The sequence below is a fragment of the Pipistrellus kuhlii genome, unplaced genomic scaffold (genome assembly GCF_014108245.1).
Source record: "Pipistrellus kuhlii isolate mPipKuh1 unplaced genomic scaffold, mPipKuh1.p scaffold_m20_p_49, whole genome shotgun sequence".
NCBI classification, from domain to species: Eukaryota; Metazoa; Chordata; class Mammalia; order Chiroptera; family Vespertilionidae; genus Pipistrellus; species Pipistrellus kuhlii.
In genome coordinates this window covers 1,188,322-1,260,114 of record NW_023425550.1, presented here as the reverse complement: position 1 = coordinate 1,260,114, position 71,793 = coordinate 1,188,322, and the positions used below count along the sequence as shown (strand labels likewise).

Here is a 71,793-nt window from a genome sequence, read left to right as displayed (position 1 = left end):
TGCCTTCATGACCTAGCTAGCCCTTGATCTTTGTCAACTTGCCAACCATTGCTGCCCTATATGTTAGCCTTCCCTTCGCTCCTCCCCAAACAAACACAAGCAGGCAAATTCTTGACAACATGCAGAAGTAGATTTAGCAGTGTCTTTAAGTATACATTCTTCCACCTCTTTAGTATTGGGGAACTGTTCTGTTTGAGTAGACCAGCCCTTTACAAACCTGACAATGACTAATTTGCCAAGTGGCTGCTTCATTGTTGAAAGATTCATAGCTTTGCTCAGAAAAAGGTCAGATTAATTGGTTCTAGTCAATTAGAAAATAATTTATTGTCTCTCTTCCTTCTGTGATCTCCAAGACCATATGTGGGTCATCAGCAAGAGGCCAATCTCCAAGGCAAATCCAGGCATACCCATAGTCCCCCAAAAGACAGAAAAAGAGGCAAATGAACTATCCCCGGTTCTCTGGATTAGAAGTCTCAGCTGGGTCTTGTTCCCCACAGATCTCCATCCCAAGGAAATTAAAATAGGCTACATGTCCATCAAAAAATACTCAGAATCACCAATACTTTAGAAATGTGAGATTATGTGGGTAGACTTTAAGAAAAAGGTTATTTCTAGAACTATCCTACAATTAGAATAAACAGTCACTGGATAGTAGATATTAGAGTCTTGATTATGTAATTCTGGTAAAAAAAAAAAAAAAGCTAGACTCATTTTTGGAATGGCTAACTGAATAAAATTAATAAACTTTGCTACTCAATTGTAACCTAGCAAGGAGACTGCTTCATTAATACAGCTGGGCATTAAGATAAACTGGAATGACTTAATGTGGTGCACAATTATAGCAAGGTTTAGAAAAATACAAATTCCTAGGAACTTTAAAGAAACTTACTTGTTAAGCCTAAAATAATCAACCCAGCACATTCTTTCTCTTGCTTTAATCTGCATGTTTATACTGGGCTTCCTTCAAATTTTTGACTGACTGCCATCTCAAACAAGGGAGCTGAGGAAGAAGAACAACTTGTCCACTTCTGCTTTGATACCACCCTCCCCCATCACAAGCTGTACTATTGAAGGAATCATTCTTGTGACTGTCCCTAATAGCCCTCTACTAAACTCATTAATAAGAAATGCAATTTTCTTCTAATCATAGTGTTTCTGCCTTTATTTCCAAGGAACTTAAGAGAATCCAAAAGGGGAGAAAAATGGCCATGTATGGACTGCTTCCCAGCATGAAACTCTGTGATTGACTTTTTCCCAATCAGGAGGGATTAAATGTTCCTTTTCCAAAAGTAAGTCCCTTGCTCTCTAAAGCATGTGGTATTCATAATATATGTTGGATGGCCCCTTACCAATCACCACTTCTCAAACTGTTTTCTGTTAGAATTTGGACTTGGGAAACTGAATTATGCCATAATGGAATGATTAAGAGAATATTCCAAGAGCATAAGCAGATTTTTAAACAAGCATATGTAAATGTTTTTCCATATGTGCTATGAAATGAGACCCAGCATCAGAGTTCTCCACTGTAGCTCTGGTCTAGGGTCCTTGTAGAAAATGCCCAATTGTGATTTTTTTTCCTATGGGTTGAGGATAGGAACTTAAGGACTTGGGAGTTGCTTGATAGGCAGCTCCTGAGATGGAAATGATTCACTTGAGTCTGATTAGGAGATAGGCATCCAGTTTTGTTTATTTATTTGTTTAGATAAAGAGCTACAAAGAAAGCTTAGAAGCAAGAACTTGCAGATGCGGAGAATGGAGAAATGCTGACAAGTAGGAAAAGCATGATGAGCTTTTCCCTTCAGGATAACAGAGGAATTCTGAGGCATGGGATTCTGGGCAGAGACAACATTGTAGAAGAGGAAGGAGATGAAGACCTTCAGTAAAGTAGAACAGGAGACATTTGAAAGATTCCAGAACATTTCCTAGAACACCCTAGTACAAAAAGCCTGTGACGTTTTTAAAATATATTTTATTGATTTTTTTTTTTTTTTTTTTTTTTTTTTTTTTTTTTTTTTTTTTTACAGAGAGGAAGGGAGCGGGATAGAGATAGAGAGAGCTAGAAACATAGATGAGAGAGAAACATTGATCAGCTGCCTCCTGCACACCCCCTATTGGGGATGTGCCTGCAACCAAGATACATGTCCTTGATGGGAATCGAATCTGGGACCTTTCAGTCCTCAGGCCGAAGCTCTATCCACTGAGTCAAACCGGTTTCTTCTTTAAAGAAGTCAAAACTGTGACTTCTTTAGAGCAGGATAAATGAAAGTGGGATCCAGGAATATTTTTTCAGGTGATTTCCCGAATGAAGGAGAGGAACCCAAAGGAGTAGGAAGCAGACAGTGGCCTTAGAACAGAAGGAATGAAGTGAGGGGAGTGCTAGAAATGATCTCAGGTTCTAGAATACATTTTTAGGGGTTCATAGAACCCAAGGATTCTTATTAATCTTTTGTCACTCTGCAACTGTTAGTAGACTGTTCAGAGACTCCATGAATCCTTGCAATCTCACCTGGCATTATTACCATTAAACTCTTGACTTCAGCCAGGCCTTCTGCCCACTTTGGATTGGCATGGATTCTTCAACAGGGCCTATCTTTATGCCACTCTTTCCCCTAATTAGCCTGTTTGGCCAGAGGTTCTTACCAATAAACTTGGATCTCCAGTTCAGACTCAGATAAGCCTCTCTCCCACATCAGTGGTCTGTCTCCTCCTAACTTTGCTGTTTATACTTCCCCTTCAGCCTCAGTCACTCATCTTGCTTCTGGGCTTAGCTGACCTGCTGTGAGGAGCCTTGCAAGTGAGCCCTTCTCTGGAAAAAAAAATAGCCAACCTTCTTTGGAGTGACTCTGGATGCCCATAAGATTAGTATCTGCTGGCATCCCTTTTTTCTTACTGCTATATGTTTCTAAGCTTTCCTGCTACTCTTCCTAGCCAAGTCTATGCAGGGACTGCCTGATCCCAGAGACTCAATGTCTCATCCCTAGCCTGTGGCTTGGCTTGACTTTGTTTGCTCTGTGATTCATGGCACGGACTGCTGGCTGGACCTCTTCACTGATTACTTGCAGCAGTTGGGCTGGGCCTCAAGTTCCTGGACAGCTTCCCCAATCCAGGCCTCAGCCCAGATGCTGGTGCACAGGCCTCTACCTCAATGCTAATTTTCTTCCCATTTTCTAGTCAGCCTATGTGGTAGTGACAGTGAAAATGTCTAGAGAGACCTATGCTCTGTCTTCCACGTGGGGGTAATAACAAAGCAAATTATCCAAGTCCTTGGCTCACAGCACCAAGGTCTGATAAGAGAAAATTGGTGAAACAAAGAAGGCCAGAGAAGTCTATCTAATTAGTTAGAGAGTTTCCTGACTGAGCTGGGATTGCCCCAGGGTCACTCAGTCAGAGGTTTACAGCCAACAAGAGAGGTCAAGTAAACCTGTCCATAAATGAAATTAGTACATATAGACATTGGAGCTAAATATAACTAAGAACCTGTTGGTGCTGTATTTTTGGTGACCAAAGTGTCCATATGAATAATCAGAATCTCCACACCACCTCCCAAATTCTAGGCTTACCTAGAAACCAGTCCCAGATTAGCACTGTCCAATAGTGGCTACCATATTAAACAGTGCACATGTAAAGCATTACCCTTTTTCTCAAATGGAATTTCTGGAATAAGTATGGAGAACAAATGTACAAATGACTCCTGAACATCCTGCAAAATATCTGACCAGTCCTTCTCAAAACAGTCAAAATAATAAACAACAAGGAAAGGCTAAAAAAAATATCAGGAGACATATATTTAGACATATAATGTGGCATCCTGAAACACAAACAGGACATTAGATAAAAAAACTAAGTAAATCTGAGCATACTACAGAATTTAGTTAATTTTTTTAAAATATATTTTATTGATTTTGTACAGAGAGGAAGGGAGAGAGATAGAAGGCTAGAAACATCGATGAGAGAGAGTTATCGATCAGCTGCCTCTTGCACACCCCCTACTGGGGATATTCCCGCAACCAAGGTACATGCCCTTGACCGGAATCGAACCCAGGTCCCTTCAGTCCCCAAGCCGACGCTCTATCCACTGAGCCAAACCGGTCTCGGCAGAATTTAGTTAATATTTTATAAATATTTTTATTATTATAAGAAAGATTCCATTCTAATGAATGACATTAACAATAGGGAAAACTGAACGCAGGGTAGAAGGGTATATGAAAACTCTCTGTACTATCTGCTCAATTTTTCTGTATCTCTAAAGCTGTCCTAAAAAATAAAGTCTATTAATGTTTTAAAAAATACCTAAAGAAGCCCAGCCAGCAAGGCTCAGTTGTTGCCAGGAGGTCCTGATTCCATGGTTCAATTCTTGGTCAGGGCACATGCCTGGGTTGCAGACTCAGTCCTCAGTAGGGGGCATGCAGGAGGCATCCTATCAGTGCTTCTCTCTCATCATTGATGCTTCTATCCCTCTCTCCCTGTTTCTTCCTCTCTGAAATAAATAAAAATTATACATACTTAAAAATATCTAAAGGAGAAGTGCATGAGCTAAAGGGTGCTTAAGGTCAGAGAAGGGGCTCCTGAGAAAATTACACTTTATCTGTGATCTAAAGGATGAGGAGAGATTAAGTAAATAAAGATCTGGGAGAAGCAATAGTAAGTGTAAAAGTCCTTAAATAGAAGAAAGAATGGTGTGTTCAAGGAACAGAAATAAACTCATTGTGATGTCATCAGCATGATCGAGGGTGAACATGGCGCAAAATATTGAGCAACAGATAGGGGCCAGAAAGTGCCAGGCTTTGTAGAGCATTTTAAGTATTTTTGTCTTTATCTCAAGAGCAATAATATTAAGTAGCTGGGGATGAAAGATGGCATGAGGCAAAGAGAGATAAAGGATTACACCCATATTTTAGTTTGGCCAGCTGTGTGCCTGATGCAAGATTCACTGAGATTGAGACAATGAAGAGGCCAGGAGATTTGTTTCAGACTGGGATTTTAGGTGCCTGTGGTATATCTAAGTGAGGTTGTCTAGTAGACACTCAGATATACAGGTCTGAGTTTAGAAGAAAGTTTTGTGTGTCTTCTGCACATGGATGATAAGTGAAGCCACAGCCATGAATGAAACAACCTACGGTCTCACAGTTAAGTGCCTAAAGATAAAGTGGGAAATCATTAATATGTAGATGGTGATGCACTTGCCAAGAGAGACTGTGTGGAATGAGAAAAGGGCCTAAGAAAGAACTCTAGGGAAATCCACATCTAAGAGTAGGACAAACCAGTGAAGGAAGGAGAGAGCAAAAACAATTTACCGTATTTTTCGGACCATAAGATGCACTTTTTTCCCCCCAGAAGTGGGGGGAAAAAATCCCTGCGTCTTATGGTCCAAATATAGCCTACACATATACTTTAAAAAAAAAGTTTTTTTACTTGCCCGGCTCTGTGTGGTCTCTGTGTGCTTGCCAGGCTCTGTGTGCTTGCTGCAGCCACTGTCCATTCCTCCGTGCCCAGAGTGTCTGTCCCGCTCTGTAAACCCCGAGTGGTAGAGGAGTTCCCATGTATGGTAGTCAGCCTCCATGCCCTCGCTGCAGCCATATCTCCATGTCAGCCCAGGTGCGGTGTACGGTAACTGCGTAATCCAAACCGTAATCATCGCCTGTACCCCTTGCTGGCCCGTACTCCGTGCCCAGAAGAATGCCATGTCTAGTATTACTGAAGTCTCTCGTTATTGTGTTTTACAGTACATTTTGTCTTTTGCTGACTGTATTTGTTAATAATGGTTCTAAATGCTGCTGTTTACTTTACAGGGTTGATTACATGTGTTTATGACTGTGATGTTGGGTTTTAATGCACATAAAATATTTTAGGACACTGTTTGTTTCAGAATCTTTTTTTCTTCATTTCCCTTCTCTAAAAACTGGTGCGTCTTATGGTCCGGTGCATCTTATGGTCCGAAAAATACGGTAGATGCATGGTGAGAGGTCATTGACACAAAGAAAAGAGAATGCCCCAAGAAGTGACCGGATGACCAAAATTCAAGATCAATAAGAAATCTCTGAACTTGATTGCTTTAATATTTATGAAGCAACTATTATGTACGGTGGTGGTAGTGGTGGTGGTGGTGGTGGTGGTAGCAGCAGCTATATTGTCGTGGCATCATGAAAGAATGAGAGCAGACTACTTTTTTTCAAAAGTTTGGTGGTGAAAGGAAGAAGTTGGGGTAGTCATTGGGCAGAAATAAAAATTCAAGGGAGATTTATGACATGAGGCAAAAGAGATAAACAATGGAATAATTTCTTGCCAGGAAACAAATTTAAATTAAATGTATTCACTAGGCATTAGTATTATTTTGTTCTTGTTGTTAATCTTCACCTGAGGATATTTTTCCATTGATTTTTAGTGAGAGTGTAAGAGAAAGACAGAGAGAAACTCAATGTGAGAGAAACACATCGATTGGTTGCCTCCTGCATGAGCTTTGACCAGGGCTGGTCCCTGGGAGGAACTTGCAACTAAGGTACGTGCCCTTGACTAAAATCAAACCCAGGACCTTTGGTCTATAAGCCAACTCTCTATCCACTGAGCCAAACAGGCTAGCATTTTTATAACTATCCTCTCCCAACAGAATGGGTGCACTTCATCACAGGCATGGCTGTGGACTGACTGGGGCTTATGATAGATGGGAAAACTATATAAATCTGGGTGGCAGTTTTGAATTTAACTTAGATCAATATTTACTATGTACAATACAGCTGCTCAGAGTAATGCTTCCAATGAAATAAGTATATTCTCCAAAGTCAATCCTGCTTCCACTTCAGGCAATACAGAGCTGCTTTTGAATCTATTGTAGTCTTACTTTTTGAGTGATTTTGAGTTGGTTGGGTTGTAATTTGTAGCTCAGGCTTCAGCTAAGGAGCAGTCTGCTTCTGGATCCCTCCTAGATAAAATCTTTAATCCAGCAGTGGCTTAGACCATCCCTTATCTCAACCTGCTCTACCTCAGCCATGTATCTTCGCTTGCCTGTGTTTCAGACCAACAAGCCAAGATTCCCTTCCAGCAGCTAAGAACATAGGAGTTATGGCTTCATGGCCCAGCATCACTCCCGTTACATTGGTGGGTAGTGGGCAAGGTCTTCAGAATTGACTTAGGTAGGGTGAGCACTAAGTAACTTCAAGTACCCACCTATAAATCTATTCTGGGAAGCACTTTGGGTTCCACATTGTGGTTGCCTTCATGTACTGTAACTACCTTAGGGCAAACTACATTATCACCAATTATTTTGCCTATGCAGGACCTTTTCCTGCCTGTCCCCTATAGTGGGGCATGATACCTACTACTTCAATCACAGATTCATAAAGACCAAGTGTGCTGGTCTTGGAAACAGCTCTTTCTAGCCTCTTTGAGTGTTAGATTCCAGACATATTAGAAAACTGCTCTGGCATGCATTCTGTGCCTAGTCCTATATTGGCACAAATGAGCTGACCAGGAAAAAGATAACAGTTCTATCCTCAAAGAACATCAGCAATCACTTGAATACAAACTTGTCAGACATCTAAAGATCCAAGAAGAGCATGAACACAGAGCTGCACAACTTACCAAGTACTCATATCATGTCACCTAATTCTCACAAAGCCCTTTGCAATGAATCTTGTTCTTATTATCCCCAAATTACAGATTAGGCCACTAAGGTTCAGAGAGATGAATCACTCGACTGTGGCCAAGTTTTATAAATAGAAAAATACAAGGTTCTAATCTAAATCTATTTTTAACTCTAAAGCTTATCTTAAGATGTTCTTAATAAATTCTCAAGGATCCTTAGAAAGCATTAACCTTGCCAGTGACCTCCACCATCAGAAACTGGTGGCAACACATTTTGTAGGATGGGGGCATCTGGCTGGGTTTTCTGGGATGGTGAGACATTGGCAGAGGTAAACTGAATTCTTTTAGTGTGAGAAGGTGCATACAAGGGCTCAACATAGCTGATCTATTCCTGTATCTTGCCTAGGCTAATCCTGTCCTGAATAAAATGGCATTTTCATCAAGTATGCCCTTTGCCTTTGTAATGAGAATCCCTTCATCTCCAAGAAAAAGTGATGGATTAGCCTTTTGTTTGCTTAGTTTTTCATCATTGCAAAGCCATCTCAGTTAAGCCAACATTTGAATCATTTACAGGAAAATAGTCCTGCTGCTAAGACCTGCATTTTTGGCCTGACTTGGGTGTGATAGTGAACAAGTATCCCTGAGACTCAATTTTCTCATTTGTAAAATATAGATTTGTTAGGTTTAATTCCTTCTATGTTCCATCAATCTAGAAGGAAATATTCATTCAGTCAACCAACAAAAGGTTATTGAGGACCTCAAAATGTGTGCTGGGCATACCAAATATAGAGCATACAATGGTAAATAAGATAGAAATTATCCTGGCCTTCATGGGGTTTAACATTTTTGGGGAGAGGTGGCCATATAACAAATCCATTATCACACATTATGATGGCAGCATAAAAGCTAAGAAACCAGGTGTCTAACTTCTACACATCATTCGTTTATTCATTCATTTGTCAAGCATTCCCTGAGTGCCTACTGGGTGTTGGGCACTAAAAATACAATGAAAGCCAAAAGAGACAACATTCCTGCCTTGTGGAGCTTATATTCAAGTGGAAGAAATGCACAGAAAGCAAGTAAGCAAATAAACATATAGGGATAATTTATAGTGCTACGTACCATAAGGAAGAATTATCAGGGTAGTGTGCTCAAAGCCCTGTAGCTACTTTAGTTTAGAGAAGACCACTCTGAAAATGACATTTGAGTAGTGAGTGATTAATAAAAAGAAGCAAGTCACATAATGATCTGAGAGGTAGAGCCTTTCAAACAAGATTTTTAAGTCCCCAAAAAGGGACTAAGGCTGTCTCTTTAATAAAAAGGAGGAAAGAAAGCTCATAGGTTTGCATATGTGGAATGAGGGGAGAGTGGTACCAGTTGAGGTAGGAATGGTAGATGAGATCATGTAACATGGAGACTTGGAAGTCAGGATAAGATGGGTGGATTTTATTCTCTCTGCAATAGAAAGCCATGGGAGGTTTTGAAAAGGATAGTGAAGTGATTTGCATTTTTAAATCATTCTATATCAGATAGCTGGTTTACAAATATTTTTCCTATTTTATATGTAGCTTTTTTATTTTGTTGATTATTTGCTCTGTGGTGCAGTATTTTGTTGCTGCTTGTTTGGAGTTTTTTTGTGTGTTTTTTATTGTTTAAGGTATTACAAATAGTAGTACATACAGTATGTTTCCATTTTTTACCCAATTGACCTTTCTCCCAGCCTCTTCTATCCTCTCCATCCCCCCAGCACATGCCCTCACCCTCTCCCAGTGTCTTTCATCCATTGGTTATGCTTATATGCATGCATACAAATCCTTCCGTTGATCTCTTACCTCCTTCCCCTCAACACTCCCCAGGCTTCCTGCTGTCGTTTGACAGTCTGTTCAGTGCTTCTCTGACTCTGTATCTATTTTTGTCCATCGGGTTATAATGTTGTTTATTATCCATAAATTAGTGAGATCGTGTGGTACTTTTTTTCACTGACTGGCTTATTTCACTTAGCATAATGCTCTCCACTTCCATTCGTGCTGTTGTAAATATTGTACAGTAGTAAGAATTCATTCTTTTTTATAGCAGCATAGTATTCCATTGAATAGATGTACCACTATTTTCTAATCCACTCATCTGCTAATGGGCACCTAGGCTGTTTCCAAATCCTAGCTATTGTAACTTGTGCTGCTATGAACATAAGGGTGCATATATCCTTTATGATTGGTGTTTCTGTATTCTTGGGATATATTCCCAGAAGTGGTATTACTGGGTCAAATGGGAGTTCCATTAATAATTTTTTGAGGAAACGCCATACTGTTTTCCACAGTGGCTGCACCAGTCTGCATTCCCACCAGCAGTGCACAAGGGTCCCCTTTTCTCAGCATCCTCTCCAGCACTTGTTGTTTATTGATTTGTTGATGATAGCCATTCTGACAGGTGTAAGGTAGTACCTCATTGTTGTTTTGATTTGCATCTTTTGGATGATTAGTGACTTTGAGCATGTTTTCATGAGTCTCTTGGCTTTCTGAATGTCCTCTTTCGAAAAGTGTCTATTAGGTCATTTGTCCAGTGTTTTAATTGGGTTATTTATCTTCCTTTTGCTGAGTTGTTTGAGTTCCCTGTAAATGTTGGAGATTAAACCCTTATCGGAGATAACATTGGCAAATATGTTGACCCATGAAGTGGGCTTTCTTGTTGTTTTGTTAATGGTTTCTTTTGCTGTGCAGAAGCTTTTTATTTTGAAGTAGTCCCATTTGTTTATTTTTTCCTCAACCAGGAGGAATAAAAAAAATCTGAATAGGCCAATAAATATGGAGGAATTGAAGCAATAATAAAAAATCTTCCAATAAACAAAATCCCTGGACCAGAGGGCTTCACAGGGGAGTTTTATAAAACATTAAAAGAAAAAATAAAACCTATCTTCCTCAGACTATTCTGAAAAATTCAAGGGAAAGAAACACTTTCAAGTTCTTTCTACAAAGCTACCATTACCTTAATCACAAAACCATAAAAGACAATACAAAAAAAGAGAGAATTATAGGCCAATATCCCTCATTAACATAGAAGTCAAAATTCTCAACAAAATTCTAGAAAATCATATTCAGCAATACAATAGAAATATCATACATCATGACCAAGTGGGATTTATTCCAGGGATTTCAGGATAGTACAATATCCACAAATCAATAAATGTGAGAGATAAAAACAGTATAATCATATTCATTGATAAAGTAAAAGCATTTGACAAAATCCAACACCCTTTCTTGATTAAAAAATACTCAGCAAGGTGGGAATAGAAGAATAATACATCAACATAATAAAAGCCATATATGACAAACCCACAGCCAACATCAGATTCAATGGGCAAAAACTAAAATCATTTCCACTAAGAACAGGAACATGCCCACATTCACCACTCCTGTTAGACATAGTACTGGAAGTACTAGCCATTTCGATCAGACAATACTAAGAAATAAAAGGCATCTAAATTGGAAAAAAAAGAAGTAAAACTGTCCTTATTCACAGATGACATGCTATTGTACATAGAAAACCCCAAAAACTCAATAAAAAAACTACTAGACTTAATAAATGAATTCAGCAATGTAGCAGGATACAAAATTAACACCCAGAAGTCTATGGCTTTTCTATACACCAATAATGAACTCACAGAAAGAGAAATTTAAAAAGCAATTCCACTTAACATTGCAACAAAAAAATTAAGATACCTAGAAATAAACTTAACCAAGGAGATAAAGGACCTGTACTCAGAAAATTTTAGAACAAAAAAAAAAAAAAAAAGAGAGATAGAGAAAGACATGAACCAATTTTTTCCAGGCCGAAAGGCCTAAAGCCCCTCTTATCTTGTCTCCTAACCAAAGTCTGAAAGAGCCTGGCCTGGCAGATTGGCAGCCTGTGCCCACACATGCAGGATCTTTGTGTGTAAGACACAGAGCTGGAAGCTGTACCTCCCACCTTGTATTGCTCGCCACTCCCAGACTGTGCAGGGGGAGCTCTGTCTGACTCTCCCCACAAGGAATACAGGAAAGAGGCTCAGGGAGGGACTAGGCCATACCCACCCAAAGCCACATTAAGGTGGAAACCAAGCCAGAACTTGAAACCAGATTTCCAGACTTCTAACCCCATACTATTTTTCCACCCTATAGTGCTTCCAGATCTTTCCAAGAGAAAACTGAGTAGGAGAATGGCTTTGGAGCAGGAAACTACAACTCCCTTGCCAAGTCCACGTTCACAGCAGAACAAACCCTTTTCGTTCTTCAGCCACATCAGCAGTGGAAACCACCACCACCTCCCTTCCCCCCGCCATTCCCATCTTTTACTGCTTTTAGACCCATATTTCACTTTGCCTCACAGCATTTGTTGGAAAGAGCAGGGCTGAATTAGGGGATATGTATATAGATGGTGCGCAAAGAGGGGAGATGGAATTTGAGGCCAAAATGAATGCTGGTTATGAAAATCATTGGAAATCTGGTGGATTAAGAGGGTTCCGATCTGATTACATATTATAAGATTTAACTCTGCTTCCAGATATTGCTCTGGACATACCAGTTCCTAGCCCCACAGATTACAATCTAAGTGTGCAAGGAGATTACCTGCCCCTGCCCAACATCTTTGGAGGTATGAGCTGAATGTGAGAGAGCTCAGATTATATTGGTTACCACCTCTATAGTGATTTTCTGTTTACCTTATTGTGGGACTTTGAGTTTCTTCCTATTCCTGGGCCAAATTTTCCCATCTGTAAAATGACAAGTTGGCTTAAATCACCCTTGACTAAAAACCTTCCAACAATTCTGTGGCGTGAACTTTGTGACACGGAAGAGTGCTGAACTGGATGAATGGTCAAGACAGCAAAAGTTGGATCTGGGGAGAAGCTGGCTTGAGAAGGGAGCTGGCATGCTAGATTTAGAGGCATGGAAACAGTCTCCTCTATGTAAAAGACCACACTGAAGGGCTCTACACTCATATACCACAGCTAGAGCCAGTTAGGCCTGTGAGTAGGAGGTAGGAAGTACAGCCCAGGTAGCAGGAGTGGCAGAGAGGGACCCTATATTCACCAAAGCATGCAGTAATAGTGTCTGAATTAGAAATTTCTCTGTGCCCAGCCTTGAGATGTACTCTAGAAAGGCTGAGGAGAACAGAATTGGGAGACAAAGAGGAAGAATGAGGCAGCTACAATAGATTTTCATGAAAGAAAATCTATTTAAAGCTATTTAAAGAAGCTATTTAATAAACATTGCTTTGTGGTATATAATATCATCTCTGCCTCTCCCTGAAGCCTTCAGTGAAATGCGACATTAGCCAAAACCGGTTTGGCTTAGTGGATAGAGCATCGGTCTGCGGACTAAAGGGTCCCAGGTTTGATTCCGGTCAAGGGCATGTACATTGGTTGCAGGCACATATGGAGCCTGTTTACAGAACCCCTGCCCGATCCAGACATGGGCCCTCTTCTGCCCATTGATGCAGATAGAGGGCTGGATAGATGAGGTCTCAGTCCCAAAGTGTGGGCCTCTTTGGAAAAGACCTTACATATGCTTGTAAGGGCCCACCCTAGCCATGCCACATTAATCAAGTGAGAGCTGAGCCTATTCCAGCAGCTATGAAAGCAGCTGCTGAGATGATTTTCTATAAAGATAGCTGTGTTTCAGAAAAGGGTTTGACATCATCCCCCAGGCATGTGGGGTGGAATCAGAAAGCTCCCTCTGTCCTGCCTTGGCTTTATTTGTGTGCACATCTGTCTCCTTCACTGAACTGTGGGCTGTTATCTATCACACTTCTTCCACAGACCGCACCCTATAACCTGGCACTGAATAGATGATAGCTAAGTGTTTGGGAGGGAGCCCAGTGACCCAAGAGACCTTTGAATCTAAAGGAGAAGTCACCACTGCAGATGTGGGTCAGAAGTTTAGTAATTCTGGGACAGGCAGCCTCTCCCCAGAACACAGCTGGGGCTGGAATTGATGAGAACTGTGTACTTCATAAACTAAGTGAGAACTGGCTTGCTTTCTCTACCCATGATGGATATGCAGGACCTGATAAGGAAGCACTGGGCTCTCCAAAATGCTTTCACATCCACACTGGCTTTCCAAGCCAGTTTCTTTCTTTTCTCCTCCTCCTCCCCCCCACCCCACCGCCTTCTCCTACCTTCGCCTACACCTCCTCCTCCTACCCACCCTCCCATCTTTGTGTATATATTGACTTTCTCCATTTTATCAGCAATATATACTTATTAAAGAACATTTGAAACATTTCAAATAAAAGTAGAAAGTGTTATCCACATTTCACCCACCCAAGACTGTCAGTTAATATTTTGAAGTGTCTTCTTTCAATATTTACTCTAGTCTTTCTGAGCAGTAAGACTAAGCAGTATGTGTTTGCTTTCTTTCTACTGCTTAGCAATGACTGACAACCAAGTGAGAAGGAGGTTTCAGAATGAGGCAATGTAAATGTCAGGAGAGTGCTATTTGTATACCCGCTGTGCTACTGATATGCTCTGTGATGTTGGACATGCCACACCCACCCTAGGTTTCATTTTCCCATCTGTATAATGGAATATTGGATTAGATGAGTTCAGAGGTTCATTTCCATTTAAAGATTATTTGAGCCCTAGCTGGTTTGGCTCAGTGGATAGAGTGTTGGCCTGTAGACTGAAGGGTCTCTGGTTCAATTCCAGTCAAGGGCACATGCCTAGGTTTCAGGCTCGATCCCCAGTAGGAGGCATGCAGGAGGCTACTGATAAATGGTTCTCTCATCATTGATGTTTCCATTCTCTCCCTCTCCTTTCCTCTCTGAAACCAATAAAAAAATATATTTTAAAAATAAAGATTATAATGTTGGAAGACATAAGCTACCCTTGGAGGACAGCCCCTGTAGGGTTTAGTGTGTAGGAAGTGTCAGTGGGAGATGCAACTGGGGCTGATATCATTTACCCGGAATTCCTTCAGTTGCAGGCCCTCTGGGTCCAAGATGGGTCCCAAGCACAGGGCGTATGAGCCTATAGAATAGAAAGTGGTTGTTGGGAGATGAACAGAGGACAAAACCAGCTGTTACTCACTCGTGTATGAGATCTCAGGGTGGGTCTGGCCTTGCTAGCCATGCTGGGATAGCCATGGAATCAGAGCAGGCTGGATCCTGGAGCCTAAGGACTCCATCAATTGCAAACACAGCACAAATGTTAAGGTAAAAGACTCAAAGAAGCTGGAATGAGAAAGAAAAAGCAGAAGCCCCAGTAAGAAAACAACTAAAAAACATAAAAAGGGTAAAATGATTACCTAGACACAGAGATTATCCTACCATCTCTACCAGTCTTATTTTCAAGTGAGCCCCACAGTAATGTGAATAAGCTGGCAGATGGGAGTGAAGATGTTGAGAGAAACAGTCAAGCTTTCTAGGAAAGAAGACGGTTTTAGATAAGGGCCTGAGCATTATTTCACCTATTTATTTAACAAGAATTTCCAAGGACTTACTGAGTGGTCATCCTTGTGTAAGAGGGTGTCAGCCAAACTCTTGACCTTCCCTGTCAAGACTTAACTTTAAAAGATGAGCACATCAGAAATAGTTGAGCATTGCTCAATAATTTGTCCCAATTTAAATAAAGTTAGAAGAAATTGTGGTGCTTAGGTTAATGCCTCATGGTCCAAACAGTTTGGCTTCTTACAAACATCATTAACTAGATCAAAGAATATGTAGCCTGCCTGTATTTCCATTTATCCATGATACTTTAATTATAACAACATATAATAAGACAATTTCGAGGATGAACTAGAATTGAAAAGTCACTTAGTACAAAACCATTATTACTGATTTAAATAGGTAAGTATAAATATTTATTGGACATAATGCTTCTAAAAAGACATACAGGTTTCTAAATACAAAGAGACATAGAAAGCTAGGTCCCTACATGCCAATCTCCCACTAATATCCACCAAGCAAATAATACCATATAGTCAGTATAGAGAAGAACATTCCAGGGGGTTGCTTCTGATAGGCCTCAAACCTTCCTGAAGTTTCTCATTAAGTTATTCCCAGGCAGTCAGCCAACATTTGGTCTCAGTTCAGCTGGACAAAACTTTGGCAGCTGGGTGGATAACTCGGGGGATACCTATGTTTGGCATCACTATGACTCATTTACTTCATGAAGGGCTTCAGACTGCCTCCAAAACTCTAGCTGCTCTGAAAGAGAAGGAACAGATTCAGAATTCTGAAGCCCTTGGGACCTCATTCTTTCTCATACTAATTGGCATGTTCATCCCAAAGGCTTTTGTGTCATTGCAATCTGTCCATTCTCACCCTTGATAAGTCACACCTTGAGGGAGGATTCCCTGGTGTCTCTACTGCCTGTGGTGCCACCAAATGTCACTTTGGTTCTGACAGCAGGCAAGAGGGGGATGTTGTAAACACAATGTTGCCAGTGATGTGTCGTAACTCAATCCAAAGCACAGTGTTGAGCATGACTCCTGTGTTGTTCCTATCCAGCTGTTACAGCTCTCCTGCTGACATAGGACCTCAGGAGGCTGACAGCAGATGGACAGTACTATGAGCAAAGTCTTCTCGGCTTCCAGCACATGTCTCACTGATGGATAGCTCAGGGATCATCTTGCTGCTACACAAAGCTTTCTGACCCAGCAGCTCCTTGTTGACAAGATTCTCAGGAAAGGATTATTGAGTAAATGAATAATAAACAAATGAATGAACAGGAGTTTAAGAAAAAGACTTGTCAGTCCCTAAGGCTTACAACTCACTCATTTAGCCTCCCACAGTGGCCAATGGACCCACTGCAGGATACCTGACATCTAGTTCTATGGTCACCAGGAAATATTTCCTCAAACTTACAGCTAGAATGTACTCATGAAGCAGTCCAATCTGTTATTGGGATCAGGGATCACAGAGGCATTTGTAATTTTATGTTGACAAAACATAAAATGATCTTCCAGTAGCCAACAGCTTCCTGGATTTTGCAGTTTGTGTACTCATCATTGGATTTCCTTCTGGAACCCACAAGCAGGTAAGCCTGTTCTCTCCTCCCCAGGACAAAGTTTTAGAGACCTCCAAGAGGGTGGCCATGTCCCCCTATGAATCTTCTCCTCTTCATTCTGAGCAGTCCTTTAACTTACTTCTCCTGTTCATCCATCCTAGTAGTTTCCTTTTTTACACATCAGTCTGTACCCAACTCCTATTCAAGTGTGGGCCCCAGAATTAAGCTGAAGACTCTAGACATGGCCTGATCAGAAGAAAGTCACTATTTATACCTTTCTAGATAGGGCAGCCAAGTACTATGGCAGTTCATTCTCTAGCCATAGCACACTCTGGACCTCTTTTGAGCCTTGTGGTCAACCAAACTGGATGTTTTTCTTCTGAATTTCTTCAGAGTCAGTGATCTTTAATCAAGGGCATAAAATTTATTTTTAAAAACATGACCCTTCAAAAATCATCTTGTTGAGTTTGGCAAAGGTGCTAAATCCTTTCTCTAGGACTTGGGTCATTGGCAACTTTGACAAATCCTTCTGTCCTCAAATTTATGACCAACAAAGTTCAAGAACAGAGCTCTAACACATGTCACATTTGGCCTGTATTCAATGTGGAATCCTGGCTCTCAGTGCATACCTTATTGCTATAGTTGATCAAGTAGTTGTGAGTACACCCAGTGGTCTGAACATTCAACTCATTCTGGGAAAATCATGAGAGTCTTGCTTGGGTGGCTTAAAATCCTGAGATGCCTAAAATGTCTCAAGTGGATAGGCACTTAGTGATTACCTGCCCCTTTTCTTGGTTGAACAGGTAAGACAGAAGCATAAAGAGAGGAAGAGGTTGCCCAAAGCCACCACTGTGGTAGAATAGAATGAAACTTTGTCACAGTGTAATCCTGACTTTGTCCTCTTTACCTTATTATAGACTATCTTCACAAAGAGACAATGGAAGTTACATTGTTTCTATCAACAGAATATGTGAAGCTTCCTTCCCATTGACATTGAAAATAAAAGCAGAGACATGCTGTCCCACATTTCCTTCTCCTGTACAACACTGGAAAAACATAAAGCATTGTTCTTTCTATTTGGCATTGAATGTCACCCAGCTCTAATATACCCAGTGCCAAGGAAAATTCCTGGGTGCTGCAACTGTGGCTCTTCCCTCCTGCCAAGATATGAAGCAGGTTGGGGACAAAACCCTCAGCAGGGTGCCCAGACAGTTACTGGTTATTTAAAGCTTCTTAGGTTGAGAAACCTGAGTATCTACCTTTATGCATATGTTTCACAGATTGGGCTTGAATGGAAGAAAATCAGTGGATATAAAAAAAAAATGTTGCTAGTAAACTTCTTAACCAACTGACAAGCTTATTTTTCACTTGGCTTCCCATGATATTTTGAGGGTTTTTTTCCCCCACTTAACTCCCAATTCTAGAGCTTATACATCCCCTTTCACTGTAAGGAGGAAGTCATTTATCAGAAGCTGAGCAAGCCAGCCCACTAGTTACACACATATTTGTGCTTCTGACTGGGCCTCTGGGCATTTCTCACAGGTATGATCTCTCTTGGGTTCCTTGGCCTTCATGATCATTCATTTTGTCTCTCTAGCTCTGTCTCTGTCTTTCATTGTCTTTGTTGTGTCTCTTTTTTCTCTCTGGCATGCATGCAGTCTCTCTCTCTTTCTCTCTCTCTCTCTCTCTCTCTCTCTCTCTCTCTCTCTCTCTCTCTCTCTCTCTCTCTCTCCCCCTCTGTCCTTTAGCTCATCTCTTAGGCTCTAAAAGTTATAGTGACTCTAACCCCTCCCAGAAGCAGCAATATTTTTTCTCCAAACTTATAGCTAAAATGTATAGCTGTGGTCCTTGCCTCTAGTGATCTAACTTTGAACAAAACTTAGTTAACAGAATAGCTGGGTATTGAGGATTTAGTACATGCTTTTCTCAAAACACAAAAAAATTCTCTTAGGCTTTGTAAAACTTAGGGTAAGAAAAAATAGAAATCACTGGGACTCCCTGGGACTTGGCTTGCAAAATTTCACCCTGATTACTTGGAAGTGGCTTATAATGAAAGATGCCTGGGGCCAACTGAAGGAGACAGAGAACTTATTTGGGGCCAGCCTTCCTCAAATCACACCTCTTCCATGGCTGCCTATTGCCCACCAGATAAAAGTGAAGCTATTAAACCTAGAACACAAGATCTGATATGTCTTGCCATTGCTGTCATCTCCATCTTAACATATACCTTCTTCTTTAGCTATGACAATATTTCCACTTTTCTTTCAACCCACCCTCCAATTCCATGGCTTCATGCCTTTGTTTATGTTATTTTCTCATCTAGAATATCTTTTCCTCCTTTGATACCACCCAATCAACAATCTCCTGTAATTTTTTTAAAGGTCTGTCATCTCCAAGCCAAATCAAGGCTTACCTCAATGATTCAGCCTTTAACAACCATTCATTGAAAATTTACTATGTGCTATATTTCTTATAGTTATTAGAAGCATAATTTCAAACAAGACTTAAAATCCCTGCCCTTATGGGGCTTTTAGTTTGAGTGAAAGAGACAGATATTAATCAGATAATCACATCAATAAAGATATAATGACATCTGGGCTAAGAGCTATGAAGGAGAGTCCCAGGGTGCAATGAGAACAATGTAATAGAGAACTTGTTCTAATAAAGGAGGTTGGAGAAGTCTTCCTTATAGAAGAATTATAGAACTGAAGGATAAATAGGAAGAATTAACTGGGTTTTAGCCAAAGAGAGCAATATGTGCAAAGGCTTTGAAGTAGGATACTATCTCTGTTTGAAGAAGAGCCAGAGTGTCAGTGTAGCCAGAACACAATGGAGGATGGGAAGAGAGGCAGGAGATGAGATCAGAGAGATGGGCTTGGCCATATTATGCAGGGCTTGGAGGCTAGGGGTAAGAATTTGGATTTTATTCTTTATGTTATGGAAAGCCACTGGAGCTGGAAGGTCCTGAACAGAAGTTATTAACTTTTAAATATCCTCCTGGCTGCTGTAAAGGGAGTAAACTTAAAAAAAAAAAAGGGCAACAACAGAGGTAGAGATACCATTTGGGAAGCTATTGCAGTTATCCAGGCAAGAAATGGTGGTGACTGGGAGGAAGATGATGAAATACGGATGAGGAAAGAGATATAATAGTTAAGAATTAGAGTTAACATAATATAAAGTATATCAGGGAGTGGATGGTAGAGACATTTATTGAGTGTGGAATACAGGAGAGGAGAAACAATTTATAAAAGGTATTGAGTTTTGCTTTAGAACACTTGGAATGGATCATAATATTAGCTAAAAGATCTTCAGTGCTGTAGAGGGTACTCTGTATTCCAGGATCCTTTCCCTACATTTTATATGTATTACATCACTACTTCTCAAACTCTATAAGGTAGGTGAGGAGGAGTAAGAAAAGGAGGACTATTTTCATTTTTAAATGAGGTAACTAAGTCTCAGAAATTAAATAATCTTATAACTAGTCACTGAAGGAGCAAATATTTAAGCCAGACAGTTGGGCCCATGAGTGTGGACTCCTACTTACAAGGCTCACCTACTGGACATATTGAATTTTCAGCCTTATAGCACTCAATAGGTGACTGGAGTTACTGGTTTGGTACTCACAGGACAGGTCTTGGTTGGAGCTGGATGTTTCTCAGTCATGTGCACAGAGGTCATCACTGAAGACAGAGAAAGTGGGTGAGCTGGCCTAAGGAGAGGTCACCTTGTCACCTTGTTCTCCACTTTCCAGCATCTGCACATCAATTCATTAAAAAATTACTTAGGACTGCTCAGGGAAAATCCCTGGCAAGGCACTTGAGTTATGGACAGAAGGGCAACTGGTTCCTTGCCTTCAGAAGGCTCATAGACTTCTGGAGAAGACAGCAGAATTTGGAGCTGGCCTGAGAAATTTTACAGAGAGGTAGGGAGAGGCATAGAGAGCCAGAAACATTGATGAGAGAGAAACATCGACCGGCTGCCTCCTGCATATCGGGGATGTGTCCGCAACCAATGTACATGGCTCTGACCAGAATCAAACCAGGGGCCCTTCAGTCCACAGACCAACGCTCTATCCACTGAGCCAAACCGGTTTCGGCCGGCCTGAGAAATTTTAAATGGGTAAAAACCCTGGGGGCTGGGATGGAGTTAAAATGTGATCTAAGAGGATGGAGATAATATATATACTGATTCTGCTTTTCTGGTAGAATCCTTTAAGTAGATTATATATGATATAAATATAGATATTTATAATCATAAAAGTATAATATGCTAATTAGACTGGACAGCTGAACAACCTTCCTGAAGTCCTTCTGAGTGAACTTTTGGATGAAGCCATGTTGGTGGAGGCCAAGACAGAGGTGGTTAGGGGTGATCAGGCAGACAGGCAAGCAATTAGTGGCAATTAAGCAGGCAGGTAGAGTGGTTAGGGTTTATCAGGCAGGCAGACGAGAGGTTAGGGGAGATCAGGCAGGCAGGCAGAGTAGTTATGGGTGACTAGGCAGGCAGGCAAGTGGTTAGGGGAGATTTGGCAGAAAGGCAGAGGTGTTGGGGCAATGAAGCAGGCAGGAAGAGAGGTTAGGGGTGATTAGGCAGGCAGGCAGGCAAGCAGTTAGAAGCCAGCAGTCCTAGATAGTGAGAGGGTGCAGGCTGGGCTGAGGGATCCCCCTACCCCATGCATGAATTTCATTTCATGCACTGGGCCTCTAGGAGATAGAGATAGAGATAGAGATAGAGATAGAGATAGAGATAGAGATAGAGATATAATTATGGATATGGATACAGATATATAGATATAGATGATAGATGATAGATAGATAGATAGATAGATAGATAGATAGATAGATAGATGAAGGTAGATTTATTGTAAGGAATTGGTTTATTCAATTTCTTTTAATCAACTGATGACTCAATTTTGGGACTGGTAGGCAAGTCCAAAATCCATTGACTATTCAGGAAGTCTTTCTGTATTTTAATTTCATCCAAGTTTGTTCCTAGGAGCATATCCTAGGACCATACCCACTTACTCTGCTACCATCTTTAAGCTCTCCTCCAAGATCCATAGGACAGGCCATCAGGAAGTGCAGGCTGGAAATTCTCAAGCAGAATCTAATGATACCATCCACATTAGAAGTTTCTCATGGTAACCTCAGTTTTGCTCTTAAAGTCTTTCAATTGATTGGCTGAGGGCCACCTACATTATCAAGAATAATCTTTCTTTACTTAGAGTCAGCTAACTATAATTGTTAGCCACATCTACAAAATACTTTCACAGCTACACCTAGGAACTAAGCAGCTACGAGATGTTAAGTAAATGTTGATGCAATAAATTTGTCTTTATGGCAATGAGAGAAAATGGGCATATAGCAGTCATAGTAGGCATCTTAACTAACATGCCTTTCTGAACCATGAAACATTCAACTGGGACAGAGCCTCAGCAATCACTGTGATATATTATTCCATTCCTTTGACTTCAAATGGCCTGTTTCCCTTAATATAGTCTTCCCTGGGAGCTTTTGTGCAGCTGTTACTCTGCAGTCAGTCCCACCCCTGAAGCATTTCCAGAGAAGTTGGGCCTCTGGTTTGGGAACTACATTTTGGAGACCACAAGAGACCTCTTTGGCTCAGGCCAAGTCTTTGCGAAATCAATGTAGGCTTTGTTTAGCATGTACAGTGCGAAATGAGAAGGCATGAGCTCCGTAAAAAAAACAACAAAAAAAAAACGACTTGACAAGCATCTTAGTTCCACTGGTCTGTAGGCTTTGGGAGAGAACTGTATATTCTGCCACCTTTACAGAGAGTGGGAAATTGAAGAGCCAAGACAAACAGGGCAAACTGGGCTCTCAATTGTTGAACCAGCCGAAACCAGTTTGGCTCAGTGGTAGAGCATCAGCCTGCGGACTGAAAGGTCCCAGGTTCGATTCCAGTCAAGGGCATGTACCTTGGTTGCGGGCACATCCCCGGTAGGGGGTGTGCAAGAGGCAGCTGGTCGATGTTTCTCTCTCATCGACGTTTCTGGCTCTCTGTCTCTCTCCCTTCCTCTCTGTAAAAAATCAATAAAATATATATATATTTTTTTAATTTTTTAAAAATTGTTAAACCATCTCCAAAGGGACCGGCCCTAGGAGAGTCTTGTGAGCTAGAGTAGATGCAGGGCAACCATTGCTGACACAGCAGCCTAAAATCTCCAGGAAGTGATCTCTGGAGGAATAGGACTTTGATCCCATCCTATGAAAAACATTGCTAGATAGACTAATGCTAGTTGATCAATAAGAGTAGGTGTTTAGGTACTGTTACATCAATTTGACATGGCTATAACACAGAGATGTGTGATTTTACATTTTACAAGCATATAGATAGTTACAAAATGGATATTAAGAAACTAATTCTTCCATCCCAGATAGTGTGAGAAGCATTGCTATAAACCACTGGTTCTCCAGCCTTAGTGTGAATCATCAGGGCAGGGGCTGGCATCTGTGTTTTTGACCCACTCCCCAAGTGACTCCCATGTCAGTTTGGGAACCAGTGGACCAGTAGTGTAGAATGATCTACACCCCAAGCACATGTACAACTCCCATATTCCTGTAACCCTTCCTTGCACCCCTCGAGGACCAATGAGGTCTCCCATTCTGAAGCAGTGGCTGGCCTTGAAAAAGTACTCAGAGTTGGAGTGCTGATTGGCAGCTGTGCACCTTGAGACTCCACTGGGACAGTGTCTAGGATCATAGCATGCCTGGATCAAATATTTCTGCTGAACTACTGATCAGGTTGAGTCCCTATCTAGACTCAAAACCCCTCTTCAAAGGGTCTCAGGAATTCCTGCTGTTTGCACCATTTCTGTTTGTAGGCCCTACTGCTGACTTCCTCAGTGTAGTTACCAGCACTATCATGTCCTTTTCTCCCTCTTTCTGACCCATTCTTCCTGTTTGCCTGCTGGAGTGTAGGAGAATTTGATCTATTAATACCCATTCAACCGCTTCCATATCCACCCCAATAATGTCCTCCCTTCAATGGCTCTAGAACTATTTCCACTGTATCCTAAACACCCATCTGCTTTGATCATACCATCCCAATTATATTTGACAAGAGGTCTGGTGCACGAAATTTGTGCATGGGGAGGGGGTGTGTTCCTCAGCCCAACTTGCATCCTCTCCAATCTGAGACCCCTTGAGGGATGCCTGACTGCCCATTTAGGCCTGATCCTGGTAGAATCGGGCCTAAACGGGCAGTCGGATATCCCTTTCACAATCCAGGACTGCTGGCTCCCAACTGCTTGTCTGCCTGCCTGCCTTCCTGATTGCCCCTAACCACTTCTGCCTGCCAGCCTGATCACCCCCTAACCACTCCCCTGCCAGACTGATTGATGCCTAACTGTCCCCTTGCCAGTCCTATTGCCCCTGCTGGCCTGGTCACCTATAACTGCTCTCCCCTGCCAGCCTGGTCACTCTTAGCTTCCCTCCCCTGATGGCCTGGTCCCCCACAACTGCCCTCCCCTACTGACTTGGTCACCCCTAACTGTCCACCCCTGCCAGCCTCATCTCCTCCAGCTGCCCTCCCTGCAGGCCTGGGTCCCCCTAAACTGCCTTCCCTTACAGGCCTGGTCCCTCCCAACTGCCTTCCCCTGCAGGCCTGGTCACCCACAACTGCCCTTCCTTACAGGCCTGGTCCCTCCCAAATACCCTCCCCTGCTGCCCATCTTGTGGTGGCCATCTTTTATCCAGATGGGGCAGCCATCTTTGACCATATGAGGGCAAGCATCTTGTGTGTTGGAGTGACAGTCAATTTGCATATTACTCTTTTATTAGATAGGAATGAGGCCTGGTGCATAGGTGAGGGCTAGCTGGTTTGCCCTGAAGGGTGTCCTAGATCAGGGTGGGGATTCCCTTGGGGCATGGGGCGGCCTGGGTGAGGGGCCTGTGGTCGTTTGCAGACCAGCCATACCCCCCAGGGACCCAAGTGGAGGCCAGGGCTGGCTGGAAGCAGATATCTGGGATTTATTTATCACCTATAATTGAAACTTTGTAGCCTTGAGTGGAAGCCAAGGCAGGCCAGGGTAGGTGGGAAGCTTAGCTTCCTCCATTGCCAGGGAGCAACCCAAGCATCCTGCTCACTCCAGCTCCATGGCCACCATCATCTCAATTGGGTTAATTTACATACTCACTCTGATTGGCTGTGGATTTAGCAGAGTGATGGTTAATTTGCATGTATCTCATTTATTAGATAGGATGACTTCCCTTGAAATGCCTAGTGTTCCGAAGCTTTGCCTCTTCAGTTCTGGCCATGCTATCCCTTCACTTTGTTCATCTGGGTAGAGAGTGGTGGTGGCCAGTGTTTGTGCTTGGGAGTACCAATATTCTATTTTCCTTAAATACAGTGTGGTGACAAGAGATAAAGATGGGGACTCAGAAAGCATGGGTTCAAATTCCACCACTTTGACAAACATTGTACATCTCTGGAAATCCATACCTCTTTCTGTGCTTCAGTGTCCTTATCTATAAAATGTGATTGCTTTTCTCAGGGGTTTCTTGAGTGTCCTGAGATAAAACAAGGAACCCAAAAGGAATTGTGATGGTTGAGACACTAGCTCCTATGAAGGAATAACTCTGCTCAGGATATGAGATGAAGGGGGGCATTCCATTCTGCTGACAATCTCAATGCCATGAGTTTGTTTATACACTAAATGGCCAGATTATTATGATTTCTGAATGCATAATAATCTGTCCATTCAGTGTGTGTGTGTGTGTGTGTGTGTGTGTGTGTGTGTGTATTAGAGGCCTGGTGAATGAATTTGTGCATGGGTGGGGTCCAGCCAGTCTGGCCAGGGTCAGGGGACATGGGCAGTTGGCCGGCCCGCCTGCTGATCAAACTCCTGGTTGAAGGGACAATTTGCATATTAGCCTTTTATTATGTAGGATATACACTGAGTGGCCAGATTATTAGGCGTTCAGAGATCATAATAATCTGGCCACTCAGTGTATGGGAAACAAGAAAAGAAAAAGGCATTGAAAGAATAAAGGACTTGAAATAGGTAAATCAATTTGTATAGAAGAAGAGCAAAGAGGAAGACTTGTCCCACCAGATTGTGAGCTATAATACAAATTTATAGCAATTTTAAAAATAAAAATAGGTCCTGGTACAGAGGAAAAATGTCCCAGAGGAAAGTGATAGAGAATTAATATATATTAAAGTTGGGACCACAAATCAATAAACAAGAGAAAGGTTTTTGAGTAAATAGGTCTAAAAAACCTGGCTAGATTCCCACTTCATACCACATATAAAAATGATTTCTGACAGATTAAAAACTTAAATATAAAAGGTAAGTAAGTAAAGTTATTGACAGAAAATGTAGGAGAATACCTTTTGGTCTTGGAGAGGGCAAAGATCAGACTTAACATAAAACTTATCAATGCATATTGATAGAGTTGATTAATAATTTTTGTTCAAAAAATATAGCATTGGGGGAAAAATAAGTGAATAAACAGTGAATACATTTGTGTTATCTAAAGCTAAACAAGATAGAATCATTCAGCAAAAAAAAAAGACAGGAACCCAAATTTAATAAAAATAATTTGAATAGGCAATTTACATGAAGGTCAAAAATATGTGAAAAGATGCCCAAGATCACTAGTAATTAAGGATATGCAAATTAAAACAACAATAAGAGTCATTTGGCCTCTCTCAGTTTGGTAAGCATTAGAAAGTTGGAAAATATCAAGTGTCAGCAAAGATAAGGTGACACTGGGAGCCTCCATGCCCTCCTTGCTGAAGTGCCCTACTGTTTGGAAAGCAAACCAGCCAGGTTTAGTAAAAGGGAGTGCAAGTATACTCTGATCCACAGAGGCCACATCTGGGAGCCTATCCCAATGCAGATACCATCGGGACATATGTAAGGAGGGCCAATGTGGCACTGTATGGACTGGGATGGGTCAATTGTTAATCCCCAGGAGAAGGGATAATAAAAATTAAAAATAAAAAAAACTAAAGTTTGAAGTAACTAGATTATGCACGACATGGAATGATTCACAATCATTGTGCTAATTTTTTCTAAGTAAGAAAGAGAACAAAATTTATAGCACAATAACATGGAAATTAAAAATACATATGCAAAAAAAAACCCTATATTTTACAAGAATGCATAGATATTCAGAGACTCATCTCAAATGCATTGAAGTAGGTGCCCATGGAGGAGGAAAGGATGTAGGGATCTGGAATAAAGGGAAAAATAAATGAGAAAGGGGCCTGGCACACCCCATAGGTAATGTGATAGCCAGCTCTGAAATGAGGGGTGGATTTAATTCAACGCTCTGCACCCAAAGTTTACATATAAGTTCTAATCAGTTTTTTAAAGGAAAAAGAAGGGGGGAGGGAAATAAGGATTGACTGCTTAATGGGTATGAGTTTTCCTTTTGGGGTGATAAAAATGTCCTGAAACTCTATAGAGTTGATGACTATACAACATTGTGAATGTATTAAGTGCTATTGAATTGTACAGTTTAAAACGGTCAAAATGGTCAATTTATCTTACGTGAATTTTACCTCAGTACAAAAAAATATATTTAGGAGAACCCACTCAGGGTTCCTCAGAATGCAGCCTGCTCCCCTCACCTCTTCTCATCACAGCCCTGTTTCTTGTTTGCTGGCTCTTGAGACTGGGTTTTCCACTGCAGCACAAAGACCTCTTGGGCCTGGGCCTAAGCTTGAAGTGGTTCAAAAATGGCATAGACAGCAGTGCACTGGGCTGGGGGTTCTGGCCACACCTCCCCAGGTAGCTAGTCCTGGTCCTGTTTACCTCGGGCCCATTGGGAAGAGGCAGTGGGTTGGCATATGGGAAAGAACTCAGCACCTGACGAAGCGCCTCACTGGTGTGAAGGATTATTGGGGTTATTTATAACCAAGCCGAATTGTTCATAAGGCAATTTTCTTGTATTTCTTCCTGCCATGGCAACCTATTTCCATTTCATTGACTTGGGACTTTGAGGAGGAAATATCGCAATCCTTCCCCTCTTTCCTAGGACTTGTCAAACATTTTGTCATCCCTCCTGATGTCAAATTAAAATAACTGAGAGGTGTGCAGTGGCAAGGTGGGGGACCAGAGTTCAGAGCCTGTGACTCAGACACAGGATGGCTCTTCAAACAAAGGTTGCTTTGTCCCAGAGCCCCAGGCAGAGAAAGAGAGAGAGAGAGAGAGAGAGAGAGAGAGAGAACACATGCATAGGTTTGGGTCCATGTACCACACTGTGTGCCCAGGGGCCTTAATGGCCTTAATCCTCACCCTGCATGGTGATGTCCTCAGAGGACCCAGCTCTGGCAGTGGTGATACAATTTCCGGCTGCAAGACAAGCTGGTAGGACACATTCAGGATATTCCCTATCTTTAGAGGAGCTTCTGGCAGCTCTTTCTTTGTTTGGAGGCCCCTGTAGTTACCTCATTGATGCCACTGGGTCTCAGGTCTTGGTGTTCAAGCCCAGCACCTCTGCTCAGGGAAAGTCAAGGCAGGAGGTGATAATGCTAACATTCCAACACATGTGCCTTTTATTCTTTTACAAGCTGGGCCACTGCACACAGCCCATGTATACCTTCCTGTGGGACAGAGCATTTGGCATGCCCTCCTCTTTCAGCAATGCCACTGCTCACCACCTCCCCTCCTCTCTGGCCATGTTGCTGGCAGCAGAGAGGCTGAAACCTGAATGAAAACAAAAAACCTGAATGTCTGCTTCCCCTGCTTTCAAATATTGTAAACAACTTAACAAACTGCAACTGCCTCTGCAGGGTTTCCACAAGTCTCCATGATCAGGCCCTGACTGCCTTTCGTGCTTTATCTATTGTCTTCTTCCACACCCAGTCTTTTAGCTGAAGCATTTCCCCATTTTTCCAAACATACCAAGACTTTTCCTACCTTAGATTTTATACATATACTTTCCTTACTAAAAATATCATGTCTTGTTTCTCTGCCTGGAAACCTCCTACTCATCCTTCAATCCCTTCCTTAATGCTCCCAGATGAAGTTAGTCACTGCTTCCTCTGGGGTTTACAGCAAATATTCATCGAGCCCCTGCTGGGTGCCAAACACAGTGCCAGATCTTAGGAGTACAAAAGGGATCAAGAGAGGAGTGATCTTACAGAAACTGGTTTGGCTCAGTGGATAGAGTGTCGGCCTGTGGATGAAAGGTCCCAGGTTCGATTCCAGTCAAGGGAATGTACCTTGGTTGCAGGCACATCCCCAGTGGGCGGTGTGCAAGAGGCAGCTGATTAATGATTCTCTCTCTCATCGATGTTTCTAACTCTCTACCCCTCTCTCTCTCTGTAAAAAAAAAAAATCAATAATATTTATATATATATATATATATATATATATATATATATATATATTAATAAGGTTTTTTAATACATTTTATTGATTTTTTTACAGAGAGGAAGGGAGAGAGATAGAGAGCTAGAAACATCGATGAGAGAGAAACATCGACCAGCTGCCTCTTGCACCCCCCCCCCCCACCAGGGATGTGCCCGCAACCAACGTACATGCCCTTGACCGGAATCGAACCTGGGACCTTTCAGTCCGCAGACCGACACTCTACCACTGAGCTAAACAGGCTTCGGCAATAAAATATATTTTTTTTAAAGAGAGAGAAGTGATCTTACACTCACAGAGTTGGCAGTATAGTGAGAAGGGAGAGAGACATTGAACAAAGAAGACAATTAAGGAGGACAATATGAGTGAGCAGTACTAGCCATACAATTAAATGTAGTGATGTGACAGAAAGTAGCTGAGTGGCTACTTTGGAGTGGGTGTCCAAGCATGGTGACATTTAAGCTAAGGGTTGAATTTCAAGGAGTTAGTAATGTAGAGATTGGGGGACAGAGAATGCAGGCAATGAAAACAGCAAGCAATCAAGCAAATATGAAGAGCCTCAGCCACCATTGAAACAATGATTAAACACTTGCTGCCTTGTGGGAGGTGCCCTACTTCCCAACTTGTAGCAGGGACAAAAGGAAGACAGCTGACCGAAGGCAACCACCTCCCTTGAACGGTTTTGAGGTTTGTCCCTATCAGATTGGCCTTTCCATCTGTCAAGTTGCTGCTGCTAGGTAATAGCTCAGAGTGCCAGGCCCCTGGACCAACTCCATCAGGAAGTACCTTGCTATGGCAAGCCAAGTAAATGTGGAGCCAGCTAACTGTGTTCCAGCCCTAGCTCTTCCACTTTCTCACTGTGCATCTGTGGCCAACCTCCTAAATTTCCAGTGCCTTGGTTACTGCATGTGCAAAATGGGAACCTCCAAGTTGTCAAGTTAATGAGAGGATTAAATGAAAGCACATTATGAACAGTGCCTACAGAAAAAGGGGTCTTGATAAGCCAATATCACCACAGCTGAAAGGGCAACTTGTCTAGTTCTCTGTTTAATATGGGGACCGTGAGGCCCAGGCTTTCCCAAAGTTATCCTAGATTTGCTTCTGGCTCCAGTTCTTAGACTACCCAAGTGTAGGGCCTTAACTGGCCCTCAGTGCTCTCTGTACAATAAACTTGAGTCCATGTCTGTGCATCTATTCCCATCCCTGGCTCCCATAGGTACTCTGCAAGTCCCCAGCATAATGGTGCCACTATCTTCCTTCCTTCCTTCTTTATTTCTCCACTCAGAGCTAACCACAGCCTCACTTATCCTCTAAGACCTTTGGTGCCCCAATGCGGAAGGTGGGGGGCTGGACCCAGTTCCAGGTCCAGGGTAAAGCCCCACAATGGAAACCAGGCAGAACCCAGGTATGTGTGTGTGGCAGCAACTCAGAGCTGGCCAGTTGTTACAGACTCTACTCCTTTGTGTAGCAGGGGGCAAACTGCCTCCAGCTCAAAGTTTGTGGTTTTGCAAGGTCACTAAGACAAAAGCACTAGGTCTCCCCAAAAGTAAGGGGGAATAAGACAGATTCAGTTGTGGTCACTGACTATGAAAAACACTCTTAAAATAACAGGCAAATATAGGCCAGACAGATAGAGAAAAAGGGGATGTTTGTCATACTTTAAACAATAAAGATAAATTTACAAAATAGCATGCAAATATAAATCAGATAGTGGAATATAAGTCAGATTTTTGTGCCATTCAAAAAATTATTCAATAATTTTATTAACCAATGTCACCCCAACAGATTCAATAAAAATTTAAAAATAAACAATAAAAAGAATATTTTACCTGCAAAAAATGATTCAATAGATAACAAAATTTTAAAACAGACAAATATCAAGTTCCAGCAGGCTCTAACTCAAAATCCTTAAATGTCACCAAACATGGTTTACTTCATTTGGTTGTGATGTTATCTCTGCATTTAGGCAAACAACCCTTCAGACACCTGGGGTTTGGACTCATGGAGGCTCATTTGGGGGCTGCTGTCACATATGAGCTCAGAAGCAGCTTCTGGGTAGCAATCCCAATGGCATCCTGGCATCCGGTGCTTTGAATCGCCCACTCCATGGATCTTTCTATAGAGAATGTCTAAAGCTGTCCCATAACACGCACAATTAGTGCTCAGCACATTCACACAGTTGTTGCCTTTCCTACCTTGTCTCTGAGCCAAGGAAAACTGCTTTCTGTTCCACACAGTCAGAACAGAAAAGGAAGAGCAAGACCATGCTTGCAAAATGAGCTGCATTTCTGGGACTCTTTCCAGCAGATTTCCTCTTTCCCAGACTATTTCCCCACCTAAATCCTGGCTTGGACCTGAACAGAACTCATTTATTTCCTGATACCCCTCTTGCGCTATGGACACACTGGACACAGGCTTGTGTCCTAAAGGGCTGTATTTTTATTTCATGGGTGTAGCACACAGACAAATCCAAGCACATTGAAAAATTAGAGAAATACACTGATTTCCTCATTCTTTCAACTATTTATTGGCATCTACTCTGGGCCAGGCAGTGAACAGGGAAAAAGAGATTGAGCCACCATAGGTGACTTGTTCAAATGGGACTGGGGGGATCTTTGGAGACCCTCAAGTCAGGCTGGCTTTGGAGAAGGTAAATTTCAACTTGAAACCTGGGGAAATGTGGCCAGCCATTACAATAGAGGGGTCAAGGAGATGAGGAGATAAAGTTAATGGCTCTGAGCCTGGCATAAGGAGGCAAAGCTTCTGGGTCACTGTCAGGCACCCCTAATTGTTCCATTGTTTTCAGGGAGGGTTTCAACAACCAGCCTCTCTTTCTAAGCACATTACATATCCCAGGGCTCAGGAATGAAATCATTTGCAGAGGTGACTCACAGGCAGACAGCCAGCTCAGCCATGGGGCCCCATCTGCATTACCAATTTGCCTGCTCAGGTTGTCTCCTAATTGTTATTTACCAAGCCCCATGCCCCTAATGCCTATCCTTAGCCCCTGCTTGAGCCCTCTGGCCATTGTCACTGTAGGACTGTCACATCCTGTCACTATTTTCCTGAATTCGAAAGGTCTGGGCAGCCTGACTAAAGACTCGCCTGCTAGCTCTAAGAACCAGGAAGGTAGCCTAGTGGCCCCAGCCCCATCTTCTCTCAGAGCAGGTTCCAAAGGGATATGATCCACAGCTATGCCCTTCTCGCTGTTCCTTACGCAAGAAAAGGAAAGAGAACAATGACTCTGTAGTAAGGTACTGTGCTGCTGGCAGATATGGTCAGGTCCCTGGCATAAGAGGAGAGGGGAAGGTTTATTGCTCTGTGGAGCCAGATGGGGAAATCAGGGACAGGAGCTCATAAAGGAGCTCATATAGCTTCCTTCTGCCATGCCCTGTACCCACGGTTGCATTTCTAACCTTGTCCAAACCCCTTCTCTCCCAGGTCCTTAGGGTGCTCCACTCCCTGAAACACAGATCCCCATAAAGGTCTTCTGCTACTTGGAGGGTGAGCAATGGCTTGGAAAGCACAACGCTGTGCTCTACTGACGGAGCGAGAGCGCCCTCACTCTATTCTGTGGTCAGTAATGGAACAGCAGCTGGGAGGGAGGTCTTGAGCTAGAGACAGCCTGGCCTCCCAGGTTGCTGCTCACCCCCATCCCTGTAGCCTGCCCACCCCCCCTCACTTGGCCTCCAAGACCTGGGTCCCAAAGACTGTGTACTTCTCCAACCTGAGTCAGTTTCCACTACCTCAGAGCCTGAATGCCCCAAAAAGCCAGAGTGGGAGGATCTCCAGAGACCTTACCTACAGAGGCTGAAAATTCAAGGCAGACCCTTGTTCATGGGCAACTCTGGGAACTTCTGATTATTATCATATCACCACTGTTCCTATCCAACACTAGTCATGAAGTCTCTCTAACCACCCATATTGCCCTCTTAACCTGTAAAGACAGTCCAGTTATGCCCCAGAACTCAGACCCTCAAAAGCCAGAGGATCAACCTATAGGTCCAAGGATAACTACTCCTACAACTGGCCTCTGATTCTACCACTCCAGGAAGAAGTTGAAAAGACTTGCATAAGGCACAAGCCCAGATTATGAAATCAAGTTAACATTTAAATGACCTAACAACGTATTGCCCAATTTAATTTGCTTACTTGATTCAATAAAGGAGAACAAGAAAACTCATCTAATTAAATGCATTGATCCATTCTGAACCTTGCAAATCTGAAAGTCTGCCTGGAAGTTAGTGGCTTGAAAAACCTGAGTGACACAAAGGTATGAGTTGAAATAAGATAAATTCATTCTCCTCCAAGCCCCAGGAAAGTTGAAAGGTGCCCTGGGAAACATTTTACATGAAAAACTGAGTCAAAAAAGGGAAAGACACTTGTCTAAGTTTAGCCAGTGAGGCCAAGTTAATTCCAGAGTCTGTGGAGCCTAAGAGAGCATTTGATTCATGCTCCATTCCATCCACAGACTGAGGCACTTGGTCTTGTTCTTCAGCATCCTTATCCAATTGGCTCTTTGGACCTGGTATACCACTCAGATTACCCAGACAGCTCCTTGAACCCTTCAAGACCCTGAGTAAACATCAGGTTCTCAGGGATAAATCTATCCATTGAGAGCAAAGCAGCAATTTGCTCCAACCCCTCTACCTGGGTTTGGACATGCGAGTACAACTAGATGGAAAGTGATGGAAAATACCAGGGCCTCACGCAGCCTGGAGGAACCAATACAGGATGGTTTAGTTGGAAATAAATAAGATGTCTTCTTTCCCAACTCCCCAACTGTGCTATGCCCCAGGTTTCCAAGGGCAGAAATTTCTAAGTCCCCAGCAAACAGAGTAGAACACAACCTAACTTACATTACTGATCTTCCAGGCCTGTGTCCCTGTCGGGACCTCCACTGGCATGGCCCTGGTCCTAGCCACAGCACTGAATTTTTTTGGACCTGTACTTAGAAAACCATTTTAGCTAGAAATGCATTTTCATCACCCTCCTGGTTGGGATAACTGTAGCTGCCTTGGTGTTGGGCCCTAAATCAGGGTTGGCTAACCCTTCCAAGGAAATGAATGCCTTGGAGAGAAGTAAAATCACTTAGTATGTGGCATCTCAGTCCATGCCAAGGTGAATGTGACCTGAAACTGAACCCACAACCAATAAAACAAGCCATTTCTCCTGCTAGGACCAGATGATACTACATGTCTGCCTATTCCAGCTCCCTGTGGAGCTTATGGAGCTCTGGCTTGAGAAGGGATCTCTAGGAACCAAGTCCTCACTCACACCCCCAGCCTCAAGTAGCCTTGGCTATGAGTAACAGTTTGACTCCCACACAGACCTCTCCTCAAGGAGAAAGGGAAACAAAGACACAAATGCAGATGAGCAGTAGGGACAAAGACAAAACACTTGCTTGTAAGAAATCAAAGAAAGCTTCCAGGAGGAGGTGGCATTAGGGCTGACTTCAAAGGAAGAGAAGGATGCTGTAAGCAGAAATTTGAGGGAAGAGGTAAGTATAAGGTGAGTTCCCCATGGAACAGTTCCAGGTGGATTATGTAATGCAAAAGGTCTTCTAAGGCCAGAACACTCTCAGGGTATATGGGGTTGGGCAGAGATAAATGAGACTGAGAACATGTGATCTAATTCATTAGAGAAACGTAAGGGAGCAAGTCATTCAAGGAGTTCCCAGCATTAGGCATTTAAATTAAAAAAAAAAAAAAGAAAGAAAGAAAATAAAAAGCACTGTGATGTGCCAATGGCTGCTCTAGGTGCTGGCAATACAGTGAGGAACCAGCAGTAATAGCTGCCTCAGAGTGTTGATAGTCAAAAAGGGAAAATAGACAGTAAATGGAGAAACAAACAAGATGATTGCAGAGAGTAATAATACTATAAAGAAAGACAAATATCAAATGATCTCACTTATACGTAGAATCTAATGAACAAAATAAATTGAAATATAAAATAGGTCCAGAGGCATGGATTCATGGAACAGACTGAAAGATCTCAGACTGGAGGGGTTGGGAAGGAGAGCAAGAGAGTAACCAAAGCACATATAGTATATGCATATATGCACAGTTAGCTAGTGGACATAGACAATAGTGTGGTGAAAGCCTGGGGTGAGAGGTGGGATGGAGAGCTGGGTGGAGGGGGATACAGGAGGGGTGAATAGAGGACACCTGTAATACTGTCAGTAAAAAAAAAAAATTAAGAAAAAAGATGGGCAAACATTAAAAACAATAGTGAAACAGGGTGATGTGATAAAGGTGATAGAGAAGAAGAGGGCTACTTTTGATGTGGATCTCTGTGAGGGCTCCTTCAGAGCCCTGAAGACAAAGAGCCTGCCATGGCAATGTCCAGAGGACTAGTCAAGGCTGAAGAATTGTAAGTGCCAGGCCACCAAGACAGGAAGAAGCTTAGTGGACATGTACAAAAAATAAATGGAGACTGAAGGACTTGGGGTGGAGAGAAGCAGGAGGAGAGAAAGAGCAGGCATGGTCAGAGATGTAGGCAGGGACCATAACACACAAAACCCGAAGACCAGGGTTATGAGTTTGGGCTTTATTATAAGAATAATGGAAAACTACTGGTAGATTTTAAGTAGGGGTGTAATGTGACAGGATTTTCATTAAAAATAAATAAATAAATAAAAACAGTGGGTGGGCAGAGAAGATTGTAGATAGGCAAGGTGAATGCAAGGACACCAGTCTAGAGATGAGTACAGACTTCCAGATGAGAGCTGGTCATGGCCTGGAGCAGGATAGGGTCAGTGGAGGTGAGAGGGGTGCATGGATTCTAATTTTACTTTGAAAGTTAAGTAGAGAGCATTTCCTGGCTGGTTGGATATGGTGGTTAAAAGATATGTGACCTGAAAAGAAGAATCCAGGATGATTTCACAGGGTCTGAGTAACTAGAAAGGTGGACATGCCATTACTGACATGGGGAAGATGGGAGGGAGCTGATTTGGGAGAAAAGCAATCAAGAGGTACGTTATTACAGTGCTAATTTTGAAATGCCATGGTAGTGTCAGGTAGGCATTTGAATATTTACCATACTTGTGCACTACCTTCATGTGCCATTGGAATAATCCTATCTAATAAAGATGGAATATGCTAATTGACTCCCACGGCATTGCAAAGATGGCGGTGCCCACAGCCAATAAGGAGGGAATATGCTAATTGGCTGCCCCACCCTCAAAGATGATGGTTTCCACAGCCACAAGATGGCAGTACCCAGTCCCCTCAGTCCTGTCTGCCTCTGGAGTCCCACAGTTCCCTCAGACCCCCAACCCCCAGGGCCACCCAAGGCTCAGGTAACCAGGACCAGCCAAGGTTTGTGCTGCCGGCAGTGGCAGCAGAAGAGATGTGTCGGAGCACCACTTTTCCTGATTGCCTGGTTGCCTCCCACCCCTGAGGTCTCCCAGACTGTGAGAGGGGGCGGGCCAGGCTGAGGGATACCCCCCCCCCTTGCAGTTCATGAATTTTCATGCACCAGGACTCTAATTATTTACATAATTATTTTTGTTAAATCAGATCACTTTTTCTTTAGCTCCATGATAAGCAATAATATCCTTAACATCAAATGGTTTTGTGGACTACTGGTATTTTTTCTGAATACACATTAAAATTAATAATGACAACCATAGTTCCTAGGTCCCCTTGCAGTTCAATCTTGATGTTTCCTCCATCCCCAATCTCCAGCAGAGTCTGGGCACCTGGCATACACAAATTTCAACAGAGCCATCAGCTTTGACACCCAAGAATCTCTGAAGGCATTCAAAGGGATAATGGTAAGGCATTCAGAAGGAGACCTGATTCTACAGCTTGGTGAGGCCCTTGGAGAAATCACCTAACTGCCTCAGTGGGTCCTAGTCAGCCCACTGCTACATGGCGGAGGGAGAGGGGTTCACAGAGCAAAGGCCACCACCCTTTCCTTAGGTTCATGCGCCCTCTGGTGGCTGGGTTCTCTGTCTCTATGGACTGGGGGCTACGGAGCTTCTTTCCACGCTACACAGAAGAGGACCCTCTGCCTTGGCCTCTCCTGAAAGGAGGGGCAAGAAGTCAGGCTAGCTTTACTATCCAGATTGGGGGACAGATAGATGCTGCTGAAGCCAGGACTCAGGCTGGATGGAGACAGAGGCAGCAGTCTGCAAAACAGGCATAGACCACCAAAGGTCATACACAAAAGGGAGGGAGAATGGTGGTAGGGAGCAGGGGCTTTTGTTTTCTATAAAAGCTTACCAATGCAGAGAAAAGGAAATTGATGGCCATATACAAATAGGGCAATTTACCTTAGGTGGGTACTTTCTAAAGAAAATAAAAAACACTCCGATTAAAAAAAAATGTTTTAATTAAGAACAGGGAACACCAGCCTGTGCTGAATAAATTCAACACACAATGGAAAATGTACTTTAGTTCTTATATAGAGTCAGTCATGGGAGAGAAGCGTGGGTGGCAGCTGACGACAGACAGGAGTGAGTCGTGCTCTTGCAGAGAAAGCAAGCAGGAAGGGGGCTGGGAAGTGAGCAGCAACAATCAGACACAGACATCCAGGTGCTCAGACAAGCATTCACATCACATCCACACCGGCTTGTATGCATGCGCGCGCACACACACACACTCACTCTCTCTTTCTCACTCTCTCTCTCTCTCTCTCTCTCTCTCTCTCTCTCTCTCTCACACACACACACACACACACACTACAAGCTACAATGGATAGTCTTTCTGTCACTTCTTCCTTTTTCTCAATGAACAAAATATGTTAAATGAGAAGAGATCAATTGCTAAACACACTTGTAGTCCAGTGTGCAAAGGAGTCTCACATAGAAGGCTATGGTGGGGCTCAGAGTAAGGGCTTGTGAACTGAGTCTCAGAGAAAGAAAAGACAGAAAAGGGTGATCTAGGCAGCACAAACAGCATGAGAAAAGATCTGTAAGCTGAAAAGAACATAGATATTTGAGGCACTGCAAAAAGCCAGGGTGATTAGACCAAGGATGTCTGGGGAAAGAGAAGTTGGGGGAGGGTGAAAGCTGAAATTGAAATCTGAATTCCAAACGATTGGGCTCCCCATGTTACCCTTATGAGCCACCTTTTTTGACCTTGAGAAAACCAGATTGAAGGTACAATGTCTGAATTGAAATGGGTTGGAAATCAGGCACATTCTGGGGTTGGATTGGGGGTAATCCAGGCTGTGAGGAGAAATGCTTCAGATTTCTTATGGAAACCAAGGCAACATTTTTCAATACACTTATCCCTCTGCCTCTGGGCACATTGCCATCCTTGGACCACAAAACTAATGCCTACTCCAGGTTCCAGCACATGGTGAAAATTGAGTTCATCATGAATGCTCTTTTCTTACCACTAAGGCCTAGGCATGGGTAATGTTACAGATCCCTTCAAGTGAGTCTGCTCTAAGTTAAGATTTATTACTTTGTAAGCTACAGAAGAGACCAAGAAATTATATTAAATTTAAAAGAAGGCTAGAGCCCAGCCGGTGTAGCTGAGTGGTTGAGTGTTGATCTATGAATCAGGAGGTCACAGTTTGATTCCCTGTCAGGGCATATGCCTGGGCTGTAGGCTCAATCCCTAAGAGTTACAGGGGTCCTCAAACTTTTTAAAGTGGGGGCCAGATCACGGTCCCTCAGAGAGCTGGAGGGCCGGACTATATGAACTACTAATTCCTACTGTAACACCTCGGCTGCGCTCACTGCCCAAAAAACCTAGCTGGCCGGATCAGACTCCTCTGCAGGCCGCATGTGGCCCGCGGGCCGTAGTTTGAAGTCGCCTGACTGTTAGACAATCATTGATTCTTTCTCAACATTGATGTTTCTCTCTCTCTCTCCTTCTTCCTTCCACTCTTATATTAATAAAATTGTATTTTAAAAATGAGAATAAAAGAAGGCTACAAAAATTAATTCTAATAATAATGAATTGTGACACCAAAACTCAGGAAACAAAGTGAAAATAGATAATTGAACTACATCAAAATTTAAAGCTGTGCATCAAGTGACACAATCAAACAGAGTGAAAAGGCAGCCTATGTAATGGGGGAAATTTTCAAATCATATAACTGATATGGGTGAATATCCAGAATATATAAAGAACTCCTACAACTTAACAACAAAAAGACCCCAAACAACCCAATTAAAAAATTAGCAAAAGACTACGTATATACTCTCCAAATAAGACAAATGACCTGAACAAGCCTGTGAAGAGATGTTTAACATCACTAATCATAAAGGAAATGAATATCGAAACTATCAATGAAATATCACTTTACATCCATAAAACAGAGAAAACTAGTGTTGGTGAGAATGTTACGAAACTGTAAGTCTGGCCCTGGTTTGGCTCAGTGGATAGAGTGTCGGCCTACAAACTGAAGGGTCCCTGGTTCAATTCCAGTCAAGAGCATGTACCTTGGTTGTGAGCACATCCCCCCAGTAGGGGGTGTGCAAGAGGCAGCTGATCAATGTTTCTCTCTTATTGATATTTCTAGCTCTCTATCCCTCTCCCTTCCTCTCTGTAAAAATATCAATAAAATATATTTTAAAAAAAGAAAAAAGAAACTGTCCATTGTTGAGTGAATGTAAAATGGAGTAGTTACTAGAGAAAGCAGTATGGTGTTTCATCAAAAACTAAAAATAAAAAATAGCATTACTATATGATGTAACAATTCCACTTCTGGGTATATTCTCAAAAGAAGTAAAAGCATAAACATAAACAGTTATGTGTACACTCATGTATACTGCAGCATTAATCACAGTAGCTAAAAGATGGAAACAGCCCAAATGTCCATTGATGGATGAATGGCTAAACAAAATGTGGTTTCATACTGTCGAATGTTATTCAACATTTAAAAAGAAGGAAATTCTGACACATGCTACAACATGGATGAACTTTGAAGATGTTAGACCAAGTAAAGTGAGCCAGCGACAAAAGGAAAATAGTGTATAATACCACTTTTATGAGCATCTAAAGTAGTCAAATCCATAGAGACAGAAAGTAGAATTCTGGATGCCAGGGAATGGGGAGTGGGGGAGGGAGGACCCAGTTTTAGATGGGAAGATAAAAAAAAGTTCTGAAAATTTGTTTCATGAAAATGTGAATGTACTTTACCAAACTGCACACTTAAAAATGTTCAAGATGGAAAATTGTACGTGTATTTTACCACAGTTAAGGGGAGAGGGGGGAGAACTGGTATGCACAAAGGCATTTGAATCTGCACCTAGATTTTCTTTCCCACCAATTAACACTTGTCCTTTAGGTTCCTGATCATCCAGTGGTACCCACTCAAATATCTGCTTCTTCAGGAGATCCTCCCCAACTTCCCAGACATAGTGTTTCTGTTAAGATGTGGCTGCTGGCAAATGGAACCGTATAGAGCTATGGTGTATCTGATTACTGCCACAGTGAATAAACATTCTCAATGACAAAGCTGTAGACAGAGCAGTGAGGGAGACTGTCTTTGTCCTGCCCTCAGAGCCCACAGTCTGCAGGGGAAATTAGATCTTTTAAAACCAACCACAGAGTGTGATATGAGCCAGTGAGCACTGTGAATGCCTAGAGTTATTGACTGCATAGCATGGAAGCAAATGCAGTCAAGGGGGCCTTCCCCAAGAAGGTGGTGCCTGAGTTAACTCCTGAAGGATCAGGAGGGTTTAGGCAAGCAGAGAAAGACAACAGAGGGTATTCCAGGTGAGTGAGCCCTGGATAAGGAGGAAATAGAAATATGAGAGAAAGAGAGGGGTTTAGAGAGGAAGGGAAAGAATGTGAGTAACAAAGTTGAGAAATAACCACAAATGATTCAAAGGAATTTATTAACTTATAAATGCCTCTATTGCAGATATTTTTGTGAAGAGTCTCCCACCCACCGCTAGCTTTCAGGGCCTTTTCAGAAATGTTCTGCATAGAGGGATGATGGGCAGAGCTCCTGGCCACCTCCTTCTCCCAGTGGCATTGCGCACTGGCTGACTGACAGTTACACTGGTCCTCACTTTCTGCCATGGAATGGACCAGAAGGTAGAAGAATCATCACCTCTCTGGTCCAGAGAAGACTGCAGAGATCCCACTCATGGTGGCAGACAGATAGATCAACCAAGCAGAAGTTGAAGTTCATGGCAGGGAGAGGTATTCCTGAGTGAGAACCCTTCTCCCTGCCCACCTCCACACTCTTTGCCTGAGAGATAGGCAGGGATGCCTGTGGTAAATGTCTGCATCCAATATTTGAATGATATACATGTGCATGGAAATGAGGATATTCAAAACATATATTAGAAAAAGCAAGGACCAGAATCAAGTGGGAAGTGCCTGAGTGCAAAGGTACCCAAAGATATGGGAGTACTGCAACCGAGTGCACACCTTTCATAGATTATTGCCTAGGCTCTCGGTCCCAGGAGAGACCCCTTGAAGAGAGTTCAGCTACTCTCCTCTTTCTTCTTCAGAACCGGCAGGCTGAAGCTCCTGAAAGGCAAGCCAACAAGGTCTGCACTGTGCAAAAGCTTAGCTGATAGCTGGTCTTAGAGGAGGGCTCCTGGGTTATTGAGCCCAAAACCTGGTAACAGATAAGCTTTGGGGGAAAGTCAAGGCAACCTGAGGGTAATGTATTCAAATGTGAAGACCTACATGGCTCTTCTAGCTCCTGGGGTCAAGGTCAAGGTTGGAGAGGCAGTTAGGCCCTAGCCCTTATGGCTTTTCAGCAACAGCAGGCTCAGGGCTGTTCACCCCATCAGAAAGGTAATCATCCTCATTGTTCTGCTTCATCTTGGTTTCCAGAACCGTGATGCGCTGCTTAAGCTTTTGCTGAGCCCCGGTGTACTCAGCCAGCAGGCGGCTAAAGCGAGTGTATAAGGTCTCCATGTTGGTCTCCAGCTGTTCTAGCTTCTCCTGCACATTCACCTCCATGTTGGCTGCCGTCTCATTCTCATCCAGCAGCCCCTCCTTTATCAAGATCTCTCGGCCTCTCTCCTCCAAGACCTTCTTGGCATCAGGGTACTCAGTCACTGCTTCCATAAGATCATCCTTGGACAAGCAGAAGAGATCTGAGTAGCCCAGGCTGCGGATATTGGCTGTGCGTCGATTGCCCATTTTGCTACCCTTAATGTTAAGGATACTGATCTCTCCAAAGCAACTCCCGGCAGAAAGCAGGGCATACTGAGTGACACCATCATCAGCCACCACTGCCAACTTACCCTCCTTGATTATGTACATCTCTTTGCCAATATCCCCCTTGCGGCAAATGTAATCCCCAGGGCTGAAGACCTGAGGACGAAGTTTCAATACCAGCTCCACCAGCAGGCCAGCCTCACAATCCTGGAAGATGCGTACTTTCTTAAGTGTGGACAGGTGTACATTGATAGCTATCTCAGCCCTCAGCTTGGCTGGTAGGTTTTTGAGAACTTCCCGCTCATCCACACTCTTCTTATTGGTCCACAGGTAGTCAAACCACTTAATCACCTTGGCTTCCATCTCCTTGCTCACTTTGCGGAACTGCATGTAATGTTTGACCGCATCGATCTTGGCCTGGAACTCGGCCCGAGTGGCATTCATGTTGGAGATCATGGAGCCCACATTTCCAACGATTGTGGCAAAGATGAGGACGCCAATCAGGAAATCAAATATGACAAATAGGTACTCCTCATCCTTTACAGGGGGTGGTGTTTCCCCAATAGTGGTGAGGGTCAATGTAGACCAGTAAAGGCAATAGATGTATTCCCTAGCCAGGTAGCCATACTCAGGGTCAGTGATGTTGGGATAAACCCAGGTGTCAACCCCAAAGCCAATGGACTTGGAGATGGCATAATAGATGCAGGCATTCCAGTGAATGATGACCAAGATGTAGAGAACCAGGTTGCTGATGCGGAAGATATTGGGGTAACTGGTGCGTGTTTCAGTGCGGTCAAAGAATTCAAACATGCGGGCAAAGTGTAGCAGGCGGTTAAAGCGCAGCTCAGGGCTGTGGATGCCCACAGCAAAGTAGACCAGGTCCGTGGGAATGATAGAAGCCATATCTAGCTTGAACTGCAGAGTGTGGATATAGTTGTCCCGCAACTTCTTGGTATCTTTGACGAGCAGCCCCTGTTCTAGGAAACCTAGTAGAGATGCAAACCAACATATCACTTCTGCTTTCAGCCCTCTCCCTCTTGATAGGCTAACACTCTGGAAGGGACAAACTGTTCACTCAATTTTCCTTCCCAAGGAGGGGTATAGGAAACTCATGTAGCAGGGATGGCCAGAAAGACCTCAGGGGAGCATCCCCTGGTCTGTAGCTCACTAGGCATGTGAGGACCATGAGATGCAAAAAGGGGCAGGCACCAACCTAAGTCCCAGCCAAGCAGTTAAGTCTAAACTTGTGTTGAGAGGGCTTCTTGAAATTTTGGACTCAGGCCTTTGGACATATGGGTCATGTTCCTGCTTGTGCATTTCAGTTGCTCACTTACCTGTGCGCAGTCGGACGAAGAGGTCAGCAATATAAATCGCATCTGAGTAGTAGTCCAGCACCAGCCACACTAGATAGTAGTTTTTCTGTAGGTCACTGAAGCAGGCTCTGTAAGAAAACAGGGCTGGGCTTTTCTCCTCAATTCCAAGCCAAGTTCCCCTAGAGGCCCCAAACTGAGTGTCTATTGTGTGCAAGGCATGGGATGGCTACCAGGGGAACTGATGAGTCACAGTCTGCCTGTTGCTAAGCCACATCCTTACTGAATGAATGACTGGGGTGGGGGACATAGGTGGAAAATGTTATCAGAGAATGATAATGTAGAGAGAGGCTTTGGAACTGAGACTGCAAGAAGAATCTCCATATGTTGAAAATGGAGAGAGGAAATTGTCTCTTGAGAAAATAGCATGTTGTGATGCTACCCTGTTTCCCTGAAAATAAGACAGTGTCTTATATTAATTTTTGCTCCCAAAGATGCGCTAGGTCTTATTTTCAGGGGATGACTTATTTTTCCATGAAGAAGAATACGGTACACATTTATTGTTAAATGAAAATAAAGGAAATTTATTACCTGTATATGGTACGGTAGTATTGTAGTTGTCAACACAAACCAGACAAACTGTGAATCCTACAGTATCAAGAATTTACTCATTTATTCAATGGCAATCATGTAATCATCTTCTGGAACATCATCATAACAATCCAATTCCTGAATTTCCTGGTGAATTTCTTGCGACTCCATTTCTTTCAGAATCAGTGGACCAAATCTCTCATGTTTAGCCTAGGGGGGCCTTATTTTTTGGGGGGCGGGGGATGCCTTATATTTCACTCAGAAGGAAACCTGTAAGTCTTATTTTTGGAGGATGTCTTATTTTTGGGAAACATGGTAAAATAATGAATTCTGGGGGTGGGTATTCCAGAAGGTGGAGCTAGAGAGAAGGCCAGGCCCAGAGGGCCTTGAAGGCCATGCTGAGAGCTTAAACTTTACCCTGTGGGCAATAGGGGCCCATAAAGAGTTTGTGAGGAGGGAGTGACATAATCAAATCCCAGTTGCAAGTGTGGATAATGAGCTGGAGGGATCAAGGGTGCCTGCAAAGAATGGGTGTAGGGCTGTTGTAGTTGTCCCAGGGAGAGAGGAGGGTAGCCTCACCTAGGACAGTATTGGTGGGATAGAGAAGTAGAAACAGATTACAGACACCAGAAAAAAAAAAGGATAAAAGGATAAACATAAAACTTTTGTATCATATTAATTGAGAGGAGTGGGCTTTAATAGGGCAGTAAAAGGCCTAGAGTAAGCTCTGTGTCCACAACTGGAACTGGTATGCTCTCAACCCCTGGGTCTGAGGATTGGACTGCTTTGGCCACTACTTACCAGACCCTCCCTATTTACCTGGCCACAAGCAGGCACCAGTTGTAGAGAACAGGCATGGCAATGACAAACAGCCAGCGATAGTACCAGTCCCCAGCTGGGTCCAAGACAAATAGTTCACATTTCTTTCTAAGGAGACAGAAAGAGGCCAGGCTTGTGAATCAGGTGCTCAGTGTGGCAACACCCCCACTTCCAGAGGTCAGGGGTCCCTAAAAAGCAATGCCTAAGGGGATATGCAGGGTGAAGGATAGGTTGACTTAGGGCCCTGTTTTTTAGAGAGCCACAGCTTGGTACTGGTTATCTGACCAGAGCTCAGATGGGCAAAGGACACTCCTTTTCCTATTTTAATCTCCCATAGGCCCATTGGTTCCCAGGTCCTCTGGAGTCCCTTTGTTAAGAGGGAATGACAAGGAGCAATGCTTTTACTGGGGTGGGCCTCAGAGCCTGGGGAGGGACTTCCACAGGATTGTAATGAGGGCTCAGGACCTGTTCCTACAATCCTCCCGGGAAGAAAGAGGAACTCCAAGCAAGTGAGTGCCAAGTGCTTCCTGCCCACCCCGCCCTCTCTCTTTGCTGCCTGGCCTCCAGCTCCCAAATAACTTTCCCAGATGCTGTATCCTGCCTTGGCAAGAACTCTTATCCTACACTGGCCAGAGGTGGGGAATGTCGGCTTGGCCAGACATCTACAGTCGCCTACTCATTCCTCCAACAACATACCCTCCAGCTCTGCCTTCTCTATTCTCCCCACCCTCTTTTGCTCAATTATTTCTAGGCCTTCCCTGCCAATGAGCCTCCAGCATGGCCTCTTCAAAGGCCCACCTCTGAGCCCACATTGGCACTGGTATGGGTACACTCTCAACAGCACTCTGTAACTGTGTCCTACTCTATGTTTACTTGCTGCTGGAATAGAGGCTGAAAGTAAACCCTCCCTCTGCCCACTCTCAGGTGTCCTTGATACTTGCTTCATGAGCAAAGAGAGGACATCTGGCAAGGGGCAGCTTAGGTGAAAAAGCCACTACAGGCTCCTATAGCAAGTGGGTCACTGGCTATTGTAAAAGCTATTAGCTGGGACAATGGAAATATTCTAGGGTTAAAACTGCAACAGATCTCCTCTGCCTACCCCATTCCCTGCATGGCAGGGCTTGGTATAGAACCCAGTGTTCTCATGGACATAAGAAACCCCACCGAGCCCTCCAATTATTGCATGTTTGGGAGCCCTTCCAGTCCCACAGGTTGGATAGATATACTTGGTGCCCTTGCCCTCGCCGTCCTTGTTGCCTTTGCCATCTCCTTGCTGTGTTGTCACGGTCTGGAGCTCAGGACCACGAAAACGCTCAAGGAATGAGTCAGGTCTAGGTTCCTCCTCCCGGAAATTCTTGTTGGCCCACTCTCTAATGACCCCCACCAGGCGGATGATCCTAGAGGTGAGAGAGGAATGATAAGTCAGAAAGAACTGTGTGTTCAGAACCTGTACTCAGGAGCTCAGTGTCTGATAAAGGAGATGGGAAATGGGCCAAGTCATTATTTTCCAGTGCCAAGAATTGGGATCAAGGCCAGTGCTGAGGCCAGGGAGCTGGGACTCAGACATGACTTGAAATGCAGCCTTAGGGGAAAGAGAAGACTTCCTGTAGGAGGTACCATCTCAGTTAATTGTTAAGAACAAATAAGAGGTCTCCAAGACAAGATGGAGGTTTGTGCTAAGACAGGACAGGCCAGAAAGATGGTTATTCCAAGCTTTCTGATTTCCCTGTGAAACCTACAGCTCTGGGCTTCAGATCTCAGGGCCCTCTATGTAGGCCCCTCTGTGGAAAGGATCTCTTCCTCCTGATACCAAGACAGGCAAGATTAAAGAAAAGTCTCCTCTGGCCACTCCAAGGTTGTTCAAAGAAGCACACTCAGGAAGAAAGAGTTGAACTTAAAATAGCACTGTCAGTGTTTCCCAAATGTCTCATTGGGAAGGTCCAGTAGCACTAAAAGAAGGAAACACATGGTATCCACTTTGACAGTGTCTGTGGCAGGAGGGGATAGCATCAAGGCTATGGTGGAACCCACCTGCGAAAACCACCCCTCCCTCGCTGGGGGGCATCCATCTCTGCCAGCCTCTGCAGTTCTGAGGAGGTGTCATCATCGGTCGCAGACTCTGGCCTGCAGAGGAAGAAGCAGGTAACCAAAGGTTCTCTAAGCATACCTATCAGCACTGTCTTCTCTTATGACTTGCATAGACATCCCATGGTTCCTTGAGAGGATGTTCTTGAGTCAAAGATTGCTCAGTGACAATAAGGAAGAGTTTAAGGACATAGCAACCTCCAGGACATCTCAGAAATAATGCTGACTCACCTACTACTCTTCCTGTGGTCATCTTTGCCATTGGCCTTAATAGCAGTAGGTGCATGATGGTTGTGGTTATTGGCTGGGGAGCTCTTTACACCATTAGATTTTTCTGTCATCCTGCATGTACAACTGGGATCCTCACCTGCCAAGGAGAGGGCAAAGAGTAAAATCATAGAGGAGCCTGACACCAATATAAGTCAGGAGAGCTGAAGGTGAGCAGTGGGAAGAGAACCAGGGCCCACCTGGCAAACACCAGCACATCTTACTGATTTGCAGTGTAGAGCAGGGGGACCCAGCATTGCCTAAGTGCCAATCTCTAAGCACCAAGATGATACTGCTCTCTCTATTCTGATAGTTCATTAAAAAGGCAACCGAAGTTAAATTGAAAAATGCGTTTCCTTTTCTTTTACTCCAGTGAAGCCTTTGTGAACTATCAGCTATAATGCAAAACAAACAGACAAAAAACCATTTAAGCCATCTTCTGTTGCCTTCATTTGAAGATGTGTGGCACATGTTTAGGTTACTGAGCATCCCCGAAGCAGCCCTGCCCCCAAACTCCTGCCCCATGAGAGGATATATATCTCCTTGGCTCAAAGAAGCTGCCACCCAACCCCCAAGCTCTCTGGTTCTCCTATCCCAAGATCATTCCAGAGTTCCTGCTCCTCAGGTAGGAGTCTCATCTCTCATTGACCTTTTCAACCAGAGTTTCTTCTTTTCAATTCAAATCACATTTGCTCCAGCACCTTCAAATAATGTTGCTCAATCTGAGGGACAGAGAGGAGCCCCATGGGTGAGGAAGGGATTGAGGAGGACAGAAGGGAGAGCTCCAATAGGCTCCAGAGGCAGTGGTCCAAGTCAGGACTCTCTCTTTAGGGCTATGGGAAGTCTTGGAATGACTGATAAGGAACATGACAAGGACAGCATTATATTCTAGTAAGATCATTGTGGCTGCTAGATGGAGACTGGATTTTAGGGGAGCAAGAGCAGAAACGATGTGGTAGGGAAAAGGTTAGAGAAGATGGTACCACTGAAGTCTGAGACAGGGCAGAGTGGAGAAATATTTAGGAAGTAAAAAGAACAGGGCTCAGAGAAGGATTGGTTGTGGGAAACAAGGGAGAGCAAGTGGTGGGATCATGCAGGTAGAGAATACAGAATGAAGGTCCAGGACATAGCCCTAGGCAGCACCAATATTTAAGAGTTGAATGAAGTAGGAGATGTACACAAAATAGACTAAGGAGCAACTTAAGAGGAGAAAATCCAGAAGAGAAACAGGAGATTGTGTTCCACTGTGTCTGCCATGGAGTCAGGGAGGCTGGGGCAAAATAGATTTCTAGCAACTCTTCTCTGCTGAGCCTGATTGGTATGCCCCACCAGATTTGGCCAGCACACCTGCCAAATTGCCTGTGGTCCCTATGCTGGAGCAACCCCAGCCCCCGCCCCCCACCCCTCTTGTTCCAGCTTCTGGAGCTGTCTCCATGGTGATAACAGGCATGTCAGCCTCTGTGGTAAGTGGTAAAACAAACAACTTCAAAGATGCTCTGGCAGCTCTCTGTGGGACTATAGCACTGGGATGCTAATAAGGGCACCTGAGGCAGAGGAACCTGTTTGGACTCTAGAGGCAGCAGACCATGGAGACAGAAACTTCCAAGCAACACAAACAAAACCGGGGCCACTCGTATTGATCGAGGTTTCAGAGCTGGCCTCTGGAATCTTGAAGGTTAAGAGGGGTTATATCACAGTGAATGAAGGGCAGTGGTAGAGGAATATCAGTGAAAGGCAAGTCCATTGCAAGGATGTAGGGAGATGGATCTAGGCTGGAGTGTGAGCTGTGCTTGCAAGAATAAGACAAAGGAGACCAAGGACAGCCCGGGGAAGCTGCAAGCACCAGGCAGAGAATTTGGGACAGCCTTTCGCTGATAAAGAGACAGTACGGGCCCTGCCTGCCAGCATTTGGCTTCCTCCCTTCCTTACTGATAATGGACAATAGCAGTGACCCTGAGCCCACAAGAGGGTAGCTAAGGTGCCATGACAGCATTTATGCTTTCTCTAAGGTTCTGGCACCAAGAGAGATTCCTCTCCCATGATCCCTGATCCTTCTCTGCCAGGAGCAAGCCCTTCCCTGAGTCTGACTGCCAGAAGCAGCTATTTTGCCACACACACTTTCCTGCATCAGAACTGCTCCCTCAGATCACTTGCCAGGAAACAAGCCAGCGGTTCTCATACTCTCTCCAAGAAACCTCATTTAGTCCCAAGTCTTCAGTTATCATCACATTCCAAATAAGGCATCTCTCCCAAGCTCCCCACCCATATCTACAGCCACTGCTCTTTTTTGGCACCTCAAACCCTATATAGCTAAAACTGAACTTGACACCCTTAACTACATTTTGGCTTCTCTTCCAATGTACCTACCTCCTAGAAAGGCCTGCCCTCTGCCCAGTCCCCCAAGCCAGAAAACTGGATGTCAACCATACTTCTTGTTTTCCTCAATCATCACATCCAAGTAGCCTTTGTCCTCAGTCAATTGTCCCCCAGAGTGTCAAAGATCTGTCCAACTACTGCCTTCTGTACCCTAGGCCCTGTTCTGGTATCAAGATTCACTGCCACTCCATGTCTGCTGCAGCAGACTCTGACTTACCCAGCACTCACTGGGGTCTGGACTAGAGGGGAGACATGGACACAATTAGGGTTTGCTGTGAGTTAAAGCTCTCAGAGGGAGATAAGCCAAATCACCCCCCATAGCATAAGAGGTTGAGGGGAGAGTTCTAAGAAGCTGCAAAGGTGGCCGATGGCTTGAAGAACCGACCAAGTGAAGGAGACTGAGAAGGACAGGTCTCAAGGAAGAGAGTCTCAGGAAAATCTGTAGGGCCAACACCCCACCCCCATGTCAGGAAGAGCAAGACTGCCTATAAGAGATGAGAGCTGGAGGAGTCCTGCAACCACCAACAGAGGCCTCACTGGTGCCCTTATCCAGAGCAGGCTTAGGAGTGGTGGGAAGAGAAGACATATTTTTCAGAGTTTCAGAATAAGTAGTAGGAGGTGAGGAAAAAGAGATAGAGAATGTATCTGACTCTTTTTAGAATGCTGAATGAGTGAAAAAAGGCAAAGATAAGGAGGGAAACTGGAGCGCATGAGGTTGCAAAAAGTTCTCTGTGTTTCTATTGTTTTTATCCTTTTACAGAGAGGAGATAACAAAACAAGTGTAAAGGTTTTGAGGAGGGATTCAATAGAAAATGAAAATATTTGTACTTGTGATCAATCCCAATTAAGGTTGGAGTTCATTAAAGATGGATATAACGGGTGGCTTTGTGCATGAGAGTTGAGGAGAGAAGACTTATCAAGCACACAAGGGAAAGGGCCACTAAAGAACAGGCTAAGAGGGGAAAAGGTGATAGATGAAGATTTTAGATAGGAGTGGGGTGCAGTGAGAGACAGTTGAAGAGGATCACTCATATAAAACCTCAACATTCTCAGTTACATTGGAGAGACATCAGGCAACGATAGATGCAGACTTTGGAGAAAGCCAAAAGGTTTATAATAGCTTCTGTGGGGTTGCATAGGGGAAACCAAACAAATATGAGGGTAGGACTGGAATGGGTGAGGAAGACATCAGATTATGTAGTTGACAAAGAGAAGAGAGGTGGGCAGCAGTCCTAGATGGAAAGTAGAATCTTCAAGAAAGGAGACTTTTAAACCAACAGTAAGGCAGAGTGCTCCTGTAAATAGCCCAACATCAATTATTACAGTCCTGGGCCTCTTTAATCCTCATCCACAAATTAAACAGCCAGTCCAAGACTTTTATAGAAAATCCAGCTTGATCCAAGAAGTGTCTTGGACCGTGGTTGAGGGCATTCTGAGGACAATTCCTTTAGAGATGGTAAGGCCAGGAACAAAAGGGACAAGTTAGTCATATACCCAAGAATAGAAGAGCTACTAACTTCCAGTTTGCAACTCTTTTAAAAGTTCACTGTTGCCCAATGCTCTTTTGTTCACTCAAGCAGTCCATACATATTCCCAAGGCATCTGTTGTGCACCAAGTCCGTGCTAAATGCTGAGGTTAGGGAGATGAATCTGCAGTCTCTGACCCCAGTGTTGCTCCAATAATAAAAAACAGCCAGGAATATAATTCATCCTCAGAGTCACTTGTTTTTTCAGTAGCATTTGACAGTTTATCCACTTTCTCCTTGAAATAATGGGTTCCTTCTCCTGGCGTCCTCCTGCCTCACTCGCCACTTCTCTATAGTGTCCTCTGAAGAAGCCCCTTCCTCTTTCAAAACTGAAGGTTTGGAGTGTCTTCAACTCAGTCTTTGGATGGAATCCTTATCTTTTATGTCTTCATTTCCTCAGCCAGTCTTGTATGCTTGTGACTTGCAAATTTATAACACCAGCTCAGTCTATCCATTGAACTCCAGTTTGCCTTTCTGACATTACCACTAGGATGTTGAACAGGTATCTCAGGCTGAATATGTCCAAAATTGAGCTCTTAATCTTGCCCTCCAACCCTTATCTTCCCATATGCACCTGCATCTTAACAAAGGCAATGTCATTCTCCCATTTATTTGAGTCAAAAACCTCAAAGCCATACTTGACTCCTCTCTTTCATATCTTCACTCTCTACCTATGCAAATCATGTGAACTTCACCTTCAGTCACTGTATCCAATCACTTTTCACTATCTCTATCATTAACACCTTAGTTCAAAATACCACCTTTTCTCCTTGCCTGGCACATGGTATATGCTCAATAAATAAGTTTTTCATGTAGTCTATTACTCAGCATAGGCCTCTACTACATCAATTAGCTGATTTTAAAGGAATATACAACACTTCTACATTTGGATAAGACAGAATAACAGGAACCAGACAAATTCTCCAGAATAAAATAGCCAAACTTAGGCAAAATATATGAAAGAGCTATTTTTAAATATTAGACATTAGGCAACAATGAGCAGTGACCACTAAGAAACAGGAAACAAATGGGGTGAACCCTACAATTGCTCCAGATTATTTTCTCATGAGAGTTTCTGGGTCATGGCACAGAGAGAGGAAACTCAGGTGAAGTCTGACAGATTCACTGAATTGCAAAGACAGAGAACAGAACTCAAGGACACCAAGGCAGCTAGAGTTTGCAAAGCAGAGTACTGGAAAAGAGAGCTGCACAGAGAGAAAATTCTGGAGATCTGCAGAGAATCCTCTCAAGTACTCAGCATACTCTATGAGGATGCTAGGCATGCCTGAGGAAAGAACCACCCTTCCCCCCAAACTAGAATCCTATCCCTATCCCTAATTCAAGGCTTGAAATAGTCTCTGATGCTACCAACTAGACTGAAAAACCCAATGATTCACGGGGTATTGGGGAGTGGATCCAGAAATGTCTTGCATTTATAATGGGAACAAATCTCAAAAATGAGATTGAAAACATTAACTGGTTGCCTCCCATATGCACCCTGACCTGGATTGAACCCGCAACCTGGGTATGTGTCTTTATAGCAAGTCAAATCTGCCACCTTTTGGTGTACAGGACAACACTCCAACCAGCTGAGCCACACCAGCCAGGGCTGTGTTGGGATTTTGATTTTTTTTAAAATTAAATTATTATTTGTGTACATATTTTAACATTGCCCCCCTCCCATACATACCCTCCCTCCCCAGAGTTTTGTGTCCATTGATTGTACTTATATTCATGTATACAAGTCCTTCGATTGATTATTTATTTTTATCATTATTTATTTTTATTTTTTCAAAATGTTTTTAGAAAAAAAACACAAAAACTATCCAGCACCCAACAAGGGGAAACTCAATGTGTGGCAACCACTCAAAAACTTACATTCCTATTATCTGATCTAGAAATTGCAGGAATATACATAGTTTGTCCATAATAAAGAGGAAACAATCTATCAATCTATAAACCCAGAACTGACACAAATATAAAATTTCCAGACAAGGGTATTAAAACACTTAATATAGCTGCATTCTATATACTCAAAAAGTTAAGTAAAATTATAGAATATTAAAAAAAGGGATTATGGGATATATAAAAAAGACCCAAATCAATTTTCTAAAGATGAAAACTATATATTTTGAGATGAAAAATACATTAGATGGAAGTCATTACAAATTGGATACCTTAGAAGAGGAGATTAATGAAATTTAAAGCAATACAATAAACCCTAGCTCATTTGGTTCAGTGAATAGACCACTGGACTGCAGACTGGAAGTTCCCGGGTTCGATTCTGGTCAAGAGCACATGCTCAGATTGCAATCGCTATCCCCAGTAGGGAACATGCAGGAGACAGCCAATCAATGATACTCCTTTTTTTAAAAAAATATATTTTATTGATTTTTCACAGAGAGGAAGAGAGAGGGATAGAGAGTTAGAAACATCAATGAGAGAGAATCATCGATCAGCTGCCTCCTGCACACCCCCCACTGGGGATGTGCCCACAACCAAGGTACATGCCCTTGACTGGAATCAAACCTGGAACCTTTCGGTCCGCAGGCCGACACTCTATCCACTGAGCCAAACCAGTTTCGGCCAATGATACTCTTTTATCACTGATGTTTCTATCTCTCTCTCCCTCTCTCTTTCTCTCTCTGAAATCAATTTATATATATATATATATATATATATATATATAACAACACAATAAAACTACCCAAAATGAAGCACAGAGAGAAAATCAAATGAGAAAAAGGAAAAAGAAAGAGCAACCATTGTCAAATGGTGGCATAACTTCAAGTGGTTTAATATAAGTGTAGTTGAACTTCTCAAAGGAGGCAGGGAGAAAAAAGATATTTGAAGAAATAGTGGCCAATGCCCCAGCCCAGTGGCTCAGTTGGTTGGAGCATCTTGCCTTACACCAAAAAGTTTGTGGGTTTAATCCCCAGTCAAGGCATATATCTAGGTTGCACATTTTATCCCAGGTTGGTCAGGGTACATACAGGAGAAACTGATGGATGTTTCTCTCTCACATTGATGCTTTTCTTTCTTTCTTTCTCTCTCCCTCCTTCTCTCTCTCTCTCTCTCTCTCTCTCTCTCTCTCTCTCTCTCTCTCTTTATCTCTCTCTCTCTCCCCTCTCCCCTTCTTCTCTCTCTAAAATCAATAAGCATATCCTTGGGTGAGGACTTAAAAAAAGAATAAAAGAAATAATGACTAAAATTTGTCCAAGTTTTATAAAACTACTAGAGGCCCAGTGCATGAAATTATGCACTTGGGCGGGTGGCGGGGGGGATGTACTTCAGCCTGGACTGTGCTCTCTTGCAGTCTGGCAGTCAAACATCCTTAGTGTTGCCACAGAGGCAGGAGAGGCTCCCACCACCAATGTTACACGCTCACCAGCTGTAAGCCAGGCTTCTGGCTGAGCGGTGCTCCCCCTGTGGGAGTGCACTGACCACTGGGGACACCTCCTTCATTGAGCATCTGCCCGTTGGTGGTCAGTGCCCATCATAGCGACTGGTCAACTGGCCAACTGTCTGCCCCCTAGTGGTCAGTGCATATTATAGTGAGCAGTTGAGCATCCTTAGCATATCATTAGTATATTATGCTTTGATTGGTTGAATGGCCAACTGGATGACCAGACACTTAGCATATTAGGCTTTTATTATATAGGATAAACCAGCGTTTTTCAACCGCTGTTCCGTGGCACACTAGTGTGCCGCGAGATGTTGCCTGGTGTGCCATAGGTGCAGACAAGACAAGAATTTTATAATTTTTCACTATTTTGTTTACTTAATATTTCATAATAAAGTAATTATAAAATACTTTCTTTGTGTTTATTTGATTCCTATTCAAGAGAATTACTTTATATATAGTCAATATAGGCACAGAGTTAAATTTTTCAACATTTTCTAATGGTGGTGTGCCTCGTGATTTTTTTCATGAAACAAGTGTGCCTTTGCCCAAAAAAGGTTGAAAAACACTGGGATAAACCCACAGATATAAGAAGCTTAATGATACCCAAGCACAAGAAACATGAAGAAAATATACCAAGGTATATTATAATCAAATTGCACAAATTCATTAATAACAGGAAAAATTTGAAAGTAGCCAGAGAAATAAAACACATTATCTACAATCACAAAAGTAAGCATGGCATCCAATGTTCAGTAACAAAGATGAGGGCGACAGCAGCACCTTTCTTCTGAGCTTTAGGCTTTCCTTACAACTGGACTTATACTCCAGCTGCCCTTGGACAGGCACAACCCACCTTGCCCCCAATCACACTGAATTCATCATCATTGACCCTTAAACATACATTTATGGAAGACTGAGGCTTCAGGATAGCTTGGCACTCACACTTCTCCCTGAAGAACATATCTAAATTCATTCTGCCTATGCATAGTTCCCTGTAAAGTTTCTCAAGGTCCTGGGGCAAAAACTCAGTTCAGATTATGCCACCTTTCTTGCCAGGACCCTCCTGTACTAGAGTGTGCATCATCTGAGGGCAAGCATGAGTGTCTGCATTGATATATACTGTATCCTCACATAGCACTGGAGCTGGCTCCTGGAAAGCATTCCATACATATTGGTGGAAGGAAGAAAGAAAGAAGGGAAGGAGGATGGGGAAAGGGAGAAAGGGAGGGGGGAAGAATACATAAAGGTTAGATCTTAGTGCAGTTCTGAGGACTCCAGAAGATAGAGCTACTAGTAAGAGAGACTAGCTCCAGTGGGTCTTCCCAGAAGGAACATGATACCTTCCAGGTGGCCAGGTGGTCCAGCTTCTTCTATATTCCAGGCCATCCTGGTCTCAGATTCAAGTTAATATCAACTTTTGTTTTGTTTTGTTTTGTGTGTTTTTGTTTGTTTGTTTGTTTGTTTTTTACTATAATTGGGGAAGGAACTCTTCCATAACTAACAGCCTAATGAGGCAGGCTCCAAGTCTCCCAGAAACTAATTCTCCAGATATACTATTCTGGTCATTTCAGTGGAAAATGTCCTGGACAGCAAAAGAAAGTTATGTCAGAACTATACCAGGCTCAGCGGGCTCTTGGGGCTGACTTTTGAATGTGGAGCTGAAGCTGCAATGGCACCCTTGTGCCCAAGGTCTGGAAAGATAGTTGGAGGGGGCCCAACCATGGACAAGGAGGTTTCAGGGGCTGAGGAAAGGCAGCCCCAAGCTAGAGATGAATAGAGTGTATGGCACTCATTAGATAGGTAGTAGGTCGTTGATGCTGATTCACCTTTGACTATAATCAGCCACTCTGAGATCAGGCTCCAGCCTAGCACCTTCATGAAATAGATGCTTGAGAACTACTTGTTGAGAAAATGAAACTTCCAGTGGGATACAGAGAAGACAAGGTTTGCCCAAGAAGCCTGGCAGGCCATCATGGTTGGTCACTACTTTAACAAAGGGATGGAGTCTCTAGTGTGGATGTCATTACATCAGAAACTTGCCATGACTGGGCCACTTTTTATTTCTTTACAAAGATGGGGCCAAGACAGTATATCTGACATCAGCCATGTTCAGTTCATACCCAAGGGGAGGCTCCTCCTAGAGGGACAGGCCAGATCCCAGACCATGCTGTCTTCCTTAGAAACTCCTATGTTCCACATTCTCAGGTACCTAGGGGCTATCTCTATTTCCTGGGGGCAGTCACTGGGATTCAAAATATCCCAAACTGGCATAACCTTCTCACCCCAGCCCATGCTCTTCTAATAGTAGGGCCCAGACACTGGTAGTTTTAGAAAACAGGCTACCCCAGCACTGACTGCCTCCAATAGCCTCTGTCTGACAGTACAACGTTTGAGCTTTCTTTGGAGAGCAAAATTTTTAAACTTAAACTTCTTCTAACACCACTTCTTCAAAATAAACTCTCCCAGGCCATGGTATTTTGTGGAAGAGCCACACTCTAGGGGCCAAAGAGCCGCATGTGGCTCGCGAGTCGCAATTTGCCGACCATGAACTTAGCATAATCACTTCAAGGTTGGCACTGTGTATTTTTTAAATTGGCTTGGAAGGTCTTAGGCAATGAAAATAATTACTAACATAAAGCTCACTGGAGCCAGGTGCTCTGCTAAGCACTGCACTCATGTAATACTAATAGCAATCCCATGAGATAGATGGTGTGGATATCCCCATTTTTCAGATGAGAAAACCAAACTACCGAGCAGTTAAGTGATTGCCCCAGGATGTAGTAGCACTGGACAGGATTTCCCCAAAGCCTGCACTCTCCCTGTCAGCCGGGTTACCTCTCTTTAAGGGAGCAGGCTCTCTCACCACACTTATTCTCGGCCACTTCTCACATTTCTATGATCTACTGTAACACTCAGTGCCTCCATACTCCTAGAGGTCTCAGGATTTAATTTGGCTGCTTTGACAAGCAACAGAGGTTCTCCATCTACTTTCCCTCAGCAACCTAGGCAGATCAGACATGCATGGACCCATGTCACACCTGACTCTTAAGATCTGCACATTTTCATGAGCTCTAGTCACCACCCCCATAGAAGCCATTGGCCTGTGGCCACAAAAAGGTGTCAGCCTTGGTCAGTTGCTCTCTCAGCCCAATGCCAGCCCTTTTCCTCACCAATCAGATGGCTTCAGAGGCAGGTGTCGCTGGCCAGAGTCAGCATCCGTTGGTCTGTCCGTGTAGCTTCCAATCAGAGATGAGCCCCTGGGGACTCATTAGCTCCTGAAGCCAGCAGAGACCACCTGGCACTCCTGTCTCTAGGCCAGTAGGGTCTTTGAACTCCCATGAAACTGGCAGCCTCTCAGTCAGAGAGCTAGCCTACCTTTCCCAATGCCAGCACCGGAGGCTGGCTGTAACCCAGAGGTGCTCATGCCCACAGCGAAGGCAAGCTGAAGGCTCTGGCCCAGTGTGGCACCTGACCACTGGAGTAGCTGTCCTGCCTCCTGGCTGGATGACTGACCCCCTCACTGAGGACCCTGCACACTCCAGGCTGTCAGCAGATGAGGGCTGGATGCTGGGCTTTCCAGCTGTAGAAGCTGCTTGTCTGCTCAGACCCAGAAGCCAGCTCCTCCCATGCTCCCTGAGGAGCCCTCTCTTACATAGAGCATGCATCACTCAGGGCTTTGTGTCTGGGGACTCAAAGCCACCAGCTCACTATTCTCATGCACCTGCCTTCCAGCCTTAGTAACAGTTTTGAACAGCCTACCTAACCAGAGGGCAAGCCAGTGAGAAACTCGAGAGAGAAGAGGTATCCAATGTGGGAGGAAGTACATTTCTTCCCTCCAGGGCTCCCTGAACTTGGCCTCCAAGAGGGGATGGGGTTGGGAAAAGGAAAGTAGCAAAAGCCCTTGAAAGATGAGTCATTTGCTCCTTTTGAAAAGGCCAGGATCTTAGATTGCTCCAAGGCACAACATAGCCCCTGTCTTCTCCCCCACCCACACGCCCACCTTATTCGCCTGCCCCTACCCAGCTGCTAGGAAGCCAACCTGAGACAGAAAACCTGGAATATTGAGTTTCAACTTCTGCTTGGGCCTGCCCAGTAGGGTAGCACAAACCACAGCCTTTCAGATTTTCACACCTGCACATATGGCTTGGGGGACTATACCCTCTCTCAGAGGACTATGTGAGGCAGCTTAAGTAAGACCCTGTGCACAAAACCCAGGGCACATACAGGTGCATGTATCTGCATGTGGCAGCAAGAGTTTGCAAGGATGAACAACAAGCCAAACACAGGAGTTAGTTCTGGGGTGGCTTGACATTGGGGGGCAAGGGGCTTTGCTAGGTACACCTGTAATGTTTGCATTTTTCAAGAGGGCATTGGCAAGTAGGATTTGTGTAATCAATATTATTTAAATGCAACATGCTAGCACATAGTTCATTCACCAGAGGAAGTAGTGGTCAAAATTGACTGATTTTTATGCAGAAGGCTTTTCCGCAGTGGTCATGCCCTAAAAGCCAGACTTGTATGACCAAGGCAAAGCCAGCTCTCCCTTCTGGAGGTAATCAGGCCAGAATTGCTCTCTGGGGACCCTGGTTGGAGGCATTCTTGCCACCATTTGCTTCTCCTGGGTGCCATGGATGTGGAAGGCAATGGAAACTATCCCCTGCCTTCAAGCAGCTCCTGATCCACTGGGTGGACTGGCTATACACTGAGTGGCCATATTATTATGACCTCTGAATGCATAATAATCTTGCCACTCAGATTATATATATTAGAGGCCTGGTGCATTAATTTGTGCGTGGGTGGGGTCAGGCCAACCTGGCTAAGGGGAGGGGTCATGGGCAGTTGGCCGGCCTGCCTGCTGGTCGAACTCCTGGTTGAGGGGACAATTTGCATATTAGCCTTTTATTATATATGTTATACACTGAGTGGCCAGACTATTATGCATTCACAGATCATAGTAAACTGGCTACTCAGTGTTTAACACTCTAACACCAAGCCTAGGCAACCCATGTGAATTTTCACAGAGGAGCAATAAACAACATGCTGCAGAAAATAAAACATGCCCATACCCCCAATTAGAGTCCCAGCTTCCCCTCTTCTTGACATGGGAAAGTTCCAGGCTTTCTGGGAAAAGTTGGAGAGCTTGGGCAAGGCCAAGGCATCTTGGCAGGGAAGTAGCATCAAGGAAGCAAACAGTCCAGACAGATCATATACAGAGAATCAGGTAGGAGCTATCAGCCCTCACAATAGGGTCCATCACAGAACCCTGCAGAGGGGTCTACTACCTATGTTCCAGGCTTTGGTGGAGGCCAGCATGGAGTAGCTCTGGGAATGGTTTCCCTCTGGAAGACCCTGGAGATGAAGCAGACAGACAGGGCTAGGAACAGCCAGTCACACTTCATTCTGAGTAGAGGAATAGCCAGGGCTCAGGCAAGGGCTCCACCTTAGCTCCCCCAGCCGAAGAGGCATTTCTCCAAGGGGCCACCACACTGTTTGCATTTCAGCTAAATTGCTCCCAAGGGTGAGTCTTCGTTTCACAACATATTTTCAGCCAGGCTTTTTCTGCAAACGTGTTCATGTCTGCTCACAAAAGACAGACACTTCCCCAGCCACAATAGCCTTCTCTTCCTCTTAGCTTTCCTGTGTGGCCCAGCTGAAACAGAAGAATGGGGCAGCTTGAGGAGGAGCACTGGAGGGAAGGCTTCCTGGCATCCTTAGCTCCAATCAATTCCACTCTGCTTGGCTTACCTTCCTGTCGTTAAAGGCAGTGGGGATTTGGATTGGTGGCAAGAAGCTATGCATGCTGCTACTCTCTGAACCTTAATAGTGGGATGCTCCTTTTAATTAGTCCCCAGACCTTGGTCTATCCTGAGGCTGTGGGGAGTGGAGGTGTGACCTTCGAGGAGAAACCCCAATCTTCCTCCTCGCTCACTGGTTATTCCAGGTACTCCAGGACCCATTAGTAGGGGGCAGGGAGCCTCCAGGTTCTACCCAGGCCTCCTGGTTCTTAGAAGTATTGCAATCCCCAAAAGATTCAGGAGTGGATAAAGCCTCTCATTTTATGGGGGCCAAGGAGGACCAGAGAGGGGAATGTAGCAGGGGCAGAGTACACTTGAAAACAAGTATCTCCCTCTCCCTTCACCCCATTTCCCTCACTCTTCCTCCCACTCCTCCATCTCCTCTCTATATTCTCTCTCTCTCTCTCTCTCTCTCTCTCTCTCTCTCTCTCTCTCTCTGTCTCTCTCTCACACACACACACACACACACACACACACACACACACACACACTCATGCAGTCATGTTTATTTTACATCTCATAACTAACCATGACTAACATACACTCTCTCTCTTCTTTATAACGAAGAACTCATGATAAGTTTGGGGGTTGGGAATGGTCTGGTTAGTCACTAAAGCCAATGGGAATGTTCTGGTCCATGTCCCCCAAGAGACATGCATGTATCCCTTTGTCCCCAGCACAGCCCTACCCAACAACCCAATCCACCCTGTCTGAGATGAGCTTCACAGGGTTGTGAACATGGATGAATAAAATTCAAAGCCCCTCCCTGTGGCTGCCCTCCAGAGATGAGTTGGGGCCTCATCCCAGCAAGTCTGTAGGAAAGACTCAGGAGAACACATCTCAGACCCAGCCCTGTGTTGCTAGACAATCTCAGGGCCATGTTCTCACTTACTGAGACGCAGTTCCCTCCTGGGTAAGTGAAAAGTTTTCTGGTCATTTCCGGGACATTTCCTTTGATTGAGTTTTTGTAACACCTGGCCCAGACAAGCTGCTGCAGGAGCACTTCCTCACAGATTCTTGCTGGCCTTTGTCCAAAAGGAAGGATCTGCAAGCCGTGCCCCTAAGGAGGCCCCTGCAGGGCTGGGAACAGTGGCAGAGAGGAAGGAGGGAGAATCAGAGCCCCACATGAGTACTGGATTCAAGAAACTCAGCCAGCAGGGTTTGCCATCATTGAACTTTTATTGAGCATTTTCTCTGTGCAGAACCCTGTGCACAATGTGGAAGGAAACAGGAAAACATAGCCAAGCCCCTGCCACATAGAATGGAACAAAAGGGACAAGATGGTCATTGTGGAGTCCTGATGGACAGGCAGGAAGCACCTGCCACTGGTGTTACTGCGAGGATCATATGCCCCACCCCCTTTTACCCTCCAAAGGGCTGCATCTCAGCCCTTTGGGATCTTTCTGCACCTCCAAGCAGCTAAAGGCCTCCCCCAGTAGGGGATCCAACCAGAGTTAGAAAATGGCCCTGATGCTGATGGGGGCTGCTGGGAAATAGAAGGAGGAAGGGCAGGGGTGGCCCAGGGAAAGAAAGGAATAAAGGGAAGGAGGAGAAAGCTCTGTTGGTAGGATGGCTGGAGAAGCATCACTGGCGAACCCACAGCCACAGGTTGACTATGCAGACCGAAAACAGCACGCTGAAGAGCATAAGTTCCCGCTGGGTTCTGGCAATTTCCTGGTCCTCCAGGTTGCTCAGACGCTCATTGTTCACACACAGCTGCAGAGAGACCAAGAGCAGGCTGGTAAGCAAAGCTGGTCTAGGGAAGCCCACGGCCCACCAACTGGGAAAAAAGTATGAAGTTCAAACAGGAAGGGACTTTGCTGCCTTTTGGAGGGGGGTGGGGGACTACCTCTGGGTAAGAAACTGCTGATACCAGGGGCCTGAGTGGGATGGGCTGCCTATGTTGGCAGGCCCAACTGCTTTGCACATTCCTTTGAATGCATCAGTTGTCTTGATGAAGCCAGTCCTTCCCAGCTGTGCAGGGTGAGCAGGGAAGGGCATTTTAATCCTGAGGAGACCTAGTATGGAGGAAGCAGCAGCACTGGAGTGAGGGCTTCAAGATGGGGTAACACTCAGGGGCCAGAGAGGGCCACTAGGCTGATAGCCCTCCACACCCACATCCATGTCCATGGCTTCTGCAGTCTCTGCACACCCGAAACCCCTATCTCAGACCTCTCAGCCATTCTCTCTGAATAGATGCCATTCTCTTTCACTATCTTCTTCTGTTCCCTTTTTGTCGTCTTTTTCTCTTCGTGTTAAAGCTGACTTAAGGCTGTCAGAAAGATGGGTATTGGGTGCCATGGGCATTGAGCATAGAGGAGGAGAGCCTGACCTCAATTTGGCTGCTAGAGAGTAAGATAACTGGAATGGCTATGCAAGCTCAAGGGGGATGATTTATTGCTGTTGAGGCCCACCTGCCACCAAAGCACCGTGATTCTGCCTCCACCCACCAAGTGAGTCCCCAGCAGAGCAGACATTCACCTGGTTTCTTATGGCCTCCATCTCCAGTTCATGTTCTTCCAAGCCAATCTCCGCAATCATATCTTCCTCTGAGCTGCTGGGAAATAAGAAAATATAGCAACTCAGAGCTGCTGATTGTCCCAGGCCTGGCAGAAAGCACTGGAAAGCCAGGAGGGCCAGTGAGTAAGATCAGGGGTTTCTCTGGACAGTCCCTCTGCCAGCCTCTAGTCCCTCCCCTTCTTTGGTAAGCAGGTCCTAGGGCTTGAGGGCTGGAACCCAGACCAGCCCAGCTGAAGAGCACTCAGAGGACTCAAATAGGCAAGGAGCCAGGAGGCTCAGGGGCTGTGGTGAGGAAGCAACAGATCTCCAACAATCATGGCCAGCTGCTCCGAAGCCCTTCCTGGCCAGTCTGACTCTCTGGCCCACTCTGATCCCTGCCCGGGAAGCTCCTCCTTTCCTCTTGTAGGGTCTCTGGGATCCATCTTACCACTCATAATGGAATCTTGAACCATGGAAGCTGCCAGGATACTCCTGGGGATTACCATCCTCGTGGCGTAGTTCTCTTGCCATTCTGCGTACTGGCAGCTGAGTACCATAAGTAAAGGAATGGTTAATCAAAGTAACCTTCATAGCACCAGCTGAGAAATTTGGTTGCCCCACACTTTGCCCAGGTATATCTGCCCCCAGGAGTCACATGGTGTCTGATCCTCCAGAATCAGAGGCTTGAAACTTCAGATCATTAGGAGAGCCTTGGAGGCTCATAAGTTGTCTGCCTGCCTTCCACTATTCTACCCACACCATGATCCCCAGTAGCTCCTAGTCATCTAGGCTGCAGTGAAGGAAAAACAGTGATAAGGGTCCCTCTGCCAGCACCATCACATGCTGACAGCTGAGTCTCATCAACCACGGAAGGAGACAGAAAACCTCAATTTTAGAGCCAAGGAAATTGATTCCTAGAGAGACGACTATACTTCCCCAAGGACACATGGTATCAGAACTCAAGATAAAAGTCTGGCTACCAGGAAACCATAGCCTCTTTCTCTTTCTCTGGGTGAACCCAGCCATCCCCATGTCTTTCATGTCTATCCATTTCCTAATAACTGGAGTGGATATCTCTGGCCCAGAGCTCGGAGGCCAGAGGTATCTCGTGCTTTAAAGAGCTAGTGTGAGCTAGAGAAGCAGAAGGTGACAGATCCACCTGGGTTCCAACCTCAGCTCTGGGTTTCCCATGCAAGATGAAATATCTCACGATATGTTTGTTTAACACACACTTACCACATGCCAAGGACCATGACATCCTCTAAGCCCTTTCCCATATCAAGCCATTAAATCCTCATCATGACTCTTTGAAACAGATATTACACAGAGAGGCCAAATAACTCGCCCAGGTCACATAACTGACAGGTAGCAGAGTAGTAATTTGAACCCAAGACATTTCATTCCAGAGGTTGTTCTCTTAACCATTACACTGTGATAACTCTCATATTTGGCATTGCTCCCCTTTAAGACTCCATTAAAGTGACAGTGAAGACAGTGAAATGGCATAAGCCCATAGGAAGAGTTCAACAACATTGTAGAATTCAGAAAGTATCAATAAGGAATGAAGCAAGCCTCAGTGTGGCTAGAAACAAATTAAGAGCAACTGAGGGGGATCCCCACCTGACAGCACTCAGAAAGGCCCCAAACTTGGAGGCTGCAGGGACACTGGGGTGGTCTTGAGGACCAAGGTGGAAAACAGGGGCATTAACTGAAGGTATATACATGGAACAATTATCTGCCCCTCCCACCCAATCTGGTTGGCAGTTAGGAACTTACTTCCTTAAAACAGTTAGGTCCTCTTGCTCCCCAACCTTGTTGCCTTTCCCCAGTAACCTTTGCAACAGTATAACAACCATTTTTCTAAAACTTGCCTTCATCCACTGGTGAATGTAGCTAACAGAATTGGCTACAGAAATACTGGGCTCAAATGATTCCCTAGAACAATCAGGTCTTTCTCCTCTCCAAAAGAGCTGCCTTTTCCCAGTATCCTTTGCAACAATATGGCCACCATTTTTTTCTAAAATATTCCTTATTGTAGCTTTAAGGATTGGCTACAAAATGGTCAGATTCCATTGACTGGATTTCCTAACAGCCAAGAAACAAAAGGAACTTCACTTGCCTTACCATTGTCCTAGCCCTAATATATATATATATATATATAATTTTGTATTTTAGTATGTTTGTACTAAAAAATAAACATTCAAAATAAATAAATAAATTTGTATTTTAAATATTTATATATTTACATATAGAAATATATTTACATATAAATACAGAAATCTAGACATATTTATAGAGAGAACAATATATACTTAATTAATATATACTTATTTAACTCTTTAATAAAGGGAAGTATCATTTCACAGACACTGGAGTTTTGCAGAATAAATATATCTGCTCCCAGCATTCTGGACTCTCAAAGATTAACTCCCAGCTTACAAAAGATGGCTCTGACCTCTTGCTGAATGCCTCTATCCTCATTTGCCTGCTCCCTCTTCGCCCCACCCCCAAGTCAACATCTTGCCCTGTTCAAACTACCATCATCAAGCTGGAGCCCTTACAGCCAGTACTACCAGCCCAACCCAGCCACCATGTGCCAAGGGCCAAATAAAGTACCATTTTCCTGGGCCGGGAGTCAGTCACATTCCAAGCCGGTTGGCCTCCAGCAGGGTCAGCAGCCTTTGACTCCAACTTCTGTCGCCGCTGAGAGGTACCCCTGGACCGGGATCCATGATCTATTATTTCTGGGAAGAAGAACAAAGGCCCTAAGAACACCCATAGAGGCTTTACCAAGGCTTCATGGGCACAGGACACCCAGAAAAAGGTTGGGTCCCCAGACTTCTTAGGAATCACTCAACACCCACTCACTGCTGTCCACTGGCCAAACCCAGGCCCCAGTTTGTTCATTTGTTCAAAAGATTAGCAAGTATTTACTGAGAGCCAAGCTCTGCGGTAAATTACTAGGGAGAGCAAAATGACAGACAAGATCACAGCAATCAAGACACTATATGTATACGAGGGGAGTAAGGGAACAAAACAGAAACAGGCCATCAACTATAGATTCAAATCAAGAAATACATGTTTCCAAAATGATAAAAACAGGGCAGAAGGTGGCATTGGAGGGTTAAGAGAGAAAATTGATCTGATTGATCTTGTATTAAGCCCTCTGAGTTTTTGCAATAGGCACAGTGGTAGCTTGGACAAAGAAGGGACCATACATGTTGAGTCTGAAAAATGTTCATATCAACCCATTTCCCTCCAGCTCTCGGTCACTGAAGCTAAGAATACAGGTATATGGACACCAAGATACAGACAGTTGCACATACCCACCCATGCATTCAAAAACACGTACATGCATATAGATGAGTGTCTGCCAAGTCAAACACGTACTTTCTCCATCACACATACACAGGTGCAGACAGCCAAAGGATGGGACATTTCAGGGGATCCTCACCTGCTACCACCATGTGTTCTTGACTTTTACCATGGTTTATAAGAATCAGGTCTTCATCCATGGACATTTCCATTTCCTCCTTGATGGTAAGGGGGCCTCCAGCCATAACAACCAGTTATTCACTTACAAGCGACGACCAAGGATGCACAGGGAGCAAGGCAGAGAAGCACTCTGAAAATGAGCGCTTTGTGGCGTCAGAATTCTGGGAAATATATCCTGACATGGGGGTGGGGCCAGATTCCCATTTACACTCAATCTTTAGACCAGAACCTTCTGTTCCTGCTGTATCTTGTTGTCTGGGTTTGTGGCCTTCTCCCCTGCTACTCTGTAAGCAACATAGGAGAATAGATAAGACTCAGGACGTTTGCCTGTGAGAACTTCCCTGGCTCTAAGGTCACTTGATTTGACTCTACTAGAGTACATATGGGGTTCATCTTCTACAATTTTGAGAGAGGCAAGGACTGGCACAGGACCCCAGAGTCAGTCAGTGGTCAGAGCAGGGTTAGATCTCAGGCCTGTCATGGTTTCTGAAAGCCCAACTCTGGTTACAGGCATCCTCCAAAGGCATCCTCTGCAGAGTACATCCTGCCTCCCTTTTTCCAGAGTTCCCAGGTGCAGGGGTGGGGTGGGGGTGGGGAGATGGCCTTTGGATGTCCTGAAGTCAGCATGTGCAGGAACAGTGAGAACCAAAGGAGGGAAGAGCAGGAGAGAAGAACTTGCCTCTCAACAATATAACCTCCAGGGTTCTGAAGCCCTTCACCCTCTGATCTAAGTCCAAATTCTCCCTCAGCTTCCTTGCTGATTAGACCACTGTGAAGTTGTGCCCACTTGACTAGCTTATTCCCAATTATTCCATCGAACACTAGTCTAGATATTGCTGTGCATGTATTTTGTAGCTGTGGTTAATATTTACACAATTATTGGACTTTAAGTAAAGAAGACAACTAACCCTCAATAATATGGGTAGGCCTGATCCAATCAGTTGAAAGGCCTTAAGAGCAAACACTGAGGTTACCTCAAGAAGAAATTGTGTCTCAAGACTGCAGCATCAACTCCCACTTAAGCCTATTGGCCTGCCCTGCAAATCTTGGGCTTGTCAGCTCCACAATGGCACGAGCCAATTTAAGTAAATTTCTATAAGTATACATACATGCATACATATACATTCACACATCTTATTGGGTCCTTTTCTCTGAAGACCCCTGGTTGATAAGAACAAAAAAGGTTCTATAGGTTAGCTCTTGGGAACACCCCAGGGCCTCCAGGGGAAGAAGAAGCTGTTTGTTTGTTTGTCTGTTTGTTTGTTTGTTGATAGTGTTACAGATGACCCCCATTTTTCCTCCTTTCCCCAATCTACCTAGTCCCCACCCAACTCCAGGCCTTCATCACACTGCTGTCTGTGTCCATGGGTTATACATTTCTGTTTATAAGTTCTTTGGTTAATCTCTTCCTGTCCCCACACCCCTGTCAGCTCTTATCCAGAGAGATTGGTTCCAGAGCTAGACAGGTGGGGCCAGAGAAGGGGACAGGCAGCCAAGATCACGCCACCCTCTCTAAGTTAGTCCTGGAGCAGAGCTGGCATAGGCCCTGCCTGCATTCCTGAGGGCCCCTGAAGAAGCCCTTCCCAGCTCCAGCAGAGCAACTGCCATGAAATATGAGCTTTCTGGAGGGCACCTTAGGGGCAGAGAAGTGTACTCTGTGGGACTCAGAGGCTTGGAAAGCAGGAGCCGTGGATTTCTGCCAGAGCAGGCTTGCTAGATGAAGGAAATAAAAATACAGGATGTCAACTGAATTTGAAATTTAAATAAACAACAAATATATATATATATATATATATATATATATATATATATATATATATATATATATATATATATTTAGTGTAGAATGTTCCATGTAACATGTGGGACATACTTACACTAAACATATTCATAGTTTATCTGTCATTCACATTTTACTGGGTATCCGTATTTTATCTGGCAACCCTATGCTCTGCCCATCCTCACCATGATCTTGGTATTTGAGCTTGAACAAGGCTTTCCTTTCTTGGGGCCTCAGTCTCCCCATTAAAGGATAACAATTGTCTCCTGGCTGGTATGGGAGAACACTCAAGTCAGCAGAGTCAAAATAGTGCGGGCAGGCACAAGCAGGACTTTGCATCATTAACCTCAAATCAGATTACCCTCTGATTGCCAACTGGCCTTGACCAGTTGGGACTTCCTGGGAAATGGGGCACTAGGCCTACAAAGGCACTACTCCCTAGTGGTAGAGGAACCCACCACTTAAAGCCAAGCAAAATGGATAGAGAGACTTCCCTTCCAATCTTCCAATGAGACCCAGAAACCTTGGCACTTGACCTTGGGCATCAAGGAGGCGGGACAGTAGGAGACAAAAGTTGCATGCTGTTTCTTTCTCAGCCCTTCTTTGTAGGAGGAGATTTGAGTTGGAGGACAGCATGGACATAAGACGAAAACTGTCACAGGCAAGCTGCCCAGAGAATAAAAGGATTTGTGGCTTCGTTAAAGGCAGACAGAGGAAGGGGCTTGAATTTGTCCCTTAACATGTCTCTCTAGCATGCAAAACGTTTGCCTTCATCATAATTTTCTTCTGTCACAAACTCACATTCTGAAGACTCTGAAAAGCCCCCACTGCCTAGTATGTCAACCTCGGGGGCCTGAAGGAGTAGAGTATCTAGAGTTCAGAGAGATTTGTCAAGCCTTATGGGATCAGGAGAATGGCCCATGGCCAAGTGTCAGTGATGGGCTGCAGAGACCTAGACCCTAGTGGAAGGCTCCCAGAGGATAGGGCTAGGGGGCCCAAAGCTTTTCCCACCTCAGAGATTAGACAGATGCTTCTGGAAAAGGGTGGTGGGTTCTAGATAACATCTGGCTTAGATGTGTGTGTGTGTGTGTGTGTGTGTGTGTGTGTGTGTGTGTGTGTTTTACATAAATGAGACCATACATTTGAGATATGGGTTATTCTGCAACATTTTTAAGTGAACTGTGTTCCTTGGGGGATCTTCCATGTCAGAACAAATGCACCTCACATCTTTAAACACAGCAAGCATTTTGCTGCACAGCTGCACCCCTGTTTATTGGCCTTTTCGTGGGCATTGGGATGTCTAGAGCTTTTCACTTTTATAAACAAACTAGAGGCTCGGTGCATGAAAATTCATGCACTGGAGGGGGGGTGTCCCTCAGCCCAGCCTGCCCCCTATCACAATCCGGGAACCCTCAGGGGCAGGAGGCTACCCGGCAATCAGGGGAAGGCAACATCCCATCACATCTCTGCTGGTGCCACTGCCGCCAGCTCAAGCCTTGGCTGGCCCTGGTTACCTGAGCCATGGGCAGCCCTAGGCAGCTGGGCATCCACTATCGGAGGCTTGCCTGCACCTTGGGCCAGCCCTGGGCAGCTGGGGGGCTGAGGGGACTGGATGCTGCCATCCTGTGGCTGTGGGCACCACCATCTTTGAGGCTGGGGTGGTCAATTAGCATATTCCCTCCTTATTAGATAGGATGTTGCAGTGAGCATTATTGGCCATGCCTCTGAACACATTGGGTGCAGTTTTTGTAGAGCAGGCACTAGAAGAGGTATTGTGGAGTCCTAGAATATGTGTTGATAATTTTGACCAATATTGACTGATTATCAATGTCCCCTCCAAAGAGGCTGCACAAAGTGGGAAGTCACCAAAAGGAAGAAAGTGCTGGGTTCTTCACAGCTTTATCAAGATAATGTATTATAAAATTGTCTAAAAGGCATCATTATGATGGATGAAAAATTATAGCTATTGCATTGTTGATTTAATTTATATTGCTTTAATTATGGCTAAACCTGAGCAGCTTTTCATGTTTATTGATTTTCTTTGTTCCTCTTCAGTGAACTGTCTGCTGGAGGGTTTGGATCTTTATTAAAATAAGAGCACCTTCATTAACAGGGATGGGGGCAAAAACTTTACCTCCCTTCAAGCTAACCATCCCTAAAGAAAACATATCATCATTTTCCCTAAAGGTGATTGTGAGCACAGAGCATCCACTGGGGACAAAACAAACACAGTTAATTGCATCCAAGTTTGTGCTGAGATCTAGAGGATGTGAGTCCCCGACAGAACAAGCATGCAACACAGGCAGCTGTTGCCTTCCTATCTACCTATTGGCCCTTGTCTTGTGTCTGTCTCTCTGCCTGCCCCACCTCCACCAATGCCTTTCCCACCACTGGCCTCTCCCAGCTGTTTAACCAATCACGTACTCTACTTAGATTCTCAAGCAGCTTGAGATCTGATGGCCTGTATGCTACCTGCTCCCACCTCTCTTGCAAGTAGTATGGTGGTTGGCAGAGACCCAGGCCCAGGGTCAGTACACCTGGGATAGACTTCTAGATCTGACACTGGTCATCTTAGGCAAGTTTCTTCCTCTGCTCTGAACCTCAGATCCCCATGCAAGATCGGCTAAAATCCTGTTTCAAATTGTGTTGCTTGGTTTCAGGGAGGTGTGAAATCTTACCATTTGTGACAGCGTGGATGGACCTAGAGGGTATTATGTTAAGTGAAATAAGTCAGTCAGAGAAAGACAAATACCATATGATTTCACTTACATGTGGAACCTAAAGAACAAAATTAATGAACAGCAAAAATAAAACAAGCACACAAACACACACACACACACACAACAAAAAAATAATAGATACAGAGAACAGACTGATGGTTAACAGAGGAGATGGGTGTTGGAGGAGTGGATGAAAAAATAAAGGAGTTCACCAGTACAGATTGGTAGTTACAGAAAAGTCACAGGGATGTAAAGTACAGAATAGGGAATATAGTCAATAGTATTGTAGTAACTATGTATAGTACCAGGTGGGTAGTGAAAATATCAGGGAAACACTTTGTAAAGTATAAGATTGTCTGATTAGTATGATATACACCTGAAACTAATAAAAATAATATTTAATGTAAATAAGCAAACAAATAATAGGAAACTATTAGACCGTAGCTCTCTAAAACCCTTTGATTTGATTTGATCACACTTTCACTGCAGGTTATATTGATAATTAAGAAAATAAAGAAAATAAAAAAAGAAGATAACATATCATTTCAAATGCCAAAGGGCACAATTGTCTGCTGCCTCTTCTGCTGGGAGCCCCATCTCAGGCAGCTACAATTCCAAACCCAAGCAAGCAAGCAAGCTGGATTTTGTCTGCCAAGCCAGATTTCCTAGGCATCTGGGAGCTTCCTCTCCACCTGATAATAAAACGTATGAACCTGTAAACACTTTTTCTTCCTGCTCCTGGAAGCAGCTGGTACTGAGGTCATCCCTAGAGCCCTAGACCCTCCCCCATCCAGAAGGGAAGGGGAAGGGGGAGGGAAAAAGGAAGGGAAGCTAGCAAAGCCTTGCAGCTGTCTTTCCTTTCCTTAAAGAGACAGGAAGCACAGAGGAACAAACTGCAGGGACTGAGCTGGCCCAGGGAAGGAAGGTCACCTCATAAGGAGAGGAGTAAGTGGCAGGACACCTAGGGAAGCTCTTGGGACCCAGCCCTCATAGGGACAAGGCAGCCAGCAGGAGGTTACAGGGAGCACCTAGATTTCTAAGTGTGGGCTCCTCTCATATGACTGTTTTGAATCAAGACTGACTAGTGTGCCCTAGCCGGTTTGGCTCAGTGGGCAGAGTGTCAGCCTACGGA

General features: G+C 44.1%; 2 protein-coding genes across 2 annotated transcripts; both read right to left on the bottom strand.

Moving 5' to 3' along the window:
* Positions 1–40,726: 40,726 nt before the first annotated feature.
* Positions 40,727–47,151, bottom strand: CNGA2 (cyclic nucleotide gated channel subunit alpha 2). Its single transcript, XM_036413164.2, has 6 exons — positions 47,029–47,151; positions 46,744–46,836; positions 45,939–46,109; positions 44,713–44,820; positions 43,327–43,433; positions 40,727–42,978 (listed from the first exon to the last, which is right to left on the bottom strand). The coding sequence occupies exons 1-6, from the start codon at positions 47,136–47,138 to the stop codon at positions 41,573–41,575; spliced, it is 1,995 nt and encodes a 664-aa protein (XP_036269057.1). The 5' UTR covers positions 47,139–47,151; the 3' UTR covers positions 40,727–41,572.
* A 14,187-nt stretch (positions 47,152–61,338) lies between these two features.
* Positions 61,339–66,366, bottom strand: FATE1 (fetal and adult testis expressed 1). The gene is made up of 5 exons (XM_036413177.2): positions 66,121–66,366; positions 65,283–65,410; positions 63,115–63,221; positions 62,649–62,724; positions 61,339–61,883 (listed from the first exon to the last, which is right to left on the bottom strand). The coding sequence occupies exons 1-5, from the start codon at positions 66,224–66,226 to the stop codon at positions 61,752–61,754; spliced, it is 549 nt and encodes a 182-aa protein (XP_036269070.1). The 5' UTR covers positions 66,227–66,366; the 3' UTR covers positions 61,339–61,751.
* Positions 66,367–71,793: the final 5,427 nt, after the last annotated feature.

Coding starts and splice junctions, on each gene's coding strand:
- FATE1 (XM_036413177.2), bottom strand. CDS start 66,226: ATGGCTGGAGGCCCCCTTACCATCAAGGAGGAAATGGAAATGTCCATG. Junction 63,222..65,282: donor ACTCCCGGCCCAGGAAAATG/GTACTTTATTTG, acceptor TCCTTTACTTAT/GGTACTCAGCTGCCAGTACG. Junction 62,725..63,114: donor TCAAGATTCCATTATGAGTG/GTAAGATGGATC, acceptor CTTATTTCCCAG/CAGCTCAGAGGAAGATATGA.
- CNGA2 (XM_036413164.2), bottom strand. CDS start 47,138: ATGACAGAAAAATCTAATGGTGTAAAGAGCTCCCCAGCCAATAACCAC. Junction 46,837..47,028: donor GACCACAGGAAGAGTAGTAG/GTGAGTCAGCAT, acceptor CTTCCTCTGCAG/GCCAGAGTCTGCGACCGATG. Junction 43,434..44,712: donor TGGTGCCTGCTTGTGGCCAG/GTAAATAGGGAG, acceptor GTTTTCTTACAG/AGCCTGCTTCAGTGACCTAC.